We start from the raw sequence: 72,089 nt of genomic DNA, 5'->3' as shown, positions 1-72,089 counted from the left end.
GACCATCTGTCTTTAACATTCCAAAAAATCTTTTGGTTTGACCGCGCGCGGCAATATTCGTAAAGTACGCGCGCGTCGTAAAAGAAAACGACGTTCGTTTTCCAGTGACGATAGTTCCGTGTTTAGCACGTCGATATCGCGATCGAGTGAGAAAGTGTTAGCGAAGATGATCCAGGACACTCCGGTGAAAGAAGCTTACAGTTTGGCGTGGGGTCAGAATGTTTCGCCCACGATGAGTCCAACAATCCGGCGCGATGGCGTCCGTAATGCTTCATTCGGCCCGGGGCCACTGAATGCGACTGAACAGTTAACTTCACAGCTACATGAGGGCAACGCCGGGAGCGTCACGGTGCGTGACGGGATTCCTGCGAGTTCGGGGCCCTGGCAGCAGTTTACTGTCCAGTGCAAATCTTCCGGCACATCTACGAAGAGCGACGCGACCGCCGATGCTAGAACGGACGATCGGATGAGTCGAATTGCTCTTATAGCAGAAAGGAGACACAAAATGCTCCTTGACTTGGCGCTGCTGGACCTCCAAATAGCCAACGCAAGGAAAGCGGAGGTCGAAAGGATAAAAGCGAAAGATCGATTTGACGCAATGTACGTTGGGACGCAAGATTATTCCGGCACGACCCAGTTAAGTAACGCGACCGTGTTCGATGCGAGCACGGCTAACCCGTCGGCCGAGCTCGATCATAAATGGACGCACGAAAAGGAGTATCGCGAATGGTTTCAGGCCATGGCACAATCTTTCATGGAATCCGATGCAAGATCAATGGACCCGGCGAAAGATCATCAATCGCGGGTGTTCAATTACGCGATGGAGGTCGACCTAGGAAGTGGTGACCGAAAGGACATTGGCACTACATGGGGTCGAACTATCACCACTTCACCGCACATTTTCGCGACACCATCCTGCGTCAACACTAACACACGCGTAGCGCCAAACACTAATTGGCAAATTTGTGACACCACTATTCCGAACCAAAACACAGTGGTTCCAAATGATTTTCCGGCGTTCTGGAAACCTGTGAACTACATGGCACCAACTGTGGCCGGCTTCATGAAGCTTCGAACGGCACACACTGTCGATACGGCACACACTTTCGATTCACCGCAAAACTACACCAACTCGATCACAGTAATGTCATCATGCAGATTGGAAGAAACGAAGGTTGATCGGCAAAGGTTTGCTCGGCTGATCGAAGTGACCGTCTGGGTCCAGCGACGGTTCCGGGCGACGCGGATGATGAAGTTGCAGCGGGAGGACTTCCTCCGAACGAAGCTTGCTGCAGTACGTCTCCAGTGCTGGTTTCGCACTCATCGGGCCATGACACGGGTGCGTGAACCTTTTGTTACGCTACGCCATGCAGTTCTTGTAATCCAGCGTCGCTATCGTGCCCGAAATGCTATGTTGCACGAACTGCGACACTTCGAACGTGTACGTAAAGCGACGGTGGCAATCCAGGCTCGTTGGAGGGCCACGCTCGAAATGAGGAGACGGCGTTATCGGATCAGCCCAGACTCATTCTATCTGCAGCATCTGCAGGAGAAAACAATGCCTGGGTTAACCCTTGCCTGCGTGGATCAGCAGCTCCCGTCAAATTTCGTTTGGTTGGAGGTTAGTGCGGCTAAAGCGATCGTCGAAGCGACTCAAGGGTTCAGCGAACTACAAGGACAGTTGATGAGCGACAGCAGCGATCGGCGTTCCGGTGAAGAATTTGAGTACGCGGAACGAGCCGACAAACTGGGCCATTTCGGGACATTCTACGCACCACCCGATACCGAAACACTTTTTTCGGAGACTGCGAAAACACACAGGGACACACGAGCCGTTCAGCGCCGGCCCGGTGTTCAGCGGGAGCAACGGACGATGGCCAAGTTTGCTGTAACGTCGGGATGGCGGCTGGAGCGATCTCTAGGCTTGCATTTGGATCTGTCGAGTCGCTCAACAGATGAGGTAACGAACGCAGAACTTCTACTCACCTTTTATTCTAGGTCGCTTACCTACGTGCCGCTAGACAATAAGCAGGATGGGAGTACGGCCCTGAATTGTTTGCTGCTCGCTAGCTTGGATAGCAGAAAACCTCGGACGTTATCTATGATGTTTCGACGCGAGTGGACACAACCTGGAAGAAGGAAAACCACAATGAGTACGGTGCTTTGCGGAGTTGGATGGCGCAATATTTACCAAGCTTTGTTTCGACTGGCAAAGTGGTTCAGCCGATGCGTCGGAAAGTGATATAACATCTGGCGGTCGTCAACTAGGCACGGCTGACCAAAGGGCAGGGTAAACTTCGGTAGCGCGGGTTGTGATAGTTGGCGGTCGATTATTTAGAAAAAAACGCGATCTGCATGTGTAGAGGGAAGTAGATTTAGCAGAAGCAACATATAAACTTACCTGCGAACATAGAAACTAAGTAGGTCAAAAATACACGTGTTTTGACGCTGATCAAAACAAATCAGTTCGGCAGCTAGGTAGAGTGAGACAACGGTGGCAGGTGACAGGACCCTATGACAGGTGATTAAGATGCGTCTACACTTGGGCACCTGATTGATGTGTAAATTAAATTTAAGCCGTTGTCACACTAGGAGGGAGAATGTTGGACACGATTCGGTCCAACGAAGCTAGCCGAACCTAAACGTCGCCGCGACGGCGATGTTTTCAAGAAATATAAAAAGGATCGAAGGATGCGCCTTCGGTCTCTTTTTCAATACGGAAAACGGAATAGCCAGACGATTTTTTGGCACAACGAAAACACAATACGAAGATTTAGTGTAAAATAAAGTTGTTAAATATAAGGCAAAGAAAGCTGGTTGTCTTTCCTTTAATTCCGTCAATTAGTGCGCTGTTAAAGACCATCTGTCTTTAACAGTATGAGTAGGGAAACGTTACTAATGTTACTCAAGTTGAGATTAGTTGAATCGATTTTGCTATCTATGAACATTCAAAGCTCTGCCCGAGAATAATCCGGGATACAACGGGAAGATTGTCGGAATCAAAATTCGTAAAAGCATGTAACTGAGACAAATCGTGGAAGTTGTTTGTAAGTACTAAACCGAGAAACGAATTACTTAAATTCGTATACTCAAGAGTTTTTCTTTGGTAAATAAGGTTCTCCGTTTGTTTTTTTTTTTCATTTTTAACATTTTAGGGCCGATTTGCAACAACTACAGTGTGAAAAACCTTTTTAAGTTTTATGGTGATGTCAGGTTCCTTATTCTGTATCAGATCAATAACCATATTTGGTCAATTTATAAAGGTTTTATCATAGCTTTTAATAAGAATGTTTACTCTTAAAATTATACTAAGTGATTCGGCATCTTTAGAACCATGATAAAACATAAAAATTACTTGGGTACATAATATTTTTAAATTCATTATTTGGGTAGTATGAGGGAAAAATGGAATGAAAACCCCTCGAGATGAATAATTTAGTGAAATGAACTATAAGCCTACGTTAGAGTTGTTAAAAACTTCTACACACTCATTAACACTTACTGACTATTAATCTGGATGTGATAATGCTTCCTTAATTTTTTTCATAAATCTGTTATACCCCCGAGGTTGCTTCATCTTAAAATTTATCTTGTTAAATTTACGTTTTGACACTTTGCGGATTTCTGATGATGTTTTTCAGAAAATATGTCTTCACAAATTCCCAATGTACAGCAGAAGCGAGTGCCCACTTCGGCCGCACAAGGGGCTTCGCCTACTAGAAAGCAGCAGCTTCACTGCCTCACTAAAGAAGAACAGCAGGAGAAACAAATAAAAATGATAGAGAAACAACTTTCTGAAAAGGAGAAACAAATGGAAATACTGCAGCAGAAACTTTTGGAAGAGCAAAAGGCTCATCGGCTGACAAAACAAGAGCTGCTGCAACAAGTTGCTCAAAAACAACACCAAATTGAACAACTACTCCAAGAACGCAGCATGCAGCAGAAGGCTCATACGCTACTATGGCAGCAGATTCAGCAACAACAGCAGCAAATAGAAGAGCAAACCCAGCGACTGTTGCAAGCACACCAGGAGCAACAAGAGCAGGACCAACAGCCGTTGCAGGCACAGCAGGTATGTTCTTCGTGGGTGTCATGATATCCACGGATTATTTCTCTATATATGATTATGTGGAGTTCGTTTGGTTGGAACCATTGCTTTATTAATCCAACTTAAAGCTACTTCAATATATAATCCATTAGTAATTATAGCCAGTGTTTAAAATGTGCTCCTTATAAGAAATCATAAGTCGTTCACAGCTAAAACAAACCGTTCTTTTTATGTGGAGCTTTTTGACCAGTAGCTATTTTTAGCTGAGAATATCTCCTTCCTCTAGGTCCCACCGGGGAGTTAGAAGGTATTGTTAAATTATTTTTTGTTGATTGTTCAATTGTTTGAAATGCAATTGCACATACGTTTACAACTATTCCAAAGGATCTACAATCTTCCGCTAGGGAGGAGTTTGGAGACGCGATACTGAACTTTTCGGTCATAAGTTTATCGCATTTGACCCAGTCCATGTTTTATGTTAGGTCGTGAGTCATTAGTGTCGGATTGGTTGGATGGTAAGCCTTCGGCATTGCAATCTTAAATGACCTCCAAATTCGCTGCCGAATTGGTCTTGGAGACCTTCAATTGAGTGTCCAGGGCATAGGGATATACCTAGGGCACTACCTGAAACCGTGGGTGATGTTGTTCTCGTATGTTCCCCGGTTTTGAGCATGGATAGTCTGAACTTATCACACAGGTCATGATGATTGAGACGTTTAAATCGCATAAGATATAAAAGGGTGTTTGTAGTCTAGTACAAAGATTTTCGAGGTCGTTTTTGATCTTTGCAGTATCAAAGTTAGGTCTCGGAGAGATATATATTATGATTTATGAACGAGGAATTCAATTAAAAACAAGAGATAATAATCTTTATTTCTTACTTGACTACGTCCTATCTCAGGAGTTGCTTAAACTGAACTGACTTTATTATTCCCTAACTGGCCCTGGCAACCCGTGGTGCGCGTCCCGGTGGTTCCGCTGAGTCGGCGTCTTCTACCTGCGCGTGGTGCCTGCCGGTGGTACACGTGGCGTCTGATGGTGTCATATGGCATGTGTGCAGAGGCGGATTCAGTGTTCTAGAGGCCTCAAGCAGCTACAAGTTGAAGGCCCCAAAAGCATACATTGCATTCAACTATCAACATTATATTTCAACTACATTACAAACTAACATTTTCCTCAATATCATCCCATGTTTTAAATGTTAAAAGCCTTGTTTTCAAAATCATATTTCACGCCAAACCATCTTTGCGAACTATCCAAGAGAATCATTTTTCACAAATAGTAATTTCTATTAACAAAATTGATAAATAATTTAATGTGTTACATTTTAATCTAATTAGTAATTGAGTCTTTTGAATACCGAATATTTTTATCAAAAAATTCGTAAAATAACAGCTTAGTGCAATGCAAAGTATTATAACTATGTTTGGGGCAGGGCATTAATTTTGCTAGCCCATGTGCATTATCTTCAAACTATTCTAAGGATTATCCTCTTTTGCAAAATGATCTTAACACTGGTACCTATCGCGAAAGCAGTCGATAAAATTTACCAACCCGCTTGATTATATCGACCGATAAATTTATCTACTCGAATTGGTATCGCGAATGTATTCAACTGAGCAGTCGGTAAAATTATAACAACCCATAAAAATACCTATCGAGTAGTTTCTCCGTCTGTCAAATTACCATGGAAACCTAGAGTTTGTTTACTTGTAACAACGTTACAATTAATGCGACTTCTATCGTATTGAGAAGCATTTTAGTTCGTGAAGCATCCAAAAGATTAGAATGATAAATTCATTATTCTTTTTAAAAGATGCGGAGAATGAAGAGGGAATAAATCTAGCAGCGTACCGTAGGCGATTGAAGAAGCATTTTGATCCGGTTGAATTGTCGGATAAAACGTAAGCGTATTGGCTCAACAATCGTTGCCGCTGTGTTAACATGTTCCTTTTTCAGCTTCATTAACAATTACCGAGTTCCGAAGAGGCTGTTTGAAGAAATCCTTGCCAAAGTGGAACTAGCATAAGCATAAGCGTGGGTTATCGGCGAAAGAAAAATTGGGAACAAAACTGCGATTTTTTTCACAAGGGTCGTACCAACAAGGTGTTGGTAACGATTTTACTATGGCAATTGCCCAATCTACTTTTTCTGAAACGCTTAATCAAACTCTAGCCTCGTTGGAATGTAAACTAGCGTATTTCATAACCATGGATATGACTGCCGACGAAAAAGCAGACGCCAGGAGATTTTTTATAAAAAATTACCTGTCCTTGTGTAGTCATGTGCACCGATGGAACTCACATCAGAATTGTCGCACTTTACGACAACCCAATCCAATATTTGAATAGAAAAGGGTTTTACAGTTTAAACGCTTTAAAGGTAAATATTAAATTTAACACTTCTTTATAAAAAGCTTATTGATAATGATCTTCTAGATATGTGACCACAGGCAAATGATCCTATTTGTAGATAATACAATACAAGCCCAATATCTTCATACTTAGAAGAAATATGAAACAGTGGTGACCGAACGATGAAGCTGTTGGGTTTGTCTATTTACATATGACATTCTTGTACCCAAAATTAATTATTTTTTTTATTGTTGTTTAGGGGACTCTGCTTATCCTTTAAAACCATGGATGATGAAGCAACGAATATTTCTATTTTTCTATGCCGATACGACAATCCAATCAATTGTAATTTGAATATAAAACTACATTAACTACCCGTGTAGGCGGTTACATAAAAAACAAATTTTAAAACAAAAAAAAATTTCACCAGAAAAATAATTTTTTTGATGGGCTAAAGTGATTAAAAAATAATAAGAAGCGAAAAATTAACACAGAATAACATGTTTACATATTTTTACATAAAATTTTCCACGGTCAACAGCTCTTTTCAGTATATCGGATGGGTTGAGGCAGTAGTTAAATATATCGGTCGATATAAAAAAAATGTTTCGTTCGCGATGCAAATTAAAGACTTTTTTAACAACTGCTTGATTTTTTCCCCACGATTTGTACGGTAGCCATGGCAATTGTACACGCGTTTTTACGGGTTGATAAATTTGATGCGTTGCGATACCATTCCGCCATTACTGTCATTATATCGGTCGATATGTTTATCGACCGGTTGTTAACTTGGTTCGCGATAGGTACCACTGTTCGCTTTTATATATGTTAGTTCATCAGTATTTTTTATCTTCTTCGACAGGGGAGGGTCCGGTCTCGGTTGGGATTCGAACCCACGCCGTCGAGGTGGTGAGCCTCGGCGCTCATGGGCCGATTTTCTAGCCGGCGTTACCGCTCGGCTGTCGCGGACCCCCCGTATTTTTTATGTTAACTTTAAAAAACTCAAAAATGCGACGTTTGATTACCTTTTCGTAATCAAAGCCCAATTCATTCGCAAATTCATCACACATTTGATAAGACATGCAACTTTTTTTGAAAAATAATAAAATTATTTCAACATTAAAATTTAAGAAAAATAAGGTGGGTAAATGATGGGGCCCTCGATAACTCGGGGCCCTAAGCAGCTGCTTAGTTTGCTTACCCTATGATCCGCCTCTGCATGTGTGCCTCACGTAATTATATATTTAACGTGTTCTTCAAAGTTAAAATTCAACATTATTTCTCTCGATTTGAGGTGACGCACATTTATGTAAATCGTGCAGTGCTGTACGAAATTGCAAGGCTGGAACATATACTTCTTCTTTTTCTTCTGTTTTACGATTTCGGGGTATATCCTCTTACGTTGATTCGAACACTATGTTCACTTTCACGTAATCAGAGGCGTATCGACTCTGTCCGAACTCCTATATAGAGGTTCGTCCTTTGGGAGATATATAGTAGTAGTTAGTTGGTCTGTTTTGATGGTAGTAGAGTGACAGTAGTAGTTAAGGTTGGTATGTGTTTCCATACATAATTTTTCTAGTGATAGGAAGGTGTTATATGTGAGGGGGCAACAGTATTATTTTTCAGAGTTTTTTACCCGGTAGAATGCTCAAGCGGTAACCTGGCGACACTCGTTTTTGCAGAAGCTGCATTTGAATGCTGGAGTTAATTGGTGAGATAATTTTCTTTGCATTTGGAGCATTTGGCAGATTTAGCTTTGTTTAGATTGTAGCTACACCTATTCTGCAACGAAAGGTATACAATGCAATCTAAAGATATACAATGGGTGATATAAATACCGTTATGTGAATTGTTCGTATTAGGTGTCGTGTCAAACTTTTATCGATGAAAGAATAAATGAGACTCCTGACTTCGTTTTCTTGTGCGATGATATACCTAAATTTATGCAATTGGTGATATATTAGTTCGGCAACGCAATCAACCTAGTGGTGCGGTATGAGGGGGGCCCACGGGGGTGTAATGTTAGAGATTTTACATTATCACAAATGACATAGAATGTATTAATTACAAATTCCTAATTGATAGAAAATTTGTGTTCGTCTCGCTTACGCACACGATTTTTTTCTGAAATAACTGAACTATAAGATGAATCATTAGCTGTTACTCTTACATTTGCAAAATCTGCGGGAAAACTCTGGATGAACACTGATCCTTGCAATAGCTCACATTCAACTGTTTGAGGCGTCTTGCTAGTAGCATTTATTTTCTGAAGCAGCGTGTTCCAAATTACGGCCATTAAAACAACCTCATATTTATTCATTTGATGGAGAAGCGTGTTTGTTTCATCTATTGTTATTGCTTTTTCATCTTTAGCGTTACAAATTTTAAGCAATGCATTTTTGATTTCTCCAAACCCGGGTTTTAAAGCTAAGACCGCGTCGACTCTAGTTGACCACCGAGTCATTGAATGATTGTTTTCCTTTTTCATTTTTTTTTGTTACAATTTTCCAAGGATGGGTTGAAGAGGTAAAAATGCGTTTTAGCTGAAAAAATTGCACTGCTGCTTATAATTTGTAGCTGTAAAATTAAAAATTGAATTTTATGAGTGATTTGCACATGGTATATTCCACTCATAGTACCTGCACTGTTCCGCTTAATGCTTGCGCAAAGGCTCAAGTATTTAGCAGACATATTGCAACGTCAAATGACTGTGCTCTACAGTTTGCAATCCCACACAACACGAAGTCGTATTAAGTTGAATAAATTGAATCTCATATTAGTCTATTTCGAATCGGAATCTCATTATGCATAGACAATGTACGGGCAATGTATATTCTTTGTTGCATATGATGCCGATTAAGAATGTAATATGATTTTCTTTATGCATACGTATAGATGAACGAGCAATGTACGGCTGATGTATATCGTAAGTCGTATATGATGCCGACTTAGAAAATATACGACTAAACATATACATTTTGAATAATGTACGGTTAGCGCCTCCACTTTTGTACGTATAGGCATTACTTTTGTATCATTTACGATTCAATCATCAGTCGATCTGTCAATCGGTCATATCGGTCGCGTTCCTTAATCGCTCCGCTAAAATTGTAAAATTTGTGCGTTAAATCAGTGTTGTTAACTATCGGATCTGCTCTTCGTTAGATAGTGATACATACTGTTCATAAATATCACTCACGCTTATTAGCAGCCTCTTCACATTATCACGTTAGTTCGTTATCCTTGGCGTCTGTGTTTTTGTTCGAGCCAGGCCTGAGCTAGAATGGCGTCCGTTTGTTTTGCCTGTGCTAATGAATTTGCCCCAGACGCGGCTACGATGCGATGCTGCTATTGTGAAGAACTTTTTCATGATTCCTGCACCACTTTGCCTGACGATATGGTGACCAATATCAAGCTACGGCACGATGTTCATTGGAGCTGTCCTGGCTGCACCAAAGCTCTTGCCAATCCAAGGAGCAAAGTTATGAAGGAGGTCGGCCTACAGGCGGGGCACGCCTCCGCGATTAGCTCAATCGTTTCATCACTGAAGGACGCTATCCTCGAGCCGTTGTCCACCGAAATGCGTGCCATGGTGGCCCCATGGACCCGGGCCCTTCCCACTCTTTCGGAACCGGCTGATGGTCTGACCAATGGATCTCCACGGCGTCGTGGGCCTTCTTCAGATGCTGTGCGTAATTCGGCCTTTTCAACCATCCGGCGGGCTCAACCTCAGGAATTGTTCGAGACTGTCGCTGAGAAGCCCATTGATTATGCTCGCGCAGTGATCACCGGTTCCAGCATTTCCTCACCGAGCCTAGTTGCCTCCCAGAACGCCAGGCCCCTGCGCTTCTGGTTGCATCTTATGGGCGTTGCACCGAGTGTCACCGTCGATCAAGTTGTCGCGTCGGTGCAACGCAGGCTTGGCACTGACGATGTGATAGCATTCTCTCTTCTGGCGAGAAATGTGAATCCGGCAACTCGCAGTGCTCTCTCCTTCAAGGTGCGGATCCCCATATCCTGCAGTGAGAAAGCTCTCTCTTCAGAAACTTGGCCTACTGGTATCCGTGTCCGGGAGTTTGTGGTCCATTCACGCCCAGAGAATCGCTTTCGTCAACCATCTCCATCTCCACCAGATTCGCCACTCTCACCACTATCGTCCCGCCGTGATACTGGGCGTCATCAACACACTGCTACCCAACACGTAAACAGAACACTTATACACTCGGGCACACCTTCCACTTCAACACCTGGCACCAACTCATTCACCGCTCCTGGTCATCCTTCGCACACCACGTTACCCGCCGCTGACCCGCCACGCAAAAGGAAACGAGGGCCGGCTCCTGATATCAGCCCGAACCAGCCCAAACTGGATACCTTCTTTCGGACAAAGTAATCGGGATGGCATTTCTTTCATTAATCAGAATCCTGCCTTAACTGCACTCCCGATTAACCCACAATCATCGCCTCATACACTCACCATTACGAAAACAACTGCCAAGCATCGTCCTGTCACCCGTCATCAAAATCACAACAGATCAGCACTTTCTATCTACTACCAGAACGTGCGCGGTCTGCGTACGAAAATCACTGACCTGCGGCTGGCTCTTCATGAGTCGGACTATGATATTATTATTTTCACCGAAACATGGCTCATCAACACCATACCCACATCTCTCTTCGCCGATGGACGCTACCGCATTTATCGTTGTGATCGCGCCCCCGATAACAGTATTTTTTCTCGCGGTGGCGGTGTCCTTATTGCCTGCAAAGCTGCCTTGGTTTCATCAGAGCTCACACCGTTTACTGACAATCTTGAGCAAGTCTGGATAAAAGTGCAATTGTCCAATACCTCTGTTACTGTTGGCGCTGTTTACATTCCTCCAACCCATACCACTAACCTAGTCACTATCGATCTCTTACATGATAGTATTCGCGATATGTCGAACCGGACTAGTGATCGTGATCCGCTGTATGTTTTTGGCGACTTTAATAGATCCGATATTGTATGGAAGTGCTCCAACACATCGTCACATGTTGATAGTTCTCAACTTTCCTCGTTAACACACTATGTGCCCGAGTCGCAATCTATGGCCAACACTGGATTCACTGATGGCATGACATTCAACGGTCTATTTCAAATTAACGCTGTTCGCAACTCCTTTGGCCGTCTGCTTGACTTGATCTTCGCTAATTTCACTGCTGCTTCAAGTGTCGCCGATCCAGTTATAAAGTGTCTTAAACCACTACTTAATGAGGATTCATACCATCCTGCCCTGATTTTAGATGTACATCTACCACACTCACGTCAAACCAGAACTGCGACTCCTGGAGGTTCTCGGTCGAATTTTTATAAAGCTGACATCTCCCGACTGACCGATCTTATTGAATCATTTAACCAAAGCTTCGATTGCAATGCTTTCAACTCGGTAGACGATGCTGCAAATCATTTCGTAGCTTACATGCAATCTGCAATTAAAGCATGTGTGCCAGTTTTCAAAGCCAAGTCGGGACCCCCGTGGTCTAATGCTACCCTGCGACGCTTGAAACGCATTAAAGTGAATGCATACAAACTATATCATAGAACGCAGTGTGAAACACATAGCTCTAACCCAAAGCAATTTTGGAAGTTTTTCAATTGTCGTCGCAAATCCGACTCTACTCCATCTATGATGAGCTACAATGGTGAATCCAAAACTGAAGTCCACGACATATGCAACATGTTAGCAGACCGCTTCGCCGATACTTTTCGCCCCACAACTGCGAATTCTACAACACCGACGAATCCTACAATAAATATTCAACCTGACGTCATTGAATTTCATCCACCGACGATTGACGAAGTCCTAGTGTTATTTAAACTTGACAAACTGAAACCAAAGGTCACTTCGGGTCCTTATAACATCCCGGCCTATATTCTTAAACACTGCAGAGTTGCTCTTGCCCCGGTGTTATCTAAATTATTCAACGCATCACTTCAGACAGGCACATACCCTACAGTCTGGAAACACGCGCGTATGGTACCAATCCATAAAAAAGGCAGTCGTAGTGATGCCCTTAACTATCGAGGAATCGTCTCACTATGCGCTTGTGCTAAAGTCTTCGAACAAATTATGTACACGCCTCTGCTCAATGCTGTCAGCAACTACATTAGCCCTAGCCAGCATGGATTTATGCCCAAACGCTCCTCAGCCACCAACCTAATCGAGTTCGTGAGATTCTGCCTGCAAAACATGGACCGTGGCTCACAAGTCGACGCCGTTTACATCGATTTCAAAGCTGCCTTCGATAGCATCTCGCACAAGGTGTTACTCTCCAAATTGTGTAAATTGGGCTTTCCCGGTTCTTTTATCGGCTGGCTTCGTTCGTACCTTCATGGTCGAACCTATCAAGTTGGTATTGGACCACATCTATCGTATACCTTTGCCAGCTCTTCGGGAGTTCCACAAGGCAGTAATCTGGGCCCAGTTTTGTTCCTGATCTACATTAACGATCTGGCGTCCATTCTACCAGCAGGCTCATTCTTGATGTATGCAGATGATATCAAGATATTCTCGGCTGTAAAAAATACGGATGACTGTCTGCGGCTTCAAAACCTGCTCGGGAAACTAGGAGTTTGGTGCACTGATAACAATCTGCAGTTATCTCATGAGAAGTGCTCATCTATTTCATTTAGTAGATCTCGACACCCGCTTCATTACAATTACGTACTTAATGACAATATCCTGTCCAGAACGTCCTGCATTCGCGACCTTGGTGTCCTGCTTGACTCGGAGCTTTCGTTCCGTGAGCACTACGAGTACGTCATCTCTAAGGCCAATCAACTGCTGGGTCTCGTTTTAAGAGTTTGCCGTGACTTTCGCGACCCGATGTGTATCAAAGCTGTATACTGTGCAATTGTACGCTCCGTTCTTGACTATTGTTGTGTGGTTTGGTCTCCACAATCTGCGCACTTCATCACCCGCATCGAGAGTATCCAGCGCAAACTGACCCGGTATGCAGTTCGTCTTCTTCCGTGGCGAAATAATCAGGTGCTGCCTTCCTACAAACAACGGTGCCTTTTGCTGGGCCTTGATCCTCTTGACAAGCGTCGTCAGGACATGCTGTGTACGTTTCTATTTAAACTGCTGAAAGGCGAAATCGACTCCCCTGCCCTTCTGGGTGGGGTCAACTTTTATGCACCCAGCAGATCACTTCGTACGAGGTTTCATTTCCGTACTGAACGTACCAGGACAAACTATGGGCAATGCGACCCGCTACAAGTTATGTGCAACAATTTGAACTCAGTATTAGACTTATGTGACTTTAATCTTTCTACGTCAGTGTTTCGTGAGCGCCTACGTCTTCGCCTCGTATAACGATTCTGTAATCACGCGTTTTAACCCGTTTTTGTAATATATACTTAAGTTGTGTCGTGAAGACCTATGAGATCCGACGACTATACAAATAAATAAATAAATAAATAAATCATATTGCATAGAAGTACGATTATTTCAATTTGATATTCGATTTACATGCATATGTGTTGTGTGGGATATCCATAATTATTGTGTTTTACTTCTTGTTTTCAGTTTTTTCTAACATCTTAGTACTTCTCTCCAATAATTGTGTTTCTTTCCCCTTTCATTTATTAACTTTGTGTCTTCAGTTTGGGTTACCGTATTTAATCGAATATAGTGCGCATTTTTTCTCAAATAAAAGATCGATCAAATACTATCTGCACACTATATTCGGAAGTAACCCATTAGCAAGTAACCAAGATGAACTTCTCAATACTTTTGTTTTAGTTTAGGTGCGCACTATACTCGTCTGCGCACCATACTCGATAAAATACGGTATACTAAACCTTTAGTACAAGTTACAAATAGATGTGATGTGTTCTTTAGATCCATGGGTAATAATTAACACCTTTGGTAGTTTCCGAAAATAACAACCAAGTGCTTTCTTCTGATGCTCCGTTGGTTTTTTCGTCAAAAATGTTCTGTATTGAACTTTCTGCAGTAAACGTCATCCTCATCTTTATAAAGAGGTTTTAGAACTCTTGATATTGCCATAATCTGCAGGTTTTTTTCATTACGTGGTCAATGAAAACATCGGAAAAGATTAGTTTTCATGTTGCAACAGTTTCAAAATCAAAATTTGAAATTGAAACAATTATTTCAGTTTCTTGTTGGTTTTAAGACAAGGTAGTTGTTTCTGGCTCCAGGATCTCCGGTGCTCCTAGAGACGGTTGAGGAGTCTGCATTTTAATTGTCAACCAAGTTCGAACCATTTTAAATCTTATAAATTTACCCAAACCATTTTCTTGAAAATGAATAAATTCTTCTTCTTTTTTAATTTTCAACGGTTTACTGCTCCACTTTCAAACCGCTTCATTTAAGTCGCTTGTTTTGCGTAATTTTATAGTGGTTAATTAACATGTATGTCGCTAATAATTACCAAATTAAACGTAGTAATATGGTAATTTCTAGTAAGAATTGCAAGAATTCTTCACTTCTATCGGTCGTTTGCATACACGATCTTGGTTAACTCGCAATTATGTAGTATGTTTAAAGGGGTTCTCTGACCGGCGAGGCCCCTAGCCAACTCCACCCATAGGATAATCTGCCACTGCGAATGATTTATTGTAGAAATTTGCGCACGATGCGCTCCCAGGTGGCACTTCCATCGACGTAGGAGCTAAGAGGCGTGTTGTCGCTTGTCGATTACTAACTTTATTTTTCGTTCGATACGCTTTTTTACAAATTATAAACCTGTAACTAGGTTACTTACTTGTTTATCGGTTTTTGCCCAGGTAACCGCTTCGCTTCGTCGGCGGCTTTTTTCGATCCCTACTGACCGACCTACTGGCGCTGTGCCTAGTCTACGGTTTCGCTTCCTTCGACGACAATTATCATACTTAAAATTGTTCATGGCTTAACGCTTGGTTGACGGGCGCTTTCCGTTAAAAACAACGTTACGCCAAGCTACCCCGAAAGTGCACGGGCCCCGTCACCAAAGTGTTAAGGCCTATAACTTGGCTTACGTTGTTTTTAATATTATTATATCGTTTGTGTCACTCAGGTTAATGGACAATCGTCGGTAATTCAACATCGGTCGCATCTGTCCCACATGCGGTTCGTGGAGCTGGCGGCTCGTCTTTATCTGAAAACATTTTTAAGCTATCTGAAGATGTCGCCATCTGTGTTCACCTCGCTGTCCAATCTTTGCGCGCCTTATATTCCACGAAAAACATCAGGTGGAATACAATTGTCCACACAGGAACAATAAGCAGCTACTTTGCGTTATCTAATAACCGGGTGAACGGTACCGGACTTGGTGACGTCCACATTCATTGAAAGACGCATGCTGCACCAAGTTATCGCCAGCTGCTGCAAAGCAATCCAGACGGCCTTAATGAACAAATTTCTGCGCGTATGTGCAAATTTCGAGTGTGTTGTATTGCATGCCAAATTTATTAAGGTACACATTTTTCAGTTCCCACAAACCCAACATGAATGGGACACAATTGCAGCGAAGTTTGAGAAAAGTGGGACTTTCCATGCTGCGTGGGAGCCATTGATGGAATACACGTACCAGTGGCTGCCCGGAAAGGAGAAGAGAAGATGCTGGAGAATTATAAACATTTTCGTAGTATTGTTTGGCTGGCATTAGTGAATGCAGACTGTGAAGTTCTGTTTTCAAATGTCGGTGCTCCAGGTCGGATGGCAGACGGTCGGGTCTATCGATCCAGTAGTTTGGAAACTGCTGTGAAACGAATGCCACCTGTAAACGTGCCAGGACCAGAGGGAATTTCAAAGCATGTTCTTGTTGGAAACAAAGCATTCCAAGGATCAGAACAAATGCTGGTCCCGTTTAAAGTTGAGGACACACCAGAACGGCGTATGTTTAACAAGAGGTTTTCTCGGGCGTGGCAAGTGGTGGATCGTACGATCAGCCAAATCACCAACCGATTCCGAATTATAAAAATGAGCAACAAAAATTTAACAGCAGAAAAAAAATTCTCATTGTAACAACTTGTGTTGTTTTACATAACTTTTTAATTGCGGCCGGTAAATGCAATTTCCACGCAGACCGGTTAACAGAATTTATCCATAATATTTCAACTCTAGAAGACGTTAATTTTCCCGATGATGAGCGCCCCATTATCACCGAAGATGAGCGCCTACAACGAAGCGAAAGAGTTAGAGAATTATTCGTTCAAAATTTTCAATCCAACGTAGTTTCTTTTAAATAAGTTCAGTATTCAGTAACAGTAAATTCAAGCTTCAATATTCCATTGCCATTTTATGATTTGGAATCCTTGCGGTATCTGGTGTCTTTACTTCCATCAGTTGATGAACATTCGCTGCTCTGGTGTCTTTCTTCCTTTAATCAGTTGCCAATATTTCTGCAGGAGTGTCTTTTCTTGCAAAAAACATATTGAGATATTCAGTCCTGGCACGTTCAGCAGTATTCGTGGCTACAGTGGTGACTGTCTGTTAGATGACCTGTTGATGTATCCTTTGAGAATATGGCTTCTTTATGTCTGCATAATTTAATGCCCCAAACAACACTATGAAATGTTTAAAGTTGAGCTCATCTTCGAAGCGTCCCACGGCTGAAACTCGGTTGGTACTCCTTCCTCGTGCAATTATATACTGTAGCATACGCTATGCACAATCTTAACTAGACACACTTTTATTGGTCGAAGCCAATCTATTCATATTTGATTCAACCGAAATTATAAAGATGCAGCATAAGCAAATTCCGATCAATGCATCGAAACAGCGCAACTCGTAAACAAGTTGCGACTCAATTGTGCGCCAGCATTGCACCCTAGTAATATGACCCATGGCAAGCCGGCGTCGGGCATTCGAGCCAAGTAAGCATGACCCACAGCGGGCCGGATGTTAGGAAACAGACAGGGAACGATGCGCGCAAAAACCTTTGCGCGATCGAAGTGAATAACCTAACTATTCTTGAAAAACATCAATATATCCAATCAGCATTTATAGAACCGATAAACAACTTTTGTAAAGTAGGTCAGCCTCATTACCAACACTTATTCAACCACCTGTAAACTAGCCCTAAGAAACCGTATAAATAAATCGATACCATTTTCCCTCCGTTCACACTCCTTCGCGCCGATTACTCTGCAAACAAACAACCACCACGACATCCTCGTTCCTGACAGTGTGGCTCACAACTTTCGCCGGACGACAGGCCAGACATCGCATAACCACAATGCTAGAAGTCTAAGCACACAGTTGCATGATCACCGATTGGTTACTGAAGTTCCTAATTCAAATTCAAATTTGGTTAATACGACCGGAACTCGGCTTGACGAGGACTTACGCTCACCCAATGGGGTAATTTGCTTGAAGTGCTACTACCAAAATGTTCGTGGGCTGCGTACAAAACATACCGACCTACTAGTCAACGTCCAAGCGGCCAACTATGATATTATAATGCTCACCGAAACTTGGTTGGATGATTCCTTTCCCTCCTCGCTTCTCTTTGATTGTTCCCGTTATCTAGTATTTCGCTCCGATCGTTCATCTGCGAACAGTGCTAAGAAGCGAGGAGGTGGTGTTTTGATAGCTGTTAAAAGGAATCTTCAAGCTCAACTCTGCCCTCTGAACTCTGATAACATCGAGTGTCTCTGGGTTCGTATCATGTTCCCTCAATGCTGTGTTGCAGTCGGTACTGTATATATTCCACCGGATATCGCAAGCGATGCCAACGTTATTCGCTCCCACTGCTCAGTTTTACGAGGTCTCGTCGAACTGTACCCTTCGGATTCAATACTTCTTACTGGGGACTTCAATCAACCTCTTCTAGTTTGGGATCGTTCCGTGACAAGTGCCATCTCGCTGAAACCTTCACTGTCACGTGTTACTGCAATTAATGCACTTCTTCTAGACGAATGGAACTATGCTGGACTTTGTCAACTGAATCATGTGCACAACGTCGGAGGATCACTGCTGGACCTTGTATTCGTGAATGATTCTTTGCTTGCACACAATTTTGCAGTTGAAGAATGCCTCGATCCTCTTGTAGGACTCGACCTCCATCATCCAGCGCTCGAAATCAACTTTGAAATTCCAAGCAATTCTCAATTGACTTCCGTTCCAAACGTTCAGCGTTTGACGTGGGACTTCCAGAGATCTAACTTTGCTGGTCTTTCCCATGCTCTGAACGGTTCTGACTGGAGTTTTATAGAGTCGTGCCATGACGTCGATGAGCTTGCTCACCAATTTTCGAGATCTGTGGTTGACCATTACGGCAGTTACGTTCCGACCTGCTCTGCTCCTTTAGACCCTCCTTGGACAACAAACGCCCTCAAAAGGCTAAAGACACGTAAACTACGCCTGCATAGAAGGTACCAAAGGCACAAGAATCCAAGAAATCGGATGGAGTATATGGCCGCGGCGAAGCATCTTAAAGAATCAAATAAAAAGGCTTACGCGCGGTATATTCGCAGAATAGAATCTAGATTCAGAATGAATCCAAAAACTTTCTGGAAATTCATAAGTAAATCTAAAAGCGACGGTGGACTTCCGGCATCAATGTCTTTAAATGGCAACATTTACTCTGGCGAAGAGAGTCTCTGTGAAGCTTTTGGCTCCTACTTTTCGTCTCTGTATGACAATGCTTCAGCATGGGTTTACACCGACTCCACAGTTGTTGGAGCCATTCAAGAGCAAGTTGACATTCCGCTGCCATCCTTCACCGTAGACGAGGTACTCGGTGCTGTTAAGGACCTCAAGCCTTCGTACGCAGCTGGGCCTGACTTGATCCCCAGCGCGTTAATCATCAACTGTAAGGAGGCTCTTGTTCCGATCCTAACGAAAATTTTTAACAAATCCTTGCAGTCACGAAGCTTCCCGTTGCTTTGGAAATCTTCTTGGATGTTTCCTGTGCATAAGAAGGCGGACCAGGGTGACATCACCAATTATCGGGGCATCACCATGCTATGCGCGTGCAGCAAGTTGTTTGAGCTTCTCATAGTAAAATATATCCAGCGAGGTTTTCGACAATCGATATCTCCCGTCCAACATGGTTTTATGCCAAATAGATCTATCGAAACCAACTTAATGTGCTTCCTGAACTATTGTTATACGTCCCTCGACAACGCCGGCCAGGTCGACGCTATTTATACGGACTTCCACGCTGCTTTCGACTCAGTCAACCATGCCCTGCTGCTAGACAAACTGACAAGGTATGGTGTTCATGGTGGCCTTGTCCAGTGGATTCGAAGCTTCTTGACTGGAAGACGCATTCAAGTGAACATCGGTTCGAGCTTTGGTGCTCCATTCTGCAACGCTTCTGGAGTTCCCCAAGGTAGTGTCCTCGGACCACTGCTTTTTGTGATTTTTATCAACGATGTCGTGCTACACTTGGCTATGGTCGCTAAGCTCCTGTACGCTGATGATTTAAAAATGTTTGTCTCTGTTAAAGATGTCTCCGACTGCCATCTTCTTCAGGACTGCCTCACTCGTTTCAACGCTAGGTGTTCAGCTAATGGGTTGCGAATTAATGTTAAGAAGTGTTCTGTGATAAGCTTTTCGCGTAAAAAGTCTCCTATTAGTTTTAATTATCATGCTGAAGGCTTCTCGATCCCACGTTTGGAGGTTGTCAGGGATCTAGGTGTTCTACTAGACAGTAAATTGACGCTTTCTGACCACTTCAACTCTATAATTGCCAAAGCTCTACGTCAACTAGGTTTTATTTTTCGTGTTTCTAAGAGCTTTAAGTCCGCGTTTACTTTAAAATCCTTGTACTGTTCGCTGGTAAGACCAATTCTTGAGTTTGCGTGTACTGTCTGGTCACCAGTTCAAACCACGTGGATTGATAGATTGGAGAATATTCAGAGAAGGGCCACACGTGTCTTGTTTTATCGTTTGCCATGGGCTAACCGTCCTCCTTATAGGACTCGCTGTTTATTGTTTGGTCTCGATTCTCTAGAAAATAGGAGGAATGTTTCTCAGTGTATTTTTGTTTTGAAACTTTTCTCAGGTTCGGTTGACGCTCCTGATCTCCTAGAAAAAATTAATCTCTATGCACCGTCGAGAATGTTGAGAAGCGCAAACGCTTTACAGCCGGAGTTCCGCCGGACTGTCTTCTGTACTCAGGACCCGGTGTTCCAAATGTGCCTACTGTATAATGAATGTAGTGCGTTGTTAGATTTTAATATGTCGCTTGGTGAGGCACGGTCCACGATCAAAAATATGCTAATGTGATTAGTTAAGTTTAAGCGTTATGTAGGCCAGCGGGCCAGATAACCTTGTTATTAAATAAATGAAATGAAATGAAATGATACCGAATAGACCAGAGAACTATTCGGTGGACACTGATCGGACGTGGTCGTAATGCCCGTCGCGTATCCAGTAAGTTAAAAACTTCTGAGTTTTCATCTAAGTTCAAGTTGTACACGATGACAAACCCTTCGATTTGATAAGTCCGTTACCGCGAGTGGTTTCACGCAGTATGCGTTGATACAAGGTGACCACGAACTATGGATAACGGAATATCCACCACAATACTATATTTTACAATTGCATTAACTCAGTATCTATTTCAGCCTAGCCAGGAGACACTACATAAGATGACTTCGTAGGGATGTTTGCAGTACCAGCCAGCCAGTCAGCCAGTCAGCCAGCCAGCCAACGTCCGTGTGTCATTATAGGGCAGGGATCAGCATACATTTCTTAACACTCTGACGGCCGGGTACATCTATAGATGTAATGGATCCGTCTCAGTTTGCATCCGATCACATCATTTTGGTGTGCTGTCTCCTGACACGCACCACAGACTACTGGATGTAAACAAATATCAAATGGAAAGTATACAAATTTCACAGGGTGCGTTGCTGTTCGTACGTAAATTCTAATAAAGATTGAAAAAGATTGATCAAACAGGGCGGCCAGATACGGAGGGACTAGTGCAAACGCGCTGGTCGTAAAGCGTTGCGACACCGTGAATTGTGCGGACGTCAAAGTGTTAAAAAGGGCCAGATGATTAATAGAAAACCGAAACTACGGGCCGGATACCTTAAACAATGACTTACACGAATGGTAAGATAAAATATTTGAATTTTTATCATTAAACATTTTTTACACATTTTAATTCTTATTTTCGTTGTATTTTGATGGTTTTTTCAACATATAACAGGAACACCTCGTTGAACAATATCTTCATTTTTGGGAAGAAAACAAACCTGACATCGTTACCAAATCTTATAAAAAATGGGTTGAAGTTTTTGTATGAAACACTAAAATGTTATTACGGGCCGGATAAAATTGGTTGGTGGGCCGGACTTTGCCGACCCCTGTTATAGGGCATAGTTAGTCAGGGATGCGGCACGAGATAAAGTGTAGAAGTGATTATGGCTACTTAAGCAGGGATAGTGTACCATGTATTTCGTTAGGGTTAGGTTAGTTAGGACTCGTTTCAAACAAATAACTGATAGGGCATAGTTAGTCAGGGATGCGACACAAGATGAAGTGTAGGAGATGCGTGATTATGGTTACTTAGGCAGGGATAAGGCTTGGTTCATTTAGAAATGGGGCACTTTGTATTGCGTGTATCTTTTATACCATTAATCCAATTGAAAAACTTTGTTTGAATGAATCGTAGGTTTTGATTTAATATATTTAAAAATAATATTCAAAAAAATACGTTCTGGTTTTACGAATAAATTCTCGTACTTTTTTGTTGATACCGCCCATCAACCAGCGCACAACAGTTTTAGTCACTGTTTTGGCCAGTAAATCAAACCAATTCTTTATTTGTATTATGTCCTTAGTTACTTCTCCCTTCTTCTTTAATTTTTGTTTCATTATTGCCCAATATCGCTTTATTGGGTGAATCTGGAGGCAATTCGGTTGATTTAGCGTTTTTGATAAGAATTTCTCACCATTAACGTTGTACCATTGTAGCACGTCCTTGCTATAATGGCAGCTTGCTAGATCATACCAAAACATGACTGGACCATCAAGAGACCTAAGAAATGGAAAAACTCGTTTCTTAAGGCACTCCTTCTTATACAAGTCCGAATTCATATTCTTATTCGTCATAAACAAGGCGGTCTTTTTGCCACATGAGCAGATTCCTTCCCAAATCATAATTATTTTAGCGAATTTATCGGCGAAAACAATTTTGAACCTCTTTTGGACGTTGCCACTAGCATAAGCCATGTACAATTTTGCGCTCAAAATTTGTTTAAAATCGGATTTAATGTAGGTTGCACGGTCCATCAAAATTAAACCATGCTGTTTGGTCAGCACCTGATCGTACAGCTTTCCAGCCCGGTTTCTGGCCATTGTTTGTTGTTTTAAGTTTCAACTTGTATGTTTACTGACTTGAAAACATTTAAAATCTTCATGGAGTCGGATTCGCCGTTCAGAAGAACGGTCGGCGTTAAGATTTTTGGCCAATTTATAGTCCGAGATGCTTGGGTTAGCTTTGATTTTCCGAAAGACTCTCAATCGCAACTGACGATTCACGATTCCACTCCATCGCTTAGTTTGCACATTACGGGCAATCGTCGGTGTTTTCTTGTACTTTTTAACTAATGGTTTTTTTTTTGGAGTTTGCGGATCGTGTAACGGGGCTCTTAAACGTAGAACTACCCCAAGCGCCACAAGCTTCGGGTCGAGGTAGGGAATTCAATGGGCAAGAGCGAGATGGTGCACCATAATGATATTCTTGTCTCTTTTACACCAACGCAGAAATTCCCCCCTCCCGCCACCGCCAGAAATCTTTCCTTACCGCGCCCATCAATTCGATACATATATACAAATAAAATGAAACAATTGATTGTTAGGCTATCTTATTGAAAGAAAACCAAATTTCAACACATTTTATCTCTATATAATTTTTAGCTGAAAATAATAAATTTACCTTCACATATGACCGTAGAGCTTTAGTAAGGCAGGAGCAAGTTTCCTTGACTATATTGCTTATAGAGGAACGAGACACCTACGATAAAAAAAGAATGTTGAATTTTGTTTTGATCAAACGCGGTTAACTCACCCGAAACAAATACTTCAAGCTACTGAATGTTTCTCCAGTTGCCAAGTAGCGCAGCGTAAGCAACCGTTCTTGGGCTGTTATGGAGTCGCGCATATTTGTGTTCATTCTATTTATTTCTGGGCGTATCATGTCAAGGAGAACATCAAAATCTTCCTTCTTCATGCGAAGAAAGTTAATCAGGGTTTCATTTGCTTGCTCTGCTACAATATTGTCAAGCAAACGGTTGCCATCTTCTTGCCGCCGGAAAAAAATTCGACGCATCCACCACCTACGCACAATACGCCTGTTGCGTTGCCTGTTGCGTTGTTAAGAGTTTTGGGTACTTAACTCGATGACCCTGGATAGGCTAGTTAGCCACTCTTCATTCATCAACAGATTATCCATATTTAACTTTTTGTGTTAACTGAAGATGATATCTTGTTTGCTTTGAAGGCAGCTTTTTGAGCTAACTGATAACAAAAACAAAAACAGCAGAGACTGACGCATGCATAGACTGTCAGAAACTTTTCGCTTGCATTGACTGGCAACAGCATTGGTACCACAAAACGCGGCTACACGAAGCGCAAACTTATTGACGTAAACTTATACGGTTTTTGAGTTTGCGGTTGGAGTTTGCGGTTCGTGTAGCGGCCCGGTAAGTTGTTCAAATAATTTTTCACCTGAAGGGATCGAAAAGTAGTCTCGTGGTCTGTTATGATCTGGGCCGGAATATCTCACGATGTGAAGTATTGTGTTAGTGCACTTTGTACATATGTTATGTTTTTAGCTGCCATTGGAATTAGTTGGATGTGTTTAGAAAATGAGTCAACGAGGGATAGAAAATTACATCTGTCTATTTGGAAAATGTCCATTTGGACTCTTTCGAGAGGCTTGTTAGTAGAAGGTCTTGAAGTCATGATTCTGACTTTTTTCGCCATACATGGAAAAAAGTAGCTCCTTCGAATTTGATTTGCAACTTCCGAAATGCCTCTATGCGCTCGTTCGTGTTCTTTTGTGATTATTGCGTCTTGTCTGTCAGTTTCAGGTCGAAGACGTTACTAACACAAAGTCAGAATGTTAAAATGTTGCCTGTAAACGGATTGTATAAAACCAATCAACTCTTCGGGTGCCATTATTGCCGTCTGTTTTTTATCATGAAATGCTTCCAATGCATTTTTTATGTTTGATTCGTCAAAAAGTGGTTTGCAGATAGTTACTTGATAGTTACTATCTTGTTTTGGATATTTATTTTCTGAATAGGCTCTGGTTGGTTTATTCAGCGCAAACTTGGGCTTTTCTTCATTATGGTGGTTTTTCTGGTTTTGATTGTATGATTTCTTTGGACCTCTTTCATGAGCCATTGCATTCAATTCTTGAGCTTTGTATTTGCACAAGAATGCGTAAGCATCCTCAATATCTCTAGGCCTAGCTGCTGGAGCATGCCCAAAGTATGGTTCACGTAACCCGGCAATAAATGCGGTTAATGCATCTTCATCAATGAAACAATTGATACTGTCCTAATTGCTTCGACATTTCTCCTTCTGTTTGACCAGTGTTTTAATGTTCTGGACAATTTCCTGTGTAAAAGCATAATAAACGTACTTGCTTGGATTAATGTATGTCACTTGACAGTTAAGATAGTGCGTTTATGCCACCAGGTTGAACACCACAATGCAGGCTTCTTAGTTGATACGTATGCAGGCACGTATAAAAATTAAACGCAAAATTGTTCAAAAATACATAAAAATAGCTTTAAAGTATACCAAAATAATAATGTTCATTGTTCTTGGAGTCTTACAATGTATCATAACCACAATTACTTTGGTTTTTCCTTATTTTTCGGCTTGAGTGGGTTGCCTGTGTTAGATACATAGTCAGATGAGTTAGAGACAAAATGAAATGAGTTAAAGACAACTGTCAATGAGCTATGTCCATACCAGTTACTTTAGAGACAACAGTTGATGAGCTATTTCAATCAACGGTGGGTTAGAGTTGAACAAAGGTGGCAAATCCTGTATCTTGTTATATGTTATTTTTTGTTCTCCATATGTTTGACCATTTCCTGGTGTATTGCTAACGTTCCTTCTGTCAATATTTTTAGGGTGTTCGATATTTCTTTTAGATGCATGTTGGTTTCATCGTTCTGCCTTAAAACCTTTTTTTTTTAATCTTGTGGCACGACATCCCCAAGTGGGACAAGAAAGTTTTCGGTGACCGAAAGACGGTATATTTGTTATAGATCGGTGGTCAGCCGTTCGCAATAGCGGGCGGTGCACGACTCAAGATTCGATTCCACACCTGTGGCGTGGTGTTTCCTCGCGCTACCGCTGCGCAATGGGCACACTCAATTCGCATTCATTTCATCACTCATTATTCATTTCGATCGTTTCGTTCGTTTCAAGTATGTCCATAAAATCACTCAAGGAAGGCGCACTACTGTGGCATCTCTAGTGGCGCCAGACGGAAAAGAGAAGTTTTAGTAGTTTTAGTAACTAATAACAATCAAACTGTGAGAACTTCAGACTAGTAATAATTTTTTCCGCTAAATGCCGTACAATTGAAATTGAATGGCCTGAACTGAGCCCGCATAAAATACTGGAGCGCCAGTGCACGTATTGACCAGGCCTGGAATCCATAAAAAAGCAAAAACATTGACAATTATTTTTCTGTGGTACTGTTATGCATAACGTTTGTCATAAAAATAGGTTTTTACTATTTACGAGTTCGCTGTTATAAGCACTCTCACTTTGGGTCGCGTCCTCACCGATGCGCCCTCTCAACTCATGTCTCGTGCTTCCGAGCATCCCATGCACGTTAACATCACCAATCCTACCGACGTTCAACTGCCATCACCGCCTCCCCTCCGTCGCGGCACTGGAGCCCCGGATGCACGTGATCCTAAAAGTGTTCCACTGAACGCGCAAATGTTCTGGCTTTTTATCACCCGGCTGGGCCCGTCCGTCACGGAAAAAGACATTTCGGCCATGGCGTGTAGCCGACTATCACTGAGTGCAGAACACATTATAGTGTGCAAACTGATAAAGCGTGACACCAACTGCAGCACTCTCAACTTTGTGTCTTTCAAAGTTGGGCTGCCTGCATCAATGCAGCGTAAAGCCTTGTCACCAAGCACTTGGCCGCCTACGCTGATTTTTCGCGAATTCATCGATGATAGGACGCGTCGCGTACAACGTGAGTTTACCCCGGTATCCACTCCAGAGCAAGATATAACGCTTACCACGCCGCCTGCTGATTTGATGGCTGTTCTTCCATCCACACCGGCCTCATCTAGAAAGCGGACGCGGAACGACTGCCGATTGCCAAGTAGTCCGGTATCACCTTCGGCCGAAAGCGAGTAGCTTATTTTCCGCACACTAACCGTTGCCGCCCTCTCGCCCGCTGGTATCCTATAATCTGCTGTTATCACCTCGACATTTGGTCGTGCTCCGGTTTACACCCGCCCGCTAACCGCATCCCGCTCTACTGCTATCACCCGATCGCCATCCGTTGCCTGCTCACCTGCTGCTTCCCGCTCGCCTGCATCCACCCGCTCGTCATCCGTCGCCCTGCCAATCATTGGATCTCGATCGCTTGATGCCTTGCACTCGCCCGATGCGGCTGTCCTGCTCACCTCCTCTGCTTCGGCCGATCCGCTGGCTCGCACATCGTTGCAGGTATTTTACCAGAACGTCCGAGGGCTACGCACCAAAATCCTGCGACTTTCGTCAGGCACTCTCCGGCTCGCTGTATGATGTCATCATCGCTACGGAAAGTCCTAGATTCGCTCGCATACTGAAGGTACGGAAGAACTATTACGACTGGAACGCTCGAAACGTTTGTTGTCAGCATTGAAAAAGAAGCATCACATCATCGTCTTCTCCAATGACAAAATGTTCACCATCGATCCTGTTTCTAACACACGTACAGATAGGTTTATTTCGCCGAAGAACATTGAGAATGTTCCAGAGAACGAGAAATTCAACTTTACAACCAAACATCCGGCCGGAGTCATGGTTTTTGGGGCAGTTGCGTTCAATGGCTTGAAAATGCCACCAGTATTTATCAAAGCTGGATTAAAAGTTAATACCGAAGTTAACATGAAGATTTTGTAGGACCACGTTCTGCCATGGATCAAAGCCAACTTCGGAACGCACCAACACGTAATTTTCCAGCAGGATGGAGCACCGTGTCATACCTCAAAAAAGACTCAAACATGGTTGCAGGAAAACATGGAATTTTGGGAAAAAAAAGATTTGGCCTCCCAGCAGCCCGGACTTGAATCCTTTGGATTACTCAATATGGGCATATGTTCAGGCAAAGGCCTGTGAACGTTCACACCCCAGTATTGACGCCCTGAAAGCTTCCATTACCAAGGCATGGAACTCGATGACTGAGTCATTATTAAGGCCATTATTTTTATAATTAGACATTAAAAAGGTATGTTCCCGATTCCGTTCCCATTTGGAGCAGGTGACCGTAAAAAATGGTGGACATATTGAGTAATATTGTCATCAAAGGGTGAATAAACGATTCGCTAAATACAATTATGGCTTTTTTATCATTGTCTATGAAAAAAAAATTGAAACAGAGGTATGAATTTCGCATTTTTTTTAGGAGACATTCTGTAACTGTTGTTCTGTAATAATTAAACAAAACCAGGTTATGAGAAATTTCCATAAAAACTGTTTGAAATTGAATGTGAAAATCCTGCTGTATCGCAGGGCGTTTTCGTGATCTTTATGTAACTGAGGTGGCCGGAAGTGGAGTGATAACTTGGGGTGCTTGGTTATGGGACGTACTGGGTGCTGGAACTATTGAATCGGCTTTCTGTGAGTAATCATGGTCAAAAACTGGTGGTGGTAGAGTAGATGGTGATGGTAGTTGGTTTGCCGATGCTTCTGCCCTAACAACCCTCTGCAATGATACATATCAAGAACACCTATTAAAATTGGCATAAATAAGATTTATTCATCAGTCAACTAAAGAACAATGGACACAAATCTCCGATGAATTTGAGAAAAAATGAAATTTTCCCCATGTCATCCGAGCAATTGATGGCAAACATGTCCGTATTACTGCCGCGAAAAATAGCGGAGCAGAATATTACAATTACAAACAATTCTATAGCAACAGATTACTAGCAATGCTTAAACAGAAACGTCGCCGCGATGGCGATGTTTTTTTAGATAAGTATAAAAAGCATCGAAGGACGCGCCATCGGCTCGTCCGTTTGCTCTTTTGCAAGACGGAACATTGATAAGCCAGACAATTTTTTGGCCTACCAAATGACCTTAGTAGATAAATAATAAAGTTAGTTCAAAGGCAAGAAAAGCTGGTTGCCTTTCATTTCATTCCGTAAAGAGCGCCGCTAAAGGCAATCTGTTTTTAACACTTGTAGAAAGTGAACAGAATGTAAGCAATGGTAGTAGTTTTAACGATGGTATGGCAATACAGGTACAGATAGATAATGTAGGAATACGAAGAGAATAGTAATAGCGAAACTTTGCTAGTTTTGAGGAAGCATTAAGACATTTTTTAGGTATTTCTTGCCTGTCCCGCGGATTCGCTAGCCTGCTCCTGGTGATGTGCTGAAAATTTCTTAAATTGAAATTTCCACGCGATTCACGAACATTCTTAAAAAATTCCCACCAACGTCGGAAAGCAGTTAGCACCGATTGTTGGTGGAAACTTGTGGTATCAAGGGGTGGAGACGGTTCTAAGAAACTATTTTAGAGATATCATCCCGCAAGTATCACATTTTACCATCCAAGTGTCAGTCGACGGGCTTCCACTTTTTGAGAGCTCGGCTAATCAATTTTGGCCAGTTCTTATAAAAGTGGAAGAATTACCAGACCCTCCGGTTATGCCCGTAGCTATTTTCTGCGAGCAAACAAAACCGGAGAGTGTCGAACAGTATTTGCGGCCGTTTGTTCAGGAAATGAACATTCTTATGGAAAGAGGCTTGAAATTCGGCGATAAAGAAGTACGAGGGCTGCCCGACCCGAGTAACAAGAATATCCATGTTGCGCTATGAAAGGGGCGTTTTTCATGGTATCATCGGGCTCCTGATGGAACCTGCGAAATATGTAGGTTGCGTGACAAAAACGACGTGACGCGATGTTTTTTATACAATGCGCGATGTTTTAATGGAGGCGATGTTTTCAATATACATATTGTCATCATATACAAAGGAAAATTCCCAAGTTGTAATTTTATATTAAACGAACATTTTTTATTCAAATATATTTAAGCACTTTACAAACCGTTTGTTCACTTGGAGCCGCAAGCTTGGGACCGCAAAAATCAGCCATCTCCTTGCACCAAACTTTAATTCCACCGATGCCACCGGTTGAGCTTCTGGTGCTGCTGCTGCTCGCGTTGAACTTTGGAAGAGAAAATGAACAAAAATTAACATAGTTTGGATTCTTTCTGATTATAATTCATCTCAATAACGTTTACTTACCGAATATTAACGAAAACTGCCGTTATATTACTCTTTTCTTCACATTTTTGGTGAACTGCAATTTCACTCTGCAAGCGGTGGCAAAATCAAAACAACTCTGTTGACAACAGGCAAAACTGCCCAAGGCCTATAAAGCTGTAGGTTGGTTTACTTTGGATTGTTGACATTTGGTTCAAATTCATAAATGATTGTCAAAATAATATTTTATTTTTTCTTCATCGCTTGGTAATTATGAGCAGTGTTTGAAGTGATGATTGATATAAAACTGAACACATTGATTCTATTTGATGCTCAATATTTGAATCTGGTCCCTTATTTCTCTTTCAGTCACTCAAAAAAGTGTTTTTCAATTCTCCACCACACTTCTACGAATGAAAGTAATAGCTCGGTAGAATACCCATGTTTTTGACTTAATATTTTGTTTCTTTACATTATGAATCAAGATGAATCATGGTATGAGTGATGTATAGCGATTGTTTTGGTTTTTCGCATTCGCTGTAATCAATTAAGCCGTACACAAAGAACATAATAGCGTTACGTTGTCGACAGGCGGCTGTGCGAGCGATCGTTCTTACTCTCGCAACTGCTCAAGATAAAACAAGTGCAGTGCCAATTTTCAACCTATTGATCGAGTATATTTACTGAAGCAAGAAGTTCAAGAACTTCCTGCGAAGTTTGATTTCGCCTGAGATGCGCGAGAGAAAGTCCCTTACTGCGTTTAACGCAGCAATACATAGAAAGTACTGACAGTTAAGAAAACTGATTTCACTGGTATTTAATATAACTCATTTTTTAAGAGCCTTCATCGTAGCCATGGTTAAATTTTGATATGAATCAATTCTCCGATTCAACTTCAGGGTTTTTATGGTTTGAAATGTTTAACGTCATTTACCAAACCTACCCTGTTTAACACGCCTTGGTCCGAACCTGTCCGTGTTGCAGTTCTATCTGCAAGTATGGGTCCATCAGGGGTGGGATGGGGAAATTCCTCCTGATGCATCGCTTCGTCGCGGTGTTTTGTTCGCGATGTTGTGCTACCGCTTGCAAGTATAGACTCGCGGAGAGGAGCACTGGGGTAGCACTTTCATCGCCCGGGCAGTCTTGGCTGAGCAGCCGTCAACGATGGAGGTACCCCTCGCATCAGCGGCCAAGTGCGAATTGCGTTCTGTAATACGTTTTTAGAGTGCGAAAAAGGTGACATCTATTGAAATCCATCGTCAACTAGTTGAAGTTTACGGGGAAAAGTGTATGGACAGTAAAAACGTGCTCAAGTGGAGCCGCGAGTTCAATTCCGGGAGCACTAATGTTCACGACGAGGAGAGAAGTGGCCGACCGTCGGTCTCGGATGCGATTGTTCAAGCAGTGGAGGCAGAAATGCTCAAAAACCGCCGTGCGACAATTAGGGACTTGGAAGAGAAGCTTGGAGGAGTGTGTAGCAGCGAAACAATCCGTCATATCCTTGTGAACAACTTGCAGTATCACAAAGTTTCTGCCCGATGGGTGCCGAAACAGCTAACCGAAGACCACATGAAGCGACGCGTGGAATGTGCGACCAAAGTTGTGGCCCGTTTTGAAGAGGAAGGCGATGATTTTTTGGAAGGGTTTGTTACGGGGGATGAAACGTGGGCTCATCACTACACACCCGAAACAAAGGAGTCGTCCAAACAATGGTGCCATAGCGATTCTCCGAAACCCAAAATGTTTAAGGCGACACTGTCAGCCGGCAAGGTGATGGCTACGGTGTTTTGGGATCGCCACGGGGTATTGTTGGTGGATTTCATGCCAAGGGGAACCACTATCAATGCAGCAAGGTACTGTGAGACCCTGGAAAAGCTTCGTCGTGGCATAAAAAACAAACGCCCGGGATTGCTGAGCAAAGGAGTGAAATTTCACCACGACAACGCGCGCCCGCACACAGCCAACGTTTCCCTTGACCTGCTCAAGAAATTTGGCTGGGACATCATCGACCACCCTTCCTATAGTCCCGACGTGGCCCCAAGTGACTACCACATGTTCCCCGCCCTGAAAAAACATCTCGGAGGGAAGAAGTTTGAAAGTGACGCGGAGGTTCAGAAAGAGGTCAACACCTGGCTGCGCGAGGCGGACGGAGAGTGGTATTCTGCCGGCATAGACAAGTTCATCGTGCGGATGCGCAAGGTGTTGGAAAAAAATGGCGATTATGTAGAAAAGTAGCCAAGAGCTTGGCCTTTCCAACGGTGTATCGCTTTTTGTAAATAAATGTCATTTTCTATGAAAAAAAAAATTGGAGACCTTACTTTATTGTCAGCCCTCGTACGATAGGGTTAGGTTAGTGATCACATAAGCAGATGACTGCCCAGTTTACAGAAGACAGGCATCAAAGATTGCCAAGCATTCTCAACAGTGACAGAGCCAGGCTGGGAAGCAGTGTATCAGTGCAATCGTGCCTACTATGGGCTCCACAAACTCCTGAGGTCCAGATGGCTTTTCCCACACACGAAATGTGTCATATACCGCACGCTAATAAGACCGGTCGTTCTCAATGGGCATGAATCTTGGACTCTGCTCACGGAGGACGCTAACGCTCTCGCAGTCTTCGAGCGGCGCGTGCTCCGGTCTATCTTTGGCGGTGTGTGTGAGCAGGGCGTGTGGAGGAGAAGGATAAACCACGAGCTAGCTGAGCTGAATGGCGAGCCGGACATCCTGACGGTGGCGAAGGCCGGCAGGATTCGTTGGTAGGGGCATGTCATGAGGATGCCGGACTCATGCCCCACCAAGAAGGTGCTCACCAGCGACCCGCCCGGCACGAGACGACGAGGAGCTCAGCGAGCTCGGTGGATGGACCAAGTGGAGCAGAACCTGCGAGACATCGGATGCGACCGGAGTTGGAGGGCTGGAGTCATGGACCGAGCTACCTGGAAAACGATTGGTGACCAGGCCATGTCAGCACGACGTGCTCAACTGTGAGCGGGCCAGAAAAGAAGAAGAAGAAGTTATTTTCACGCAAAGCAGTGCTGTTTAAAATGCACCGGTCTAGGTGTTTACCATAATACTTTGAGGAAGGTTATTTTCCCCTCAAGTGCTGGACCAAAGCGAACGGATAACGCATTCCGAGCAGGCAGTTATAGCGAGCATCATCGATCGAGAACACCTCTACTGAGTATTCGCAACATAGCACTGCTTGAGAAGCTCGTGGATCAATGCGACTCCATTTATGGTGCTGGACACATCTCAAGTAATGTCCATCAATTGTTGCAGGTACAAGATGACGTAGCTAAGTTTGGGCACCTTGAAACAATTTCTTCGTATCGGTTCGAAAGCTTCATGCAACAGCAGAACCGCATGCTCCGTTCAGGACACAAAAATATACATTAGGTTGTGAATAGGACAGCAGAGAAAGAAGCTTTTTGCTTAGTTTACACGAGGCATAAAACTCTGAAAATACAGGCGAAAATATATTTTTTTCTGCCTATATATATTCAGTGTTAATTTGATTGTTTAACTTTAAAAAAACAGCACAGAGGTATTGTGTACACCGAAATCTTATCAACAACCGCTGTACATCATCACAAACAACTATATCCAAGAATAAAAAAGAAAGGGAACCAAACGGTCTTATTCGTTAGCCAGGGTTTTTCTTTAAGACAGAGAATGAGGAATGAATGGTTTTTAACATCGGATAGCAGCATAGTGCAAGTTATGTTTTCAACCCTGGGGCGAGGTTTTTAAAAAACTCCCGTCCTGGTCGACGGTCTTATTCAGACTAACTTTATTATGCTCTTGATCTTTCTACGCTCTTGATCCCTATGTTTGCATCGTTCCTCCCGTGGGAACGGTGCTGATGCTGCGTTTTACTGCGCATCGTGTTGCCGGTGGCTTACGGGCTGCCGCACGCGTAGTCGTTGTCATCGTACGATGCTGATGTTGCGTTTCGCGCGCATCGTATTACTCCACCGCAGAGTATGGGTTGCCGGTCGCGATGTTTACGTTGGCGTACGATAACTTGCAGTATCAGGGTAATGTTGAGGAAGCAGGGTCAATAAGAATATTAGGTAGGGGACTTAACAAGATATATTTCATTTCCAATGTGCAGCGTAGACGTTTTTTCGTTGCTTCAATGTAATCTGAGGAGGCCGCTTAGTCCGCTCATATTTAGATCCGCATCTGCTAAGGAGGGACTAATGATTACACGCCAAAGCAGAATGGAATGGCAGATCTTGCTAACAGAACCAACTTGGCCGGAAACCTAATTTGACTCATATTTGGGTGTTTGGTATCGGAAGCATTGTTTTGGTACCAAAGGTAAAGCGACAGAAATGGGATCCGAAATCCAAAGAGTGTACTTATTGCATTTAACACGTTGACTGCCATGTCACCCAAAAGTGGGTGACAGCAAAACTAAGTTCTAAAAAGTTTTTGACTCATAAATAAATGAAAATGCACATGAAAATTATAGTAATATTTTATATCAATTCTTTGGGAAGCAAAGTTTTTGTTTAGCCTTCATAAATAGTTGGTTTAAAAAATGTTATAAACAAATTTTATTGACATATTTTGTACTAAAAAAATGTGCTAAAAACGCTTGGCAGTCAACGTGTTAAAGAGGACACCAAATGGTATCGGGTTTACGATCCAGCTGCGAGGTGCTTATTGAAAAGTCGCGATGTTATTCTCCACAGTAAATGGGTCCTGTAAACGGGCCGTTTTACTTAGTACAAAAAAAAGCAAAAATATGTAGGAGATTATGTAGGTAGGAAATAAAATTTGAAACTGAAATTTGAAGTCTTATAAGGTTACAACAGTTGGAACTCGTCGGGAGAAGAAATCCCTTGCGTGCTGCTGAAATGTTAAAAACCATTGCTCGTAGACCGGGCTAGAGTTCGTGACCAAGCGATTTTACACCACTCTTGACCATGAGAAATACGGATATTCTGCGGCTGAAATATAACGAAGGAGGAAGATGCCGGACCCAATATTCTACAGATTCAAGCCTACAAGTAGATATGAAAAGCTGTTTCTACAATAAGATGTTTTTCGAATGAAAAATAGTATTTAATCAACTTTCGTTTTTTTTTCAGATCACGTAGAAACCAAAACTAAAGGACATTGTTGAAAACGAAGAAACTTCCTTCTGATATCTAGTAGATTGTAAATAATAGATTAATTATATTTGTAATATTTAGATTAATTATGTACGTGGGGGGACCCAAAAGTAACGGGAATCGGGTTGTAGGGAGAAGAGGGGAAAAAGGGGATCGGGTACAATATTTTTTTTAAAAAGCTTAACATGTTCTTGATCAGTATGCAAAGTTTAGTTTCTGTAAGTGCATCCGCTAGTCTTTGAGAATTTTTTCAGTGTAACGGTTTTAGTGTTTTCGGCGATTTTGTGAGATGGCCAAGTGAAACTGAGGTCAACCTCGTTCTGGGCTCCCCACAGCTTCAAAAGCGGACAAAAATGTTTCAAAACTCAACAACCTTGTTCAGAATGTGTTCCTCCAGGATGGAAAAATGGGTATCATGCCATTTTCGGTTAAAAACAGCCTCATGAACAGCGCTTTGTGGGCAGGTGCGTTGTCGTGGTCTCAGTTCCGTGGAAGAACCAGTCTCGCCACGGATCCGTTGTTTTCTTCTAGCTGTTTCTCCTAAACATCTTCAAATCTGCCTGGTGGATTTTTTAGTTTATCCTCCATCCTGGATAAACAAATGCTGAACAGGATTGTTGATTTTTGAAACATTTTTGTCCGCTTTTGAAGCTGTGGGGAGCCCAGAACGAGGTTGACCTCAGTTTCACTTGGCCATCTCACAAAATCGCCGAAAACACTAAAACCGTTACACTGAAAAAATTCTCAAAGACTAGCGGATGCACGTACAGAAACTAAACTTTGCATACTGATCAAGAACATGTTAAGCTTTTTAAAAAAAATATTGTACCCGATCCCCTTTTTCCCCTCTTCTCCCTACAACCCGATTCCCGTTACTTTTGGGTCCCCCCACGTATGCAATAGTTAGATGTTTTTTTTCAGCCAGCGACATCCGCAATGTTTATTCGCGTAAAGGAGCAGAGCCTTGCTCTAAAAACCGTCGAGCGAAACGACGGAAAACACTAGCTAGAATGCGACGGGAAACTTTTCCCAATCCCGATCACCAAGGTCGATAACTCCGTGGTCGTCAAAGTCCACGACTTGTCTGAAGACGTATCAAACAAGACCATCACAGATTTCTTCTCCCGCTACGGCGAGGTCTGGCGTTTGGTCCAAACCCTATCCATGCGCCGGAATCCCGGACGGATACCGGTATGTGACAGCGGTTATCACAAAGCCGGTGCCTTCATACGTCACTATCGGAGGTGAAGAAACGATGGTGACCTACCGAGGCCAGCACCAAACGTGTCGCACCTGTGGGCTTTCGGTGCACCATGGCATGACCTGCACCCAGGGCAGGAAACTTGTAGCCCAAAAGGCAAGTGTGAACGAGCGATTGTCGTACGCGTCTGCTATGCAAAGCTCAGCCACCGATGCAACAGCAACGAGCTACACATCAGCACCGGTTTGCACCACCAAAGAGCGCCCCGGCAAGTGCACCAGCCGTCCTAGCGTGCGCACCAACCGTCCCGACGAGCGCACCAATCCGACCGTCCCGGCCGACCGTGACACGATGGAGCGAAGCCGGGATAAAAATCAAAAATTCATTTTTGGATTTCAGAAAAATGAAACATGTTTTCTTAAACTACAAGATGAAACTAAGAAATGACCCAAAAACTAGAGCCTCTGTTCTTCCAGGTTCTGAGAAACAGCCCGTCAAAGTCAAGATTTGTGAAAATATTGCGTGAAAAATTGAAAAAAATCCATCAACTTTGAAGGTCTGCAACTCCTATAATAATAGCCGGAATCGGATTTCAAGCACAGTTTTGGAAAGGTATATTATCATGCTTTATAATTGTTGACTATTTGAGTAAATTGAAATTGAATGTCAAAAAATATTAAGCATTGTTTCGCAAAATTCCCGGAAAATTTTTCAATTTTCTGTTTTTAACCTTACGCCATTGCTAAGGATTGTGAAAGATTGTAATATGATGCATACCCACTTATAGTCTAGAATGTTTTGTAACAATAAATGATAGTTTTTTTTGCGCATACGTGCGCATCTCTACGTTATTCTGTACTTTATATGTGAAGCTTATAGTTTATCACCTACTAGGCGTCTCCATCATGCCATATGCAACATCGTGTGTGGTGAGAAATATATGAAATTCTCATTCAATGACAAATGTGAAGCAGGGTAGTGGTTGAACATCACGTAAAAGGTGAAAGACAAGCCAAGTTATTGGCAAAAAATGAAATTTGGTTTGGTTTGCTTTGAATGTATCAGGTCGCTTTTACTTGTTCTACAGCTCACAAATCCATCTTTTTATCCAAAAAATTGCTCAGAATAATGTACCCTACACTAACACTTTGTTCTGTTTGTACCCTTACATATCATATACGTTTTGTTATCATAAACGTTTTGATAAACAATGCTTCTTGCCAGGAAAATATTTGGTATGCGTTAGAGTTCATTGAAAGTAAAGTAAGCATCAAACCGTAAGCATCAATCACACGGCGTGTAGATTATATACAAATGCAGAAATCAAATACAAATACAAAAAGCAGAAATCTTGCGGCACCTTTCATCTTCTTTGTGGGATTCACTAAGCGTCGTATTATTGTGCTCGTGGGGCATTGGCGGATCTAGTGGACATAGCATTTACAATGAACCGCTTCATGGTTCCGGAGAAAATACTGCATCAGACAGTGATGTACTAGTATCGGCATTAACGCCAAAGTGTTAGGTTTTGCAGGCCAATTGTGATCGAGTTTGCGAAAAAGTAAAAAAAAAAGTTATACAAACAGTAGACGAAAGCAAAACCCAAATAACCAGGTTAGTTCCTTATACAATTCAGCTAAATGAAACAAGTTATGTGGCGGTAAACTATTCATTTTTCACGAGTTTATGTCTATGCAAACATGTTGTATATATGGTGCAAAACCAACAGAAATGAACAGTGTAGAGCAATTAGAAAATGGATTTATTCGAAATCCTGAGAATTTATCTTATAGAATATCTCCACTGCACTGTTGGATGAGATTTTTCGAATGCTTGCTTCACATTTCGTACAGAATTGAATTAAACAAATGGAAGGTTACTAAAAATTATAAAAACATGTACAATGATCGAAAAAAAAAATTTTTCATTGGAAAAGATGAACATGGAATTTGGTGTTAAAGTAGATGAACCAAAGCAAATGGGTAGAAATAGTTCGACGATAAATGTTTGTCGTAGGGCTTTTTCAAAGATAGAAAAATTGAGCGACATTTTGCAAATAGAAACAGAACTTATAGAAAGGTTTCTAAATATTTTAATAGCCATCAACTGTTCACAGCCTTTAAATCCAAAAACTATGAGTCTATATTGCCATGACACATACATGTTGTTCATACATCATTAAAATTGGTACAAAATGCCTTTTACTGTCCATAAAGTTCTTGCGCATGTAGAAAAAATAATTGTAAATGCCGCAGGTCCATTGGCATCCTTAGGAGAGGAAGCAGCACCAGGTAGAAATAAAATATAAAGAAGTGATAGAAGAGAACACGCCCGTAAATTGTAACGAGAATTCAATATTAAAGACATTTTTATGAGAGCATTACAAGCATCCGATTCATACATTTCAACAATATCTCTGGCTAAATGGTTGAAAAATTAAAAAAATCCCATACCTAGACGCAGTAAAAACATTTTTCGTAGATTACAGCTCCTTAAATAGTAACAATCCCTTGCCAATTCAAAACTAAGAAGATGATGGTACAAGTTCAGAATATTCAGATAGTAGCTCTTCGTTAGGCGACGTTATGTCCGCGTTAAATGCTTTGAATATCAATTATTTTCTATATGACAATGTTTTGAACGATAGTTTGTAGTAAATCTAGTTTATTTTATATTAAACTAAAAAAAATCTTTGAGTTAATATAAAAAGAAAGATTGAAAAAATAATGCACCCATAGAAAATTCCAAAAATATGTGGTTTTTGCAGCGCCACCTGGCGGGATTGTCTAGAAACATCATAGTTTCGTATAATATAATAGTATTACACGATATTACAATGAAAAAATTGCAAAACATTTGATTCCGAATTTTATCCCGGCAATTTGCTCTTTTCGCTCCATAGTGCGTGAGCGGTATCGCGAAGGATTGAAGAATCGCGCGTGGCTGAACTGACGGCACCTGACTAGTGGGCAGCGACGGCGGTGTGCGAAGGAAAGTAGAGAAAGACTCATTGACTTGCGCTTGCTCCCCGACGGCACGATCAGTGGGCAGCATAGTGCAAATCAGTGGGCAGCATAGTGCAGTGCGCAAAGACAAGACAATATAGAACGGAAGAAGAAAAGTGCGGTGTGCTCCGGTACGACGAGAGACGATGTGGTAACTTGCGACCAATGAGGCGTATGGTATCACTTGCGGTGCGTGAACGAGGACGATTCCGTTTTCAGCCGGGACTGGCAATGTGCACGGTGCGTCGAGGTGCCAGGGGAAGAAACCACGGCGGATCTGGCTCCCGGAACTCCCTTCACGCTGCGTTCCACAACACCGGAGAATCCAACCGTAGCATCATCATCGCTCCGACAATCTAAAATGGACGACACGAGATTTCAAAAATCTTTAAAATGGCGATTGACGCCTACAACGAAGAGCTCCAACGCATCTTGCAGACCACGTCGCAAAAAATGGCCGGTGCTCATGATGGCGAAAAAATGGTGCTCATGATGGCGAACCACCCACCAAGTTCAACGGTGATGTACCAATCGGCAGATGCTGAACCAAGCCGAGCTCAACTGTCGGCGCGACAAGCGGTTTCCGACAAACTTCCTGCCTTTGGTGACAACCCGGAGAAGTGGCCGATGTTTCTGACCACAACGAAACCACGCGGATGTGCGGGTACTCCAACGGAGAAAATATTCTACGTTTTCAGCAGGCCCTTAAAGGGAAAGCGATAAAGGCTGTGCAGTGTCGCCTACGGCATGCGGCGAATCTTAAAGAAGTAATGGACACCCTCCGAACGATGTTCGGACGACCGGAGAAAATCGTGGATTCACTACTGGACCAAATAAGAAGAGCTCCACAACCGAAGGCGGATAAGGTTGAAACTCATCGACTTCGAACTGACCGTCGAGGAGATTTGTTCCACAGTGCGAACGAGTGGCGTCGAAATTCGATTCGATGGTTCGATCCTGCAGGAGCTGGTCGAACGCCTTCCCGAAATAGTAAAGTTGCTATGAGGCCTTCATAGTCTGACGCTAAAGACTGGTTCACTAGAAGAGTTCGTTAAGTGGATCAAAAACACGTCACTGATAGTTACGAAACCTACGTCCACCACTTACGGCTCGCCCCACGAGGAAAAAATCACGTCGCACGGATCAACGTCCATACCGTGGGAGACTCCAAAGCTATTTTATTTCGCTTTAAGGATATTTTAAGTTGCTACTGCAATGTGAAGCTTTCTGGGCCATGCCGGTTACCGAAAGGTGGGAACATGTAAAAAGAAAAAAGCTATGCCTCAAGTCTCACTCCTCAGCCTGCCGGATCATACAACCTTGTGGTAAAGGAGGCTGCACACTAAAGAATAATCGGGCGCTCCACTCCACGGGTGAATCGAAACCTCGACCGGAAGTAGCACAAATGACACACCTAGCAGAAGGAGGCGGCTTGCTGAAGTATCTTCCGATTAGGATACACAAACCAGGTGGAAGCTTAAGTACCTTTGCCTTGCTCGACGACGGTTCTAAAGTAAATCTGATCGAGCATGATTTACTGACGGAAATCGACCTGGAAGGTCGACCAAGACCTCTGTGTCTCAAATGGACGGGCGGTCAGCAGAGAACGGAGCAGGGATCAGTAGAGCTAGCCATCGAGGTATTCGGCGCCGGACCTGAGGATAAAAAGTACTGGATACCTAGCTTACGCAGTGTGGACAAGCTGGATTTGTGTTCGCAATCTGTGAGCATGAAGAAACTGGTGAGCAGATATCCTCATCTGTTGACGGCGCCAGTTGCTTCATATCACAGCGCAAAACCACGGATCCTAATCGGAAGTTCCAGTGCCTTTCTAATGCGCCCGCTGCAGGCAGTGGAAGGAGCGGCGAAAGAACCAATAGCAATTGAAACCCGCCTCGATTGGGTACTATCCGGTAGCTACGGCTTACGAGGTGGACAGCCTCAACAGCTAAGTGTTAACCACATCAGTCTGTGCGAATGTGACGTCTGTGAGAAAGTTTAGAATTAGAAAGTCCAAAATATACTAATTCTCGACTTCTTTGCAGAAACGAGCAGCGGGCAACAGATCTTCTCCACAGCTTGACCAGATTAGTAGACGATACTGGCGATATGATGATATCAAGCTCCCCAATAATCGTTCAATGACCGTGAAGCGTATGAACTGCCTTGAGCGTATGGAAGGCGAACCATTTTTGTGCGACAGGATGAACCAAATAATCTCAGACCTCCTGGAAAAGGGTTACATTCCGAAGCTGCTGGAAAGCGAAAAGGTAATAAAGCACCCTCGCACCTGGTACCTCCCGATCTTCCCAGTGGTCAACCCCAACAAGCCAGGCAATGTTCGCGTAGTGTGGAATGCTGCAGCGGCGGTGAATGGCGTCTCACTGAATTCCATCATGTTGCTGTCAGGACCGGATCTTCTAGTTCCCCTTCCCTGCGTGCTTCGGAAATTTGGGGAATTTCGAGTGGCCATGGCAGCAGATATAACGGAAATGTGGATTCCTGAGGAGTACGTCATGACAAGGATGACGTTCGGTGCAACCTGTTCCCCAAGCTCCGCACAGTACGTTAAGAACCTTAACGCCGACAGGTTCGCCAAATGCTTTCCACGAGGGACTGAATACGTGCAGCAAGAACACTACGTCGATGACATGTTGGTGACCGTCGAAACTGTCGCCGAGGCCACCCAGCTAGCACTAGATGAAATGCACATTCACTCGAAGGGTGGATTTAATCTGCATAACTGGGCGTCCAACTTTGCCGATGTTCTAAGGTGGTTGGTAGAATGGAGAGCCAGTTGAAGGACATGAACCTTAATGCAACTGCGAGACCACAGAAAGTGCTGGGCATGTGGTGGAACACGCATAAACATACGTTCCAATTCAAGGTTCCCGGAAAAGAGCGAGAGATCTTGCAAGGGAAGACTGTGCCAACCAAGAGACAAGTCGTAAGCATTTTAATTTCAATCTACGATCCCCCCGACTTAATCGCAGCTCCGCTCTTCTTCCTCAAGGCTCTTCTCCAAGACATTTGGCGTTCTGGTGTAGGCAGCGATGACGTTGGGACGGTGCTCGACCCAACTTCATTTGTTCGTGGATGCCGGCAAAGACGGGTTTAGAGCGGTAGCCTACTTTCGACTCCAGGCATGTGGAGGGATAGAAGTAGCTCTGATCGAAGGACGAACCCGAGTAACTCCTCTGAAGTACGTCTCCGTTCCTCGGCGGGAACTACAAGCAGCAGTCATCAGGCTCCGGCTAGCAAAAGCTCTCATCGAAAGTCATCGTATCCCAGTTCATCGCAGGATATTCTGGGCGGAATCTAGGGACGTGCTGAGCTTAGTGGCAAGTATAAGTAATTATAAGTAAAGTCATAGTATTATAAGTGATTTTCAAACATAGAACTGTTGAAGATCGTTGTGTACAAGAGATACATTTTAAAACTAATCATTTAAAGTTGTGTTGTGTATGAGCTTAATTGAGGCAAATATGAATGTGTGGTTTGAATGCATGTCATTATTCTTATAAATATAGCTTTTTTGTTTTCCCAAATTTCTCCCATGACTATGGTTACTGTGCAGTGTTTTACCAAACAGAAAGTTCAAATTCCTATAAACTGTTACATTAATTGAAACAAAGACACATCATGAAAAGGTAGGTTTCACACGGAAACAATTATGTCCTCCGCGCGATCATGCGATAAGCGCATATTGATGATGTCCTCCGTGCGACCATCAAATATGCAAATCCTCTCCACGACCCGGAAGATCGTGTGACGTGCCAGACCGCGTGCTGGAATGTCAGCTTATCACCGCGTGCTGGTTCGTCACAGGAGAGAGTGCGTGGGAGAGCTTTCGCTACGGGCAACTCTCCCACGCGTAGGGAAGTGGAGGGGAGCGTTCATACGATAAAACTGTCGATCAACGGATCGACGGGCTCTTTCTGCTTTCGCCTGCCTTCGGTAAGCTTCAGTCATTATTCAATTCTCTCCGTGCAAATAAAGAATCTGGGTGACCCCGACGTGATATCGCTAAGTGCCTTGTATTCCTTTAAACCTTGTGCTTCGTGCCGCCGCGTGACTCTTTGGATTCTTTGCTTCGTGCCGGTTTTCGCTCGGTGCGAACAAACCCAAAAGCTCAACTCGTTTCCAGGTACCAAAGTGAAGCTGAACAGCGCAAAAAAAGTAAAAAAGATGAAGAACTGGTTGAGAGCCAGAGAAATGCACTACACAAGTTTTTGGCAATAGGTTTCTATTCCGTCGTCAAAATGTTCGAGTGAATCAGTGATATGTCCAGATACAACTAAATAGTGTTCAAACAATAAAGTTGCGAGCAAAGATGCCAGTGAAGATGCAAATGAAATTGTGAAAAATAAAACAAATGTAAACAGTAGATCCTCAACCAATTCAGTTAAATTTGTTGAACAAGCCGCTAGTGCTAAAACTTCCCAAGCAATTAATTACCAAACTACCGACGCAGTCACTGATATAGCTTTTTAGCCAACCAATTTTGGGGATAACTTTATTGAACACGTCCTTAAACATAAACCTAAAAATATTGGGGAAATATCTAAATCAAAATGTTTGTACAAAGATAAGGCAGGTGTTTACCATAGAAGTCTAACACTTGAGCATTTTCAACTGAAAAAATCTAATGGTCTCCCAAGTACCATATTTGATCAATGTGTGTTTTTTTTATAGAAGATCATCGAATCTGGAAAGAATAGATTCAAAGGTTGTAGAAGAGCGAATCAATGGAGAAGCATATTGGAAAGAAGTTTTAAAGAGAATCGTCTCGACGGTAAAATTACACAGCCGCTTAGGATTAGGTTGATGCAGGAAAAAACTCAAATAAGAAAGAAAACTATATGACATGTTTAAAATATTAAAGTGAATACGATGATTTTTTGGAGCATCATCTGCAAAAATTTGGAAAAATTTACAATATTTAAGTGAATACGATGATTTTTTGGAGCATCATCTGCAAAAATTTGGAATTGACCGCCAGGCAAGTGATGGGCAAAGATCTCCCGATCTTCAATTGCGACCCAAATGAGTGGGCCTTGTGGCATGCAAATTTTGGGCGAACAACGGAAGCGTGTGGCTTTTCAGAAGATGAAAATCTTCTGCGGCTTCAAAGGTGTTTAAAAGAGTAGGCACTGTAAATGGTGAGTGGGAGACTGTTGCTGCCGAAGAACGTGCCGGGAATTATAGAGCTGCTCAAAATGCGATATGGAAGATCGGAAATTCTCTTACGATCGTTGGTTGAAAAAATTATGGCCAGTCCGTCACCTAAGGCAAATAATCTAAGTAGCTTCAAATCAAATCTGATTCGAATCCCAAACAAATCAAAACAGATTCGAATCCCAAACAAATCAAATCAGATTCGAATCCCAAACAAATCAAATCCGATTTGAATCCTAATCGAATCAAATCTTTAGAATCCGTCAAGTGGGATCCAAATCTTTATAATCCGTCAAATGGGATTCGAATCTTTAGAATCAGTCAAACGGGATTCGAATCTTTAGAATCCCTCTAGGGATCGAATCTTCGAGTCTTCGAGATGAGATGAAGATGAAAAATTCCCAGAAGACTGACAAGCTGGAAATCAGTGGCATGAGTAGCACCAAAACACATCAACTAAGTGGTGTAAACTACCCTTACCTAGAAGGCCTACCGATCAAAGATTTCAAAGACGTGAAACCGAAGCTCTTAATCGGGTTTGATAACTTGAGCCTTACAGTGCCACTGAAGGTACGGGAAGGAGCGTGGGGGCAGCCAGTTGCACTGAAATGCCGACTAGGATGGGGTATAACGGGAAGATACCCAGCCAACATTTCGCTATGGAAAATGACCGCTGCTTTTCTGTGAAGTGTTCGGCTACTTTTCCTATTAAAGCAGCTCCGTTCATTTCTGATGCAGCACCGGAGTTCATGAAATAATTGAAGCGTATGAAATAATTAATGAAATAATTCAACAAATTTAAGCTTTGTTTTGAACCTTTGCAAAAAAATGTGAAAAAATTCAAAAAACATTTCACAACTCTTGTTCCGTTTGTTTCTCTTTCTTCTGTTCTGTTCTGCCTTTCTCGTTCTGCTGCCTCGCTCCCCTCGGCGGTCCTCTTGTAACCTCCTGATGTGTTCTGCTCGCCTGGTAGCAGGTGTTCCGCCGTTCCTTCGGCTTTGGGAGTTGATATGTTGCCTGATGGTGAAAGATGTATATATTTGTCTTTGTTATTAAAGTTTTTACTTACCATTTGATTCTGCCAGTCCGAAGCGTGTGGGGTGTTAATCTCGAATTGTTCCAGTAGTCCACCGAGATTCTTGTACACCCTCGGGTTTAACTAGGGTTTTCTTTAATCGCTTTGGTGTTTGCGTGACAGTACACGCACGCGTCGCTTGATACACACATGTGTATAACGCACGCGCGTTGACCTTGTAAATAGAACCGCTAACAAGAACCAGCTGATTCTTGTTTTGCACACTTGTGTGGCGACAACCGATCGCACCGTATGATTATTTTTGTTATATTTTCGCGCAGCATTAAATAAACATATGCGCATGGAATTTATTTTTGTTTTCATTACATTTGTTCCTCACATTTTTAATATGCAATAAAAGGTACTAAAATATGACCGCAAAATGTTTGATTTCAATTTCAATACAAACTGGCGCTAGTTGCATGCTTTTGTGTAACATGTGCGTTTTACGTAAAGAACATGCAAAACGAAAGTGGATGCTGAGCAAAGAACAATACGAATGATCAAAGATGTACTTTTTCCTCCACGAGGAACTTTGCTTCATACCTAGCTTGCAATATGTTACAGATAAGAAATTACTTTTACAAAGATAGGCCATGCCAAAATCTGGTTAAAAATAATTGCACAGCTTACCCACATCCACTACATCCAAATGCAAGTTGCAATGATTTTTTTTTTAGATTTCGATGTCGCATCGCATTTTTAATTGCTTAACATTTGATTGTTTCATGAGATTACGTCTTTTGGAAACTAGTAAAGATCTACACACAGATCTATAAACCAATTGGAGACAGTATTCGGAAGTAACGGATAAAAATCTAGCTCTTATCAAAAGGTACTTTTGTGTGCAAAATGCGCTCCAACATCTTCTTCTGCCGGAGACATAATCGTTTCCCAGCATAAGGTGAAATCATGTATTGACAGTTTAAAAGAGAGCAGGTTGATGGCACCCCTTAGTCAAAATGCATTCGTTTTTTAATGCTCGTAACCCTAATATAAATACATAAACTCGCGTAGCAACTGCTCAGGTGGATAGAAAATTAACCACTACCGGACAAAGATTACCGTTACTTTGTAATTAACCTTTGAACTGAGAAACACGGCCTTAACGTTTGCATTAAAAAATAGACAAATTTCGTCGGCGATAAGAAAAAAGTCAACCCAGTATATTGAATAAAGTAAATTTTATTGTAAGATTAAGATTTTAGTACTTTCAAAATAACTTCCGACGGCCAGTTGGCCTTGGCCGAAACTTTGGCATAGCCAACCAAACCAACCATGTAGGAATGTTTTCAGTTGTTGTAAATTTTTTTTTCGATTGGTAGTAGTTGATAGGCATGAGCAAGGTGAGCAGTGTGGGATATTTCAATTGTATTTGACCCATTCAACTCCTCCGATCCTCTTTACGCATGATTTACTGTGGCTATGTATGTCCAAACCACTGAATCGTCTTTATCGTGTTTTCTGTTAAAGTGGATTTATTCCGGAAGACACTGCACACTATACACTTCTCCATACGCCGGAAGTCTTGACAGGAAGAACAGCGACTTTGGGCAAATCCTTCTCGCTGATTTTCAGCCACGATATGCCGTTCTATGGGAGTTTAGCGACCACAAAACACTTAATATACTGTAACAAGCTTCAAAAGTAATTTAAAATACTAGGCTTTTTTACCACTTGTCTTCTTCTGGTTTTAAATAATCGTTGGTCACGTGGTCCGCTATTAAGCTGGATGTTTAACACACAATCAAACGTAGATGGTTGTCATCAAACTTGTTTTAAATTTAAACGAAATGCTACTCTTTAATTTGCTTTTAACAGAAAGTAGCTAACGTGTTCCGTTTTTTCATGAAAAGTCGTTAAAATTTGTCTCATATTTTAAATGCCAACGTTATTGTAATATTCCCGAAATGCAAACGTTCGTCATTAATCAAGATTTAATCGGTATAAGGACAGTCTATGTCGATTATCTAAAAAATAAAACGCCCCACTTTTGGACCTCTTTCACGCCCGAAGATAAAACTCGAAAAAGAATTCTATACTTCAAATATCAAATGGCGAACATGAATAATTAACATCAAACACCTCGCAATAATTGGCGTTCGAGATCATTGATTCAAATGATCAATGTATCGCTGGGATATATTTTTGATGTTTTGAATATAATGGACACACTTTGTGAATAACCGAACATATGTTAGTTTGATATGCATTCGTTTATTCACAGGTGTAACACGTACAGCGGTAGCAATGGTAGCAACTGCGGGAGAAGAGTAAAAATTGAATGCGGGAAAAAAAAATATCGCATCCACCCTTCTTAGAACATAACTTGAGCCAGCAACTAGCAAACTCGTAATTTGTTTTTCTAACGATGGAATTGCTGATATGCATGTGCATGTGCATGTGCAAACAGATCGTTTCGAGCCAACAGATAAATATCATTAATAAATTGAATAACATTTGTCTATTTTCTCGTTGTCATTATAAGTATGTAACACATATACGATTTTGTAATAACGTAAATGAAAACTTTCCCACATATATAAATTCTGTCGAAGGATTCTTTATTCTATCCAGTGTTCCTTTGAAGAGACCGCACGAGAATGCTTCGAGTGCTTTTGAAATCATACATCTTTGATCATCTAAAACACAGTCATTTCTGAGGCGATTGAGATGATATAAATATTGTTGCATAGGTATTAGGTGGAACTATGTTTTGTCTCAATGATGCACTTGGCTAGGAATAACCATTAAGGAGCTATTTTTGTGTTATTTCTTCTCTTTATTGTGCATCGATAACAGATTTGAAAGCGTCAATTTTGTTTACATTGGAAAATATTCTACCGTTGGTGGCAGTGCCGGTGCTTTCCGTTCAAACTGTAACGGTTTATGCTTTCCATCCATCGCTTTATTTCATTTTTCATGCAAAGTTTCACTCAAGAGCGGGTTGAAAAATTTCGGCGCTGCAGCGCGAATGCGACGCAGCATAAGTCAGTCGCTGCGTCTCGCTCCGATCCACGGGGATAGGCCTGAGTTCATTCAAAATTGGTAGTAGGGTACCAACCCGCATCAGGAAGCCAGTACGTCGGATGCCATCGTCGTAGTACAACGTATGCAAACGAAGAATTAACCAGCCTGATACGCGAGTTCATCATTCACGACGACCTTATAATAAAGTCAACGAGTCCTTTAGAATCGTAAGAAGATTTAAAAACAAAAAAGGTTCTAGAGGACACCACAAAAAGACTTGGCAGCAGATTCGAGACGGGATTACTGTGGAAAGAAGCTAAACGAGAGTTGCCTCCAAGTTTCCAGATGGCACGAAACGTCTATATCAACTGGAGAATAGTTTAAAAAAGAATGAGGTGGTGTACGATTGAGTACGACATGTAGCCCCCCCGCTTAACCGAGCTTGGGTAAACAGGTCCAATCCCACCCCTTTGGGAGGGTGGGATTGCATGGCTAAGGCAGAAGGGGGGTGAGCAGTCCGGGTAGCCGGGCTGCTTGAACGCCTGGGGGACAACCAGGCGCAACCAAAGCTGCCACTGGATCGCAGGGCAGTCACCCTGCCCCAGTATCATCGACTACTGAAAGACAAAGAAGCATACGGAATGGACTTAACGGTTACACAATTGGACGACGAACAAGCCAAGCTAAACATGGACCTCGTCGCACTTCAAGAGATACGCTGGCTAGGTAGTGGTATGCAGAATAGGCGTGGCAGTAGCTACGACATCTACTATAGCTGCCACGACCGCCACCACATGCTCGGCACGGGCGCTGTAGGTCAACGCGCGAAGTCCGCAGTCATTGATTTCAAGGCTATAAACGATAGGCTATGCTACCTGCGCATGCGAGGCAAATTTTATAACATAAGCCTCATTAACGTTCATGCCCCTACCGAAGACAAAGATGAAGAGGAGAAGGACCTGTTTTACGGCCGCCTCGCGAAACTCTATGAAATCTGGTGGTAGATTGGTCCAGTTCGAAGCAGCGAGCAATCTGGTCGTCGGAAGTACCAAGTTTGCGCGACGGGACATCTACAAAACCACGTGAGTGTCCCCGGATGGAGCCACTTCCAACTAGATCGACCACGTGTTGATAAACCGCCGCCATCAATTGAGTCTGTTAAACGTCAGAACTTATAGAGGGGCCAACATCGATTCTGATCATTACCTGGTTGGCTTAAAGATAAGATGCAGAATCGCCTGCCCACGAGCCAATGTGGGTAGAAACAACACGCAGACACGATACAACACGGACTCTCTTAAGGACAGTCGAGTCCAACTCTCTTACCAGGGAGCCATAGATGAGTCTCTACTACTGCAATAAAGAGAAACAGATACGAGCGGGAACTGTGCCAAAAACATTTTAGGAGAACGTCTTGGCAACACCAGATCTGGCTGGTGCGACGAGGAGTGAAGAACACGAGCATGCGCAGAAGAATATCACCGGTTCAGACGAGAAGAGAAACGAGTTTTCATGCGGTGACCTTTACTCCGAAGGTGACCGCACCTTTACTCCGAAGGTGACCTGCTGTCGCAGCAAGGATAGAGATCTGGTCAGAAACCAGCCAGAGGTCCTCTCGCGGTGGGCTCAGTACTTCGATGAATTACTAAATGATCAGTTTAACGAGCAGCTGGAGGCTCCACCAGCAGATAAAATCATGCTTCAGCCACCTAGCATTGAAGAAACACGAAAGGCTATCCGTCGCCTCAAAAACAATAAGTCGCCTGGCACGGACGAAGTAACAGCCGAACTGATCAAAAACGGAGGCAAAAAATCAAAAAATCTAGAGAATGAAATTTATCGACTGATATCTGAGATATGGGAAAGCGAATCGATGCCTTGTAATTGGAATCTTGGTATCATCTACCCCATAAACAAAAAGGGAGATAAGTTAGACTGCAGTAACTACAGGGGTATAACGGTGTTGAATACCGCCTACAAAATATTCTCCCTCGTTCTTCAAGAATGACTTGACCCATACGCTGAAGAGATAGTAGGAAATTATCAGAGGGGATTCCGAAGGGGGAGATCAACCACTGATCAGATCAGTTACTACCTGTGTATAACGACCCACTTAATCGGACTTTGATAATTTGTGAACTAAAAGGGGGTTGTTATACACGGAATAATACGGTAAGAATTTTATCGCGCCTACGGAACACCAAAGCTATTACGTGCGACTTATTACTTGTCGCCTAAAATCTTCACATCAATCTTTTGGCATTTCTCCTAAAACGAATAACATTCAAGTTTCAATGCCAATAATTTCGGTGATCAACCTAATAATTAAAAAGCTTACTCACCATTAAATTATGTATTCATCTTTTGTTCTGCCGCCAAACAATATGAATATCCTGGAACATTGTGTATTCAGTACATTTTCTGCACCTGTAAAGAAAAAAACGTGCAATCCCCGAAACGAAAATGAGTATCCGTGTTAACACGATTAAAATCAATCTGGCCAACGTTCCGAAACCCGCGTTTCAAATGATCCATGAGATGGTGGCAACCCAACTGGGTTTAGGGCAAGAGGAGGTAGTCATGTTGCAATGCTGCCGACTCGAACCCGTAATCTATGTGAAGGTCACCAATCTGGACATTGCAAACAGGGCGGTCAAAGCGGGACAAGGCGCAACACTAACCATAGCAGGAGAGACTTATGTGATCCCGGTGTCCTTAGTTGATGGGGCAGTGGAAGTTAAAATCAGCGACGCCCCGGACGAGGTCTCCGAGGAAGAGATTAGAAAGCTCCTGAGCGCTTATGGGAAAATCACGGAGATGAAAGCGCTCATGTGGGGAAAACAATATTTATTCCCCACAAAGACGGGAGAATACACCGTACAGATGGTCGTCAAGAAACAAATACCTCAAACACTCATTGTAAGTTAAGATAGTAAAATTAAAATCAAGTACCTTGGGCAGGAACCGGAGTGCCGGTACTATGGAAGGAAGGTGCACATCGGTCATGTGCACAGACCAAGACCTTCGCAGACGTGACCAAGGAACAAACGACCAATACAACATCACAAAAACCCAAACATAAAGTCAAGCTGTCACTTTCAACTAGATCGACCACGTGTTGATAAACCGCCGCCATCAATTGAGTTTGTTAAACGTCAGAACTTATAGAGGGGCCAACATCGATTCTGATCATTACCTGGTTGGCTTAAAGATAAGATGCAGAATCGCCTGCCCACGAACCAATGTGGGTAGAAACAACACGCAGACACGATACAACACGGACTCTCTTAAGGACAGTCGAGTCCAACTCTCTTACCAGGGAGCCATAGATGAGTCTCTACTACTGCAATAAAGAGAAACAGATACGAGCGGGAGATGGGATGCTCTAAAAACAACAATTACGAACTGTGCCAAAAACATTTTAGGAGAACGTCATGGCAACACCAGATCTGGCTGGTACGACAAGGAGTGAAGAACACGGACATGCGCAGAAGAATATCACGGGTTCAGACGAGAAGAGAAACGAGTTTTCATGCGGAAAAAGCAACTGTGGGAGGACGCTAAAATGCGAAAACTCGAGGAAACCAGAGTGCGTTACGGACCCACAAGACAGCATTACCAGGCGATAGCAAGCCACCGAAGCACCTTTACTCCGAAGGTGACCTGCTGTCGTAGCAAGGATGGAGATCTGGTCAGAAACCAGCCAGAGGTCCTCTCGCGGTGGGCTCAGTACTTCGATGAATTACTAAATGATCAGTTTAACGAGCAGCTGGAGGCTCCACCAGCAGATGAAATCATGCTTCAGCCACCTAGCATTGAAGAAACACGAAAGGCTATCCGTCGCCTCAAAAACAATAAGTCGCCTGGCACGGACGAAGTAACAGCCGAACTGATCAAAAACGGAGGCGCAAATCTAGAGAATGAAATTTATCGACTGATATCTGAGATATGGGAAAGCGAATCGATGCCTTGTAATTGGAATCTTGGTATCATCTACCCCATAAACAAAAAGGGAGATAAGTTAGACTGCAGTAACTACAGGGGTACAACGGTGTTGAATACCGCCTACAAAATATTCTCCCTCGTTCTTCAAAAACGGCTTGACCCATACGCTGAAGAGATAGTAGGAAACTATCAGAGGGGATTCCGAAGAGGGAGATCAACCTCTGATCAGATCTTCCACATGCCTCAAGTCTTGGAGAAGATGGCAGAGTACCAACAAAACATTTTCCATCTCTTCATTGACTTTAAAGCCGCATATGATAGCATAGCCAGGGTAAAACTGTATCAAGCCATGAGCTCATTTGGAATCCCGGCTCAATTAATCAGACTTGTAAGAATGACCATGACCAACATCACTTGTCAGGTGGAGGTGGATGGAAAACTCTCAAGTTCCTTTGCTACCACCAAGGGACTGCGCCAAGGGGACCATCTTCTATAAGTCAATCCTGATTGTTACCGGGCGAAATCGGGGTGTCACTAATGTCAGAAATTTCACCCGACGGAAGCGTTAAGTGTCAGCCGAGACCAGAAGTGACCAATTGAGAGAAAGATCTTTCGGTGCGGTGTATAACGACCCACTTAATCGGACTTTGATCATTTTTGAACCAAAAGGGGGTTGTTATACACGGAATAATACGGTAAGAATTTTATCTCGCCTACGGAACACCAAAGCTATTACGTGCGACTTATTACTTGTCGCCTAAAATCTTCACATCAATCTTTTGGCATTTCTCCTAAAACGAATAACATTCAAGTTTCAATGCCAATAATTTCGGTGATCAACCTAATAATTAAAAAGCTTACTCACCATTAAATTATGTATTCATCTTTTGTTCTGCCGCCAAACAATATGAATATCCTGGAACATTGTGTATTCAGTACATTTTCTGCACCTGTAAAGAAAAAAACGTGCAATCCCCGAAACGAAAATGAGTATCCGTGTTAACACGATTAAAATCAATCTGGCCAACGTTCCGAAACCCGCGTTTCAAATGATCCATGAGATGGTGGCAACCCAACTGGGTTTAGGGCAAGAGGAGGTAGTCATGTTGCAATGCTGCCGACTCGAACCCGTAATCTATGTGAAGGTCACCAATCTGGACATTGCAAACAGGGCGGTCAAAGCGGGACAAGGCGCAACACTAACCATAGCAGGAGAGACTTATGTGATCCCGGTGTCCTTAGTTGATGGGGCAGTGGAAGTTAAAATCAGCGACGCCCCGGACGAGGTCTCCGAGGAAGAGATTAGAAAGCTCCTGAGCGCTTATGGGAAAATCACGGAGATGAAAGCGCTCATGTGGGGAAAACAATATTTATTCCCCACAAAGACGGGAGAATACACCGTACAGGTGGTCGTCAAGAAACAAATACCTCAAACACTCATTGTAAGTTAAGATAGTAAAATTAAAATCAAGTACCTTGGGCAGGAACCGGAGTGCCGGTACTATGGAAGGAAGGTGCACATCGGTCATGTGCACAGACCAAGACCTTCGCAGACGTGACCAAGGAACAAACGACCAATACAACATCACAAAAACCCAAACATAAAGTCAAGCTGTCACTTTCAACTAGATCGACCACGTGTTGATAAACCGCCGCCATCAATTGAGTTTGTTAAACGTCAGAACTTATAGAGGGGCCAACATCGATTCTGATCATTACCTGGTTGGCTTAAAGATAAGATGCAGAATCGCCTGCCCACGAACCAATGTGGGTAGAAACAACACGCAGACACGATACAACACGGACTCTCTTAAGGATAGTCGAGTCCAACTCTCTTACCAGGGAGCCATAGATGAGTCTCTACTACTGCAATAAAGAGAAACAGATACGAGCGGGAGATGGGATGCTCTAAAAACAACAATTACGAACTGTGCCAAAAACATTTTAGGAGAACGTCATGGCAACACCAGATCTGGCTGGTACGACAAGGAGTGAAGAACACGGACATGCGCAGAAGAATATCACGGGTTCAGACGAGAAGAGAAACGAGTTTTCATGCGGAAAAAGCAACTGTGGGAGGACGCTAAAATGCGAAAACTCGAGGAAACCAGAGTGCGTTACGGACCCACAAGACAGCATTACCAGGCGATAGCAAGCCACCGAAGCACCTTTACTCCGAAGGTGACCTGCTGTCGTAGCAAGGATGGAGATCTGGTCAGAAACCAGCCAGAGGTCCTCTCGCGGTGGGCTCAGTACTTCGATGAATTACTAAATGATCAGTTTAACGAGCAGCTGGAGGCTCCACCAGCAGATGAAATCATGCTTCAGCCACTGTATGAATTTTCGGATGGTCTTCGTGCTGTGCAATTAAACCTTACACTTTGAGCTCCAGTTTGCTACTGTTTATTAATCTGTCAAATATAGTTCATTCGCGTTACCTTATAATTCATTTGACTTAGTTCCTATTTCCCTTTTCATTAATCCTTTTCGTTAATCCTTTTTTCTATGCTAATGATATCCGCCAGAATGTAGGCAACATACTTGACTTTAATTCCCACATTCCGGCCACCAAAAAAGGGTATCCCTTTTTTAACTGTTGCGTGAGTGTTTTTTTTTATCCTACGCCTATGGGTTTTACACTTGGGGATTGGGAATGAGAGCGAGTCTCGCTGCTGCTCGTACAATTTCCTTCCCTGATGCAGTTCGAATTGTAGCAACTCTAACTATGCTATCCTTCCCTGGATGCACTGCTGTTATTCGCCCCATGGGCCACATAGTTGGAGGTACGTTATCTTCTTTGATCAAGACGAGTTGTCCCTTTTCTAGCTCTACAGGGTTATTTGAACAGTTTTTAGCACGCGCTTGTAATTGTTGAAGGTATTCCGGATACCAGCGCGCCCAGATGGCTTGTAAATGTTTCTGTACTAGCTCAAATTCCTTCAACCTATTTGATGGTTCCTGCGACCTATCAATTTGTGGTAATGCACACATATTGGAGCCTACTAGAAAATGCCCTGGTGTTAGTGGCTCTGTATCTGTGGGTTCGTTTGACAATGGCACTAGCGGTCGTGAATTTAAACATTGTCCGACTTGGGCTTACAGAGTTACCATTGCCTCATAAGTTAAGCTCGTACTTCCTACTGTGCGAACAATGTGTTGTTTTACGGAACGTACCGCTGCCTCCCAAAGACCGCCAAAATGCGGAGCACGTGGTGGAATGAATTTCCATTTAATTTCGTTGTTCGCACACCAGTTGAAAATCTCGTCCCGCTCTTGTTGAATGCATTTGAGCATCTTATAGAGGCGATGAAGCTCATGCGCGGCGCCCTTGAATGTCGTTGCATTATCGGAGTGAAGTTCTGAGATATTCCCTCTTGTTGCAACAAAACGTCGAAGTGCTGCCAGAAAGGACGTCGTCGTGAGATCACCCACTAATTCAATGTGTACCGCCCTGGTCGCGAAACACACGAATATAGCTATGTACGCCTTCGTCGGGCTGCGGTTCCGAATCGTTGACTTTAGTAAGACTGGTCCGCAGTAGTCAATTCCACTGACAGCAAACGGTCTCGTAGGTGTTACCCGTGAAATTGGGAGGTCCGCGATGCTTTGCTTCACCAATGTTGGCTTCGCCTTGAAACATTGTTGGCAATGGTGGTAAACAGACTTAGCGAGACTGCGCCCGCCAATTATCCAAAATCGTTGACGTAGTGTGGCTAATAATAACTGAGGTCCGGCGTGCAATAATTTCAAGTGATACGCGACTGTCAATAACTTGGCCAATGAATGATTACTGGAGAGCAGAATCGGGTGTTTGGTCGCGTCCTGAATCTGCGCATTGTGAAGCCGACCACCGACTCGCAGTAATCCCTTTGAGTCAACAAAAGGCGATAGCCACCTCAACTTCGATGTTTTCGGAATCTCCTTGCCATGCTTTACGGTGTGCAGTTCCTCTGCAAAGCTATCCTCCTGCGACAACCGGCACAACTGGATTTCAGCCTGGAGTAGTTCGTCCCGTGTTAATGGTGGCACTCTCTCAACCAGTGAGCGTTGTTCCGTTGGATTTCCGTCTTCCGTGGTTCTGAATGCACCGCGTCCTGCCAGACAGTGAATAAAACGCAGACAAAACGCCATAGATCTGCGAAGACGATGATATGCCGAAAATGATGCAAAGAGTTTGTTGCTGAAATCTGCCGTCGTTGATACGGCAACCACACGTGGCGTCACTGCTCTTTCCTCCGATACACAATCTCCCTCCTCTGTAGATAGGTTGTGCACAGGCCAGCTTTCTTCGTTGCAGGACAACCAGTGCGGGCCATGGAACCACCGATCGCATTCCAATAGCTTATCTGCATGAAGACCACGCGAGATGTCATCTGCAGGATTATCTGTGCCCGGTACATGCTTCCAGCACGTAATGCTGGACTCCTTCTGTATGAGAGCCACCCTATTTGCCACATATGGTTTCCAACGTCGAGGTGAGGAATTCAACCAATGTATCACGGTCATGGAATCGGTCCAGCATACCGTGGATTGTATAGTAATGTTTAAGGATTGGCTGACCTTCCGGTATAAGTGTGTTGCCAGTCGAGCCGCACATAGTTCCAATCTAGCGATAGAATGCGGGTTATCTAATGGAACGATTTTGGATTTGGCTGCCACGAGTTGAACAGAAATCCCGTCTCGATTTACAGTTCGAAGGTAGCAGCATGCCCCAAATGCAGCTTGGGATGCATCTGCAAAGATGTGTAGTTGTATGCTCGTGGGTTCCCGGCTTGATATGTAACGCGGGATGCGTACTTCCCGAAGAAGATGTAATGTAGAGTAAAACTTGTGCCATTCCTTTTGGACCTGTGATGGCAGCTCAACGTCCCAGTCCCAAGCTTTCCCGTCTTGCTTTAGCAACCAAAGCTGTTGCATGAATAGCTTGGCTACTGTTATGGCTGGTCCCAACAATCCGAGTGGATCAAATATCTTTGCAATGTAAGACATTGTTATCCTTCGTGTCCATATTGGTGCTGTAGATGGAAGATCGATCCGGAACCGAAGCAAGTCGAGGGCAGGCTCCCATACAAGCCCGAGAGTGGATACACATTGCGCGTCTCGTAATTCGTATGTTGGTAAGATCGCTACGTCTTCTGGTGGAATGCGAGAGAGCACTTCAGGTATGTTCGATGCCCACTTTTTTAGCGATAAACCAGCTGACTGCAGCATTTCTGTAACTTGGCTCACTATTTCGATTGCATCTGTTTGATCGTCAGCACCGGTTAGTAGGTCATCCACGTAGAAATCGTACAGTACAGGGCTAACTGCGCGTGGATATTGCTCCCCATGATCGTTTGCAATCTGCTTCAGAGTTCGTGTAGCTAAGAATGGTGCCGATGCCGTGCCGTAGGTAACCGTTTGTAGTTCGTAGGTGCTTATGGGTTCTGCGAAATTTTCTCTGTACCGAATGCGAAGAAAATTCTTGTCTTGGGCGTGATGAAGGAATTGACGATACATTTTCTCCACGTCTGCAGTAATTGCTATCGCATGAGCCCGAAAACGCATGACAATCGAAAGCAGATCTTGCTGTACTACCGGACCGATGAGCAAAGTGTCGTTTAGTGAAAACCCGGAAGTTGTCTTGCAGGATGCATCAAAGACAACCCTAACCTTAGTGGTCGTACTGGTCTCCTTTACTACTGCATGATGCGGCAGATAGTAATGCGGAACTGAATCATCAACGGGTTCGCTAAGTTTCTTCATGTGCCCCAAACGCTCGTAGTCCTTCATAAACTTGATGTATGCCTCTTTCATTTGCGGGTTGGAATTCAGCCGACGTTCCATTCCCGCCCACCGGCGATCGGCGATCTCCTTGGAAGCTCCTAAAATTGTATTGGCATTCGAGTTAAACGGTAAACTAACCACATACCTTCCCGCAGCGTCCCGAGTCGTCGTAGAAACGTAATGTTTCTCGCAGAGGTCCTCCTCGGCCGAAAACGTTGCTTCGTTGGGAAGGGTTTCGCATTCCCAGAACCGGTTCAGGATCACTTCCAGTGGGGTGTTTGACGTAGCCACATGGCAAATTCGTGGAACCTCCTTTGCAGCTTGGGCAGTGTTACCCGCGACGACCCAACCGAAGGGAGTCTCGACCAGCCACGGACGTCCCTTGCCAAGCGACCGTTTCCTTCCGGAATGAATCTCCCAGAACGCATCTCCCCCGATGACGATGTCAATTCTGCCTGGGATGTAGAACGATGGATCCGCCAAAACTGCATCTACCGGCATCCTCCAGGAAGACACGTTAGTGGGAGTCGTTGGGATGTCCGCCGATGGGTTATTCAGGATCAGGAATTCCATTTGAGTCGCGAATGGTTGTATCTTCGACTGGACGGTTGCCACAATCGACCCGTTCACCAACTGCGACGCCATACCGATGCCAGAGATGGAAACGTTGACCTTAGACCGAGAGGCCATTAATTTCCGAGCGAACGCTTCCGAGATGAAGTTAGACATCGATCCGGAATCGAGAAGCGCTCTCGCCTCGTGCCTTGTTCCGTAGTCATCGACGAGATGTAGCACCGCCGTCTCAAGGAACACCGTTTCGTCTTCCGAGTTCACTCCCATCGATATCGTCGAAGAAATGTGTAGCAGTGAATGATGACGCTCCCCACACGTGCGACAGGACCGATCCGACTTGCAGTCCTTCGCTAGATGCGTATTGCTTAGGCAATTCCAGCAACAACGCTTCTTTGCCACGATGTCGCGTCGCTGCTGCACATCCTTGCCAAAGCAGATCTTGCTGTACTACCGGACCGATGAGCAAAGTGTCGTTTAGTGAAAACCCGGAAGTTGTCTTGCAGGATGCATCAAAGACAACCCTAACCTTAGTGGTCGTACTGGTCTCCTTTACTACTGCATGATGCGGCAGATAGTAATGCGGAACTGAATCATCAACGGGTTCGCTAAGTTTCTTCATGTGCCCCAAACGCTCGTAGTCCTTCATAAACTTGATGTATGCCTCTTTCATTTGCGGGTTGGAATTCAGCCGACGTTCCATTCCCGCCCACCGGCGATCGGCGATCTCCTTGGAAGCTCCTAAAATTGTATTGGCATTCGAGTTAAACGGTAAACTAACCACATACCTTCCCGCAGCGTCCCGAGTCGTCGTAGAAACGTAATGTTTCTCGCAGAGGTCCTCCTCGGAGAAAACGTTGCTTCGTTGGGAAGGGTTTCGCATTCCCAGAACCGGTTCAGGATCACTTCCAGTGGGGTGTTTGACGTAGCCACATGGCAAATTCGTGGAACCTCCTTTGCAGCTTGGGCAGTGTTACCCGCGACGACCCAACCGAAGGGAGTCTCGACCAGCCACGGACGTCCCTTGCCAAGCGACCGTTTCCTTCCGGAATGAATCTCCCAGAACGCATCTCCCCCGATGACGATGTCAATTCTGCCTGGGATGTAGAACGATGGATCCGCCAAAACTGCATCTACCGGCATCCTCCAGGAAGACACGTTAGTGGGAGTCGTTGGGATGTCCGCCGATGGGTTATTCAGGATCAGGAATTCCATTTGAGTCGCGAATGGTTGTATCTTCGACTGGACGGTTGCCACAATCGACCCGTTCACCAACTGCGACGCCATACCGATGCCAGAGATGGAAACGTTGACCTTAGACCGAGAGGCCATTAATTTCCGAGCGAACGCTTCCGAGATGAAGTTAGACATCGATCCGGAATCGAGAAGCGCTCTCGCCTCGTGCCTTGTTCCGTAGTCATCGACGAGATGTAGCACCGCCGTCTCAAGGAACACCGTTTCGTCTTCCGAGTTCACTCCCATCGATATCGTCGAAGAAATGTGTAGCAGTGAATGATGACGCTCCCCACACGTGCGACAGGACCGATCCGACTTGCAGTCCTTCGCTAGATGCGTATTGCTTAGGCAATTCCAGCAACAGCGCTTCTTTGCCACGATGCCGCGTCGCTGCTGCACATCCTTGCCGTTGAATATTGGACACATGCGTAGCGAGTGATTTTCAGCGCACTCCAATAAACACCGTGGTTGCCCCGAGGATTTATGAATGGCTGCGGTGTTTGTAATGGCTCTCCGTGAGGTATTTTGCCGTGCGTTGCCGGCCACCTTAATCGTCGAATCCTCTACAATGGTAAGGCTTTTAGTGGATTTGAGGATCTGGATCCGATCTTCGACAAATTTCATCAGTTCCTGATATTTGTCCCGCTCGAAGTGGACGGAATGCTTCTCCCACGCAAGAATGGTCTCGCTGTCGAACTTCATCAGCAGCATGTTGGACAAAGGAGTATCCCATGCCTCCACAGGTTCTTTCAGCTTGGCCAAACCATTCAAATGCCGTGTGAATTCATCCACTAAATTAGTTAGATCTTCGACGCTCTCTGATTTTACCACCGGAAGAAAATGAAGTTTCCGCCAATACTCACGAATAAGGCTACGTGTATTGTCGTATCTTTTCAACAGCGCCTTCCAAGTGACCGCGTAGTTTTCGTTTGTTAACGGTGTGTGCTCGAAGGGTAATGCAGCGTCGCCCTTTAAAGATGACAGTAGATACTGCAGTTTAGCAATCGATGACAATTCTGCCGAATCATCGATCATCGATACAAAACGGTCGCGAAACGAGAGCCATTTTGTAGAGTCACCGTCGAACGTAGGCAATTCGATTTTTGGAAGCCGAAGATTGGTTGCAGTTGGCCGTCCAAATGCCATTGTTGAGTTTGCCAGCATCGAAGAATCTGGTGTCTCCTTCGGAAGATTCGTCCGCAAGAATGCCTTCAAACGTTGGCAACGCTCCTCCATGTCAATCCTATCGCTGATACACGATTCCAACGCTTCACTGCTATCATCGAGTTCTTCTAATTTCGCCATCGCTGCGAAGAAATCCTCCTTTTGCTGCTGAAGCCTCTCCAATGCACCTGGAAGCTGACCCACTTCATCCTTGGAGAACGTGGTCACAAATCTTTCAAGCGATTTGATATTCTCCAACGCAACCTTCTTTTTATGCTGAGCCGCTTTGAGTTTTTTCTCCATTTCTCTTAAAAGTTTTTTGTTTTCACTGTGGCCTTTTTTCGCTGTCCCCCAAGGGTTAACCGGTGACGCGCTGGAAGATCAAATGCGCGCGAACTCTCTCACACTTTGATGGCGCGCAAAACGTGATGGCGGTTAGATGATGCAGCACTATCGAGATGCGGTGAGATGCGTAGGCGACTTTCACTAACTTCGTATTGTGTGCACTCTTTCTCACTGCACTGTTGTTTGCGTTGCACCCGTTGTGCAAATCAGTGTTCACAATTGACGAGGAACTCGTCGAATGTTCTCCTAACACTTGCTTCGCGGTCTTGACGTCGTGAACGTCGAAGAAAACAATTGTCCGTAAGACACTGCGTACGTCGTAGACGTAAACCGAGATAATTGTTCGTAAAACAATTACTGAGTAAAACTTTCACTCAACACGAAAGATCCGGTTCGAAGGACCAAATGTATGAATTTTCGGATGGTCTTCGTGCTGTGCAATTAAACCTTACACTTTGAGCTCCAGTTTGCTACTGTTTATTAATCTGTCAAATATAGTCGTAGCAAGGATGGAGATCTGGTCAGAAACCAGCCAGAGGTCCTCTCGCGGTGGGCTCAGTACTTCGATGAATTACTAAATGATCAGTTTAACGAGCAGCTGGAGGCTCCACCAGCAGATGAAATCATGCTTCAGCCACCTAGCATTGAAGAAACACGAAAGGCTATCCGTCGCCTCAAAAACAATAAGTCGCCTGGCACGGACGAAGTAACAGCCGAACTGATCAAAAACGGAGGCGCAAATCTAGAGAATGAAATTTATCGACTGATATCTGAGATATGGGAAAGCGAATCGATGCCTTGTAATTGGAATCTTGGTATCATCTACCCCATAAACAAAAAGGGAGATAAGTTAGACTGCAGTAACTACAGGGGTACAACGGTGTTGAATACCGCCTACAAAATATTCTCCCTCGTTCTTCAAAAACGGCTTGACCCATACGCTGAAGAGATAGTAGGAAACTATCAGAGGGGATTCCGAAGAGGGAGATCAACCTCTGATCAGATCTTCCACATGCCTCAAGTCTTGGAGAAGATGGCAGAGTACCAACAAAACATTTTCCATCTCTTCATTGACTTTAAAGCCGCATATGATAGCATAGCCAGGGTAAAACTGTATCAAGCCATGAGCTCATTTGGAATCCCGGCTCAATTAATCAGACTTGTAAGAATGACCATGACCAACATCACTTGTCAGGTGGAGGTGGATGGAAAACTCTCAAGTTCCTTTGCTACCACCAAGGGACTGCGCCAAGGGGACCATCTTCTATAAGTCAATCCAGATTGTTACCGGGCGAAATCGGGGTGTCACTAATGTCAGAAATTTCACCCGACGGAAGGGTTAAGTGTCAGCCGAGATCAGAAGTGACCAATTGAGAGAAAGAGCTTTCGGTGCGGTGTATAACGACCCACTTAATCGGACTTTGATCATTTTTGAACCAAAAGGGGGTTGTTATACACGGAATAATACGGTAAGAATTTTATCTCGCCTACGGAACACCAAAGCTATTACGTGCGACTTATTACTTGTCGCCTAAAATCTTCACATCAATCTTTTGGCATTTCTCCTAAAACGAATAACATTCAAGTTTCAATGCCAATAATTTCGGTGATCAACCTAATAATTAAAAAGCTTACTCACCATTAAATTATGTATTCATCTTTTGTTCTGCCGCCAAACAATATGAATATCCTGGAACATTGTGTATCCAGTACATTTTCTGCACCTGTAAAGAAAAAAACGTGCAATCCCCGAAACGAAAATGAGTATCCGTGTTAACACGATTAAAGTCAATCTGGCCAACGTTCCGAAACCCGCGTTTCAAATGATCCATGAGATGGTGGCAACCCAACTGGGTTTAGGGCAAGAGGAGGTAGTCATGTTGCAATGCTGCCGACTCGAACCCGTAATCTATGTGAAGGTCACCAATCTGGACATTGCAAACAGGGCGGTCAAAGCGGGACAAGGCGCAACACTAACCATAGCAGGAGAGACTTATGTGATCCCGGTGTCCTTAGTTGATGGGGCAGTGGAAGTTAAAATCAGCGACGCCCCGGACGAGGTCTCCGAGGAAGAGATTAGAAAGCTCCTGAGCGCTTATGGGAAAATCACGGAGATGAAAGCGCTCATGTGGGGAAAACAATATTTATTCCCCACAAAGACGGGAGAATATACCGTACAGATGGTCGTCAAGAAACAAATACCTCAAACACTCATTGTAAGTTAAGATAGTAAAATTAAAATCAAGTACCTTGGGCAGGAACCGGAGTGCCGGTACTATGGAAGGAAGGTGCACATCGGTCATGTGCACAGACCAAGACCTTCGCAGACGTGACCAAGGAACAAACGACCAATACAACATCACAAAAACCCAAACATAAAGTCAAGCTGTCACTTTCAACTAGATCGACCACGTGTTGATAAACCGCCGCCATCAATTGAGTTTGTTAAACGTCAGAACTTATAGAGGGGCCAACATCGATTCTGATCATTACCTGGTTGGCTTAAAGATAAGATGCAGAATCGCCTGCCCACGAACCAATGTGGGTAGAAACAACACGCAGACACGATACAACACGGACTCTCTTAAGGATAGTCGAGTCCAACTCTCTTACCAGGGAGCCATAGATGAGTCTCTACTACTGCAATAAAGAGAAACAGATACGAGCGGGAGATGGGATGCTCTAAAAACAACAATTACGAACTGTGCCAAAAACATTTTAGGAGAACGTCATGGCAACACCAGATCTGGCTGGTACGACAAGGAGTGAAGAACACGGACATGCGCAGAAGAATATCACGGGTTCAGACGAGAAGAGAAACGAGTTTTCATGCGGAAAAAGCAACTGTGGGAGGACGCTAAAATGCGAAAACTCGAGGAAACCAGAGTGCGTTACGGACCCACAAGACAGCATTACCAGGCGATAGCAAGCCACCGAAGCACCTTTACTCCGAAGGTGACCTGCTGTCGTAGCAAGGATGGAGATCTGGTCAGAAACCAGCCAGAGGTCCTCTCGCGGTGGGCTCAGTACTTCGATGAATTACTAAATGATCAGTTTAACGAGCAGCTGGAGGCTCCACCAGCAGATGAAATCATGCTTCAGCCACCTAGCATTGAAGAAACACGAAAGGCTATCCGTCGCCTCAAAAACAATAAGTCGCCTGGCACGGACGAAGTAACAGCCGAACTGATCAAAAACGGAGGCGCAAATCTAGAGAATGAAATTTATCGACTGATATCTGAGATATGGGAAAGCGAATCGATGCCTTGTAATTGGAATCTTGGTATCATCTACCCCATAAACAAAAAGGGAGATAAGTTAGACTGCAGTAACTACAGGGGTACAACGGTGTTGAATACCGCCTACAAAATATTCTCCCTCGTTCTTCAAAAACGGCTTGACCCATACGCTGAAGAGATAGTAGGAAACTATCAGAGGGGATTCCGAAGAGGGAGATCAACCTCTGATCAGATCTTCCACATGCCTCAAGTCTTGGAGAAGATGGCAGAGTACCAACAAAACATTTTCCATCTCTTCATTGACTTTAAAGCCGCATATGATAGCATAGCCAGGGTAAAACTGTATCAAGCCATGAGCTCATTTGGAATCCCGGCTCAATTAATCAGACTTGTAAGAATGACCATGACCAACATCACTTGTCAGGTGGAGGTGGATGGAAAACTCTCAAGTTCCTTTGCTACCACCAAGGGACTGCGCCAAGGGGACCATCTTCTATAAGTCAATCCAGATTGTTACCGGGCGAAATCGGGGTGTCACTAATGTCAGAAATTTCACCCGACGGAAGGGTTAAGTGTCAGCCGAGATCAGAAGTGACCAATTGAGAGAAAGAGCTTTCGGTGCGGTGTATAACGACCCACTTAATCGGACTTTGATCATTTTTGAACCAAAAGGGGGTTGTTATACACGGAATAATACGGTAAGAATTTTATCGCGCCTACGGAACACCAAAGCTATTACGTGCGACTTATTACTTGACGCCTAAAATCTTCACATCAATCTTTTGGCATTTCTCCTAAAACGAATAACATTCAAGTTTCAATGCCAATAATTTCGGTGATCAACCTAATAATTAAAAAGCTTACTCACCATTAAATTATGTATTCATCTTTTGTTCTGCCGCCAAACAATATGAATATCCTGGAACATTGTGTATCCAGTACATTTTCTGCACCTGTAAAGAAAAAAACGTGCAATCCCCGAAACGAAAATGAGTATCCGTGTTAACACGATTAAAGTCAATCTGGCCAACGTTCCGAAACCCGCGTTTCAAATGATCCATGAGATGGTGGCAACCCAACTGGGTTTAGGGCAAGAGGAGGTAGTCATGTTGCAATGCTGCCGACTCGAACCCGTAATCTATGTGAAGGTCACCAATCTGGACATTGCAAACAGGGCGGTCAAAGCGGAACAAGGCGCAACACTAACCATAGCAGGAGAGACTTATGTGATCAAAAATTACTATCCTCCAAACAAACATAAACAGCATAAACAAAAACAAGGATGAACTACAAAGAATCATGGTGGCCAAGGACATCACGGCGGCCTGCGTCATGGAGACGTGGCTGAGTGACGAAACTTATTGGTCGATTTTATAAATGATCTTAAACAGATTTTAAGAAATGAAAATATCCCAAGATCAGTTATGGTTATGGATAACGTAGCTTTTCATCGTTCAATAGAAGTAAGAGAGGCAATTGAAGAAAGTGACCAAGTCTTGTATTTACCCACGTACTCACCATTTCTGAATCCAATTGAAAATTTATTTAGTAAATGGAAAAATTTTGTGAGAAGAGCGAATATTCAAAACCTAGCTGGCTTGATTGAGGCTGTAGAAAATGGAAGACAACGCATAACAAGAGAAGACTGCGAAGGCTACGTAAATAACATGCTTAGATATATCACTCGATGCCTTAGAGAAGAACAAATATGTATATGATTGAGGAAAAACTTACAATGTCAAAGCTACGTTTAATTACTTATAACTTGCAGCATTAACAAATTTGAAGTGTTTCTATAAAAATATAATAAAAACTATAGTTTAGTCGAAATAGCAAACCTCAAACGTGTACTTTCAATTGCATGCCAAAGAAACAATACAACAATGTAACAATGCTTTTCAGTGGTTTGAGATAAACTGATCCTCTGAAAATGTTTTGAACCGTGTATGAAAATGTTTTAAATCTAGGCCCTGCATGATTATTTGCATGGTATGCAACATTTAAGCGTGGGTTTTAGGAATTCATACATAGATCACCACAAAAATGAACAAAATATAAATAGCTTTCTTAGCCTCGCCTTCGAACAATGAGGGCTCATTCAGAAAGCGGTGGGTTTGTTCGTTGATTGTTGATTTCATCAAATGCCGTCGTTGCAGTGTTGCTGTTCATCGTCTTGAGCTGACACCATGCTTGTTTTCACATAACAGGTTGGCTGATAAGTCCCCGGTCTGACACATTAATGGCGCCGCTAGTATTAAATGCATATTATTTTTATATAGTACCAACCTTCAAATGATTCGTGTCAAAATTTGACGTCTGTATGTCAATTAGTTTGTGAGACAGAGCGTCTTTTGTCAAGCAACTTTTGTTATTGTGGAAAAAATGGAAAAAAAGGAATTTCGTGTGTTGATAAAATACTGTTTTCTGAAGGGAAAAAATACAGTGGAAGCAAAAACTTGGCTTGATAATGAGTTTCCGGACTCTGCCCCAGGGAAATCAACAATAATTGATTGGTATGCAAAATTCAATCGTGGTGAAATGAGCACGGAGGACGGTGAACGCAGTGGACGCCGGAAAGAGGTGGTTACCGACGAAAACATCAAAAAAATCCACAAAATGATTTTGAATGACCGTAAAATAAAGTTGATCGAGATAGCAGAGGCCTTAAAGATATCAAAGGAACGTGTTGGTCATATCATTCATCAATATTTGGATATGCGGAAGCTCTTTGCAAAATGGGTGCCGCGCGAGCTCACATTTGACCAAAAACACCAACGTGTTGATGATTCTGAGCGGTGTTTGCAGCTGTTAACTCGTAATACACCCGAGTTTTTGCGTCGATATGTGACAATGGATGAAACATGGCTCCATCACTACACTCCTGAGTCCAATCGACAGTCGGCTCAGTGGACAGCGACCGGTGAACCGGCTCCGAAGCGTGGAAAGACTCAAAAGTCCGCTGGCAAAGTAATGGCCTCTGTTTTTTGGGATGCGCATGGAATAATTTTTATCGATTATCTTGAGATGGGAAAAACCATCAACAGTGACTATTATATGGCGTTATTGGAGCGTTTGAAGGTCGAAATCGCGGCAAAACGGCCCCATATGAAGAAGAAAAAAGTGTTGTTCCACCAAGACAACGCACCGTGCCACAAGTCATTGAGAACGATGGCAAAAATTCATGAATTGGGCTTCGAATTGCTTCCCCACCCACCGTATTCTCCAGATCTGGCCCCCAGCGACTTTTTCTTGTTCTCAGACCTCAAAAGGATGCTCGCAGGGAAAAAATTTGGCTGCAATGAAGAGGTGGTCGCCGAAACTGAGGCCTATTTTGAGACAAAACCGAAGGAGTACTACCAAAATGGTATCAAAAAATTGGAAGGTCGTTATAATCGTTGTATCGCTCTTGAAGGGAACTATGTTGAATAATAAAAACGAATTTTGACAAAAAAATTTGTTTTTCTTTGTTAGACCGGGGACTTATCAGCCAACCTGTTATGCACCCAGCAGGACCAGTGCCTCCAACGCGTCATTCTTTTCTAACACTTCTTTTCCAGTTTGAATGGGGAATAAAAGGCCAACTCACTACTCCTCAGTGGGCAAATTAATCCTGTTTCTCCTTCGCTGAGCTTGTTTATCACGGAATCTGAAATTCTCACTTGCAATTACCTTCACCGCAGCATATCTAAGCTTACTAGATTGGTAAGAATAAATCTTACATTTCCGTTTCTATGGGCCCTCCTATGATTTGTGTATACCACAATATACCATTTCCATAACAGATATTCAATAGAACCGTTCAATCCTTTAAAATAATTGATTCACAGCGTGGATACAATTTGTGAACAGTAACGTCTTTTTCGAATGGTTGACTATATATGTATGTGTACACAATTTGCATCTATGAAACCCAAAACAAACCGGCCTCCAATTTGACAGGGCGATAATGAAGTTTACAGAAATCATATTCGAGTTTAAAGAATCATTAATGACGGTGACAAACGCGATGAAGGATTGCAAGATGTCATATTCCGGTTTCCAGACGCGATAACGGAGTTTACAAAGGCGTTCAACGCGTTTCAACTTATGCTATCCATCGTAAAAGGCTGTATATATCCCGAAACAAACCTCGACAAATGAATCTCATTCTACCACCGTGATTTTATTCGATAGATCATGTAAAATTTATTCACGCCTACGCAATACGAAATCGTAGAAAGTTATATAAATTTGATCTCAAATCAGTATTTTTCGAATCGAAATCGAATCGGCCTGCAGTAGACCGGACATCATCGTAGAACGAAACCCGATGGCTTGCGCTGAGAGTATCGCATCCGGAAGCGAAGATTCACGAGTTGTCCACCGTCCGAACCGTCAAGGCGCTTGCGTTACCTGCACAGACAATGGATTTAACGAAATTAACGGCAAATATATGAAATATTGCATCCGTCAATTAGCAGCTTAAGTGGCCACACGGCACGTAATTTTCAATTGATAAAGAAACCGGAAACCGGAAGAAAGAATCCCCGAAGCAGAAATGGAGTTACAGAAAGTAAAGAAGTTGCAACACAGGAAGACATAGAGCTCAGTTTGTTCAGTTCTGGTCGATCGATTGAATTGACAATATTTCAAGGTCAATTTCTGCTGAAACTGTCCGAATTTTTTTTATTCCGAGATATTGTTCACTGACGAAAAATAAATAATTTACGCGAAGCATTTAAATACCAACCATCATCAAAAGCATAACGGTGCAAACGTTAGCATTCATTGAAACCACGATGGTCAAAATGATGTTTTAAACATCTTGAAAAAACACCAAATAAAGAAAAAACACCAAATCCACCATCGAACAGATCTTCACACTACCGCAGATCCTCCAGAAGTGCCGAGAGCAACAGATCCCGCAGCACCACCTCTTCATTGAGTTTTCCCAAGAAGCTGGTTCGGCTATTAGAAGCCACAGTGGAGGGGGTGCTGAGGCAAGGTGATGGACTCTCCTGCCTTCTATGCAACATCGCTCTGGAAGGTGTCATGAGAAGCGCGGGCTTCGACATCCGTGGCACGATTTTCTCCCGCTCTCTCCAATTTCTCATCTTCGCGGATGACATCGACATCACCGGTCGGAACACTAGGATGATGTGCGAGGCGTACAGCCCACTGAAACGCGAGGCCGCAAGGATTGAACTAATGATCAATGCGACGAATACAAAGTACCTGCTCGTCGGAGGCTCTGACAGTGACAGAGCCAGGCTGGGGAGCAGTGCATCAGTGGACGGCGACGAACTTGAGGTAGTAGAGGAGTTTTGCTACCTCGGCACTGTCGTAACTCCGGACAACAACGTAAGCTGCTAAATCCGGAGGCCTATTGTTTAGGGGAATCGTGCCTACTATGGACTCCACAAACTCCTGAGGTCCAGATGGCTTCTCCCACGCACTAGGAGTGCCATATACCGCACGCTGATTAGACCGGTCGTTCTCTATAGGCATGAATCTTGGACTCTGCTCACGGAGGACGCTAACGTTCTATCTTCGGTGGTGAGCAGAGCGTGTGGAGGAGAAGGATGAACCACGAGGTAGATGAGCTCTATGGCGAGCCGGACATCCTGACGGTGGCGAACTCCAGCAGGATTTGTTGGTTGGGGCATGTCATCAGGATCCCAGACTCATAACTCTTCAACCAAGCTGTAGTTAGGACGTGCTTTTCTCGCTCCTGCTTACTTTTCATTTTTTGCGTGATTTCGTGCGCCTTGGTTCCGACAAAGTTTAGTATCGTGTTTCGCAAGTTCGCGCCTCGCCCTACCGTCGTTTCGGTCGCCGTTTCCGCACCCGTTCGAGCGAGTTTTATCCCTTTTGGTACACTCGATTTCTGTCGATCACCTGTTTCGGCGCCATAACTTTGCCGTGTCATCGACCCCAGGATCCTGCCAAGAGAGCCGAGTTGTTTACATTTGCTCTCTGACCCGACCCACTGGCCTCACTCGCTCACTTCATCATGAACACCATATGCCAGATTTGTGATTCGGCTGTTCTTAGAGATCCGGTGGCTTGCAGTGGAAATGGGATTTTTTCCACCTGCCAAGCTTTATTTCACCCGGAATGTCTGAAGCATGCCGGTACGTGCGTCAAGGAACTGGCACGCAATCGTGGCCTCGGCTGGACATGCGAGAAATGTCGAGGACTGAAGGCCGATTGTGTCTCTGCCTTGGCAGAATGGCTGAGCAAACTAAAAGTTGAGCTGGCAAATGAACTTCGCTCTGAACTTGATCGTCGAATCCCTGCTATCACAACCACTGCTCCAAATAAGGATACGTATGCCAACGCTGCGCGCCCACGCACACGCACTGGCCCGCCTTCTGAGCCTGTCGTGAGATCTCCGTCCTACCGCTCAACGCAACACACCCACACCAGTCCTGCCAGCACCGGTCCAGATTCCTCCAACTCCATTCGTTGAGGGCACGAGCACGAGTACACCGACTAACGCGATCCGCTTCGTGCCGCCACCTACGTCCATGGCTTGGCTCTTCTTTACCCGAGTCCATTGTGATGTAACTGACGAACAGATGAAGGCCTTTATTAGTGACCATGTTGGCTCTAACGATATCGATGTGTTCCGGCTGTCTTCGCGCGATCGTGATCTACCTAAACGCCGCTTCTCTTCTTTTAAAGTGGGAGTTCCGACAACACTTCGCGAAAAAGCGCTATGCCCCGATACTTGGCCCTGTGGAACTGTCCTGCACGAGTTCGAGTTCCGACCTCGACTTCACACTCGCAATAACTTTCATCACTCTATTCACTCCACAACAACAAACCAGAATTGCATTACCGCTCCACATAGGGGAGGATGGGGTAATACGCACCCCTTAAGGAAAACTATAAAATTTTCTAACAGCTTGGCTCTTGATTGTTGATTTTATCACTGGATAGGATTCATAAAGGTTCAAACTAGTTACCAATTCAGGAATGTTTGCTTTTTTTGCTAAGAAAAACGTTTTTTTTTTCAGTTTCGAAAAAGTTCAATTTTTGATCCGTTTTGTAATACGCACCACAACAAAGGGGCAATACGCACCACAACAAAGGGGCAATACGCACCATAACAAAGAGGCAATATGCACCACAACAAAGAGGCAACATCCACTGTCAAATAAAGATAGTTTGTTTACAAACTGGTGCATTTTACCCCGACATACTGGGTGCATATTGCCCCCATTCATAGTTCCCCACATTTTCAACTAAAATATGAGTAAATTTGCATACTTTCCGAAATTTTCATGAATAGTCTCAAGCACTGATTCTCGATTCACTAAATTTCGTATTCCTCGTGGGTAAATATCGGTTTTTGCACTTAATATTCCTTAGCGGAATGGTAAGTCACATTATAACAAAAACTGTCTGAGCTGAGAATCATTTTGTTTTTGCGTTTATTTCGCGTTTCTGTTGATGTCTTCTTCTTC

The 72,089-nt window shown here is 43.5% G+C and overlaps 1 protein-coding gene and 2 pseudogenes across 1 annotated transcript; 1 reads left to right on the top strand and 2 right to left on the bottom strand.

Annotated features, from left to right (window-relative positions):
* The first annotated feature begins 5,836 nt into the window (after positions 1–5,836).
* On the top strand, positions 5,837–6,460 carry LOC131264541 (putative nuclease HARBI1; annotated as a pseudogene).
* A 10,050-nt stretch (positions 6,461–16,510) lies between these two features.
* Positions 16,511–23,805, bottom strand: LOC131264539 (uncharacterized; annotated as a pseudogene).
* A 32,957-nt stretch (positions 23,806–56,762) lies between these two features.
* Positions 56,763–61,357, bottom strand: LOC131264538 (uncharacterized). Its single transcript, XM_058266827.1, is given in 4 exon segments — positions 56,763–56,924; positions 57,116–59,007; positions 59,078–59,503; positions 59,506–61,357. Coding segments are annotated over 4 exon segments (4,332 nt in total).
* Positions 61,358–72,089: the final 10,732 nt, after the last annotated feature.

This window comes from Anopheles coustani, chromosome 2, assembly GCF_943734705.1.
Source record: "Anopheles coustani chromosome 2, idAnoCousDA_361_x.2, whole genome shotgun sequence".
Taxonomy (NCBI): Eukaryota; Metazoa; Arthropoda; class Insecta; order Diptera; family Culicidae; genus Anopheles; species Anopheles coustani.
Note: the sequence above shows the minus strand (reverse complement) of the source record. Positions and strands in the feature narration are given on the sequence as shown.